The sequence below is a fragment of the Equus quagga genome, chromosome 6 (assembly GCF_021613505.1).
Source record: "Equus quagga isolate Etosha38 chromosome 6, UCLA_HA_Equagga_1.0, whole genome shotgun sequence".
Lineage (NCBI taxonomy): Eukaryota > Metazoa > Chordata > Mammalia > Perissodactyla > Equidae > Equus > Equus quagga.
The window spans coordinates 113,683,270-113,755,358 of NC_060272.1; positions in this window are offsets into that span (position 1 = coordinate 113,683,270).

Below are 72,089 nucleotides of genomic sequence, written 5' to 3' on the forward strand. Positions count from 1 at the left end.
TTATCACAGGCTTATTATCAGAGATCACACAGGAGAAATGTGGCTGCTTCCCTTAAGCAATGCCAGGCTGACTCTGTACATCTTCACGATGCTGATCTGTCTTTGTTGCACAGGACAGTCTCTAGTAGACTGGGGAGGAGGGGAGGTGACCAGGCCCTGCCTTTAGCTCCTTTGTTCACCTAAGCGGAGTCCACAGAATACATAGATTTGGCTCTTTGGAAACTCTTGTGAACAATATTTGCCCTTTCCCAAATTACTGTGCCGCTCTCTCCTCTTCCTAAATTCTTTCTCTACGTTCTGACAGCACTGAGGTGACTCAGCAAACAGCCAGACAGAAAATAAGACGTAGACGTGTCCAGTTTCATGAGGTTTTCTCTTGAGGCACCCCAAATTTGAAGCGAGCAGACTAAATGTATTCTCCTCTACACCTACAAGTTGAAGGATGAGGGGAGGAGGAAGAAATGGTTTGTGCTTTTATGAACTCATCTCTCCCATAAGATACCTACTCCCACCTTCCAGCCCTCACTCTGTTAGTGGGAAGGTAGAGGGCCAGGAATTCTCTTGACAGGTTCTGCAGGAGCACCACCTCTTCCCAAACCTGGAGGTGGTTAGCCTAGCAGCGAGGAGGATAGTTCTTTGACTTGAGAATATGAGACACATAGAAGCTTTAATTTCAGGTATGACCTGTCTCCAAGGTAAACCTTACACTGGTCAGTAAGCCTGAAGATTAGAAAAGGATATCCATTCTTATTTCAAACTCTAAGGATTAGCAGAGTGCTATAGATGTGTAGATAAGGCGTTCCATCAACTTCAACTCTGGCAAGAAACTTTGCTCAGCTGCTTGTGAAGAGACATGTATCTGATAACGGCTATTGCCCTATCCCTGTCGAGTTATTTTAGATTACTTTATTTCCAGTATTCTTCTGATGATATTTAGACCCACTGATATTAGTGACATTAATGTATGTTTGTGTGTATAAGTGCATTTGTGTAATTGTGTTGTGTGTGTGTGTATGTTTGTAAGGCTCAAAGAATATTTTTATTTTATAGAAATTAAGAAGGAGAGCTCTTGAGGGAAGTAAACTCACATTTTTTTCCAGCCAGTATTGGAATTCAATTCCAAATAGAAGCAAAAATACTTACAGTATGCAGACCACTGTAAGAGCTGGAAAAAAATGTTAGTTCATTTTTCTTGCAGTCATCCTTCCCAGCTCCAATAAAGTAAACGCTGATCTTTGAGTCCTTATGCAATACCGATTTGGGAATTTGGAGCCACTCATCGCCTTACATAGAAGCTGAAGGAAATTCTGAGGCCAGAGAAATAATAGAGCTGGTCAAAAGTTAAGTTTTTGGACACTGATGTCCAAAACCTGTGCTACATCTACCAGATGGCCATGCCACCTCATTCAGGCTGTCACTTTTTTATGTATTTATTACCTGCATGCCAATCCAATCATGTTTCTCTCATCTCCCTATCCCACGGACCAAAGAAAATACTAGCTTCTGGATTTCCCCTCATTTTTATTACCTTTTGCATTTCCCACTAAAGCGAAGGCCCTGCAAACAAGGAATCAGAAACTTCCGTGAAACATAGTCAGGAGTTGCTGCCAGTGGGCTGAAAAGAGCTAGGAAGGGAATGTGAAACACCATTAAGCTTACAAGAAATGGAAAGAACAGGAACAGAAAATAAAAAGAGTTAAAGGAATCCCAACGCCTACTCCCAACACACAAATACACACCCGTGCACACACACAAAATGTAAATGCAGCCCATCATGAATTATAATGCTCAATCTAACCAGATCCTTTATAATAATAACTTATGGTTGCAAAGCACTTCACATTTTCAAAGCATATTTATCTATGTTTGATCTGCATAACAACCTACATAAGCAAGTCAGAACCACTATTTTTCCCCTGTTTTAAAGACGGAGAAAGAAACGCCAATGCTTAATCAAGACAAACTTATATGTATAAATTCATCTTTTTATAATGAGCCTAAATTTTTTCCTTTCTCTTTTTTAACAATTTTATTGATATACAATTGGCACAAAATTAAAGTCACAAATATTCAAAGTGTACAATTCAATAAGTTTTGCCATATGTATACACACATGAAAACCATCATGAAAATCAAAATAATGAACTTGTCCATTGCCCACAAGAGTTTCTTCATTCTCCTTTGTCATTCCTCCCCAATCCCCAGTCCATTCTCTGATTCCCAGGCATCTACTGATCAGTTTTCTGTAATCTATACGTTAGTTTTTATTTTCTAGAGTTTTAGATAGATGGAATCATATAGTACATACTTTCTTTTGTCTGGATTTGTTCACTGAAAATAAATATTTTGAGATTCATCCATGTCTTACTGTTCATTATTCCTTGCTTTTAATTGCTAAGAGTATTCCATTGTATGGGTACTACAGATATACTACAGTTTGTCTATCCATTCACCTGATGATGGACATTTGCATTGCTTCCAGATTATAGATTTTACATGTAAAACTGAAATGGACATCCATGCACGAGTCTTTGTAGGCATATATATTTCCTTTTAACTTGGGTAAATACCCAGTAGTCGAATGTTTGTGTCATATAGTAAATATATGTTTAACTTTGTAAGAAACTGCCAAACTATTCTTCAAAGTGATTATACCAATTTTTCACACACCAAACAACAGAATGAGAGTTTCACTTTCTCCACATCTTCTCTAGCATTTTGTATGGTCAGCCTCTTTAATTTTATATATGCTGTTAAGTGTGTAGTGCAATCTTATTGTGGCCTTAATTTGCATTTCTCTAATAACTAATGATGTTGATCATCTCTTCATTTGCTCATTAGCTATCCAAATATTTGGGCCTGGAGTATTCTTCATGGGATGGTTTCAATTACAAATTTAATATCATTAGTACACATATAGATATTCCAGTTAGCTATTTCTTATTGAATACTTTGGTAATTTGTGTATCTCAATGGTTCTAATGATCTAAGCTTCCTAAGAAATTAGAGGCAAAAAGCAAATTAAACCTAAAATAAGCAGTACAGAGGAAATAAGGACAAACTTAGTAATCAGTGCAATGGAAAATAGAAAAATAATAGTGAAAATAAATGAAACTTAAAGCAGATTTTTTTTTTAAGATCTTTACTTTTGGTCATTTGAACGTACTTTGCTCACAATGATCAGGACAATAGAGAGGAGACCCAAAATTACTATTATCAAGAAAAATATCATTAATGAACCAATAAAGATAGAAAGAATAATAAAGAAATACTATGGAACTTTTTATGCCAATTATTTTTGCAAATTAGATAAAATGGAATATTCTTTTAAGATACAATACACCAAAGCTTAATCATGAAGAAATTTATAATATCTAGAACACCGTATGTATCTAAAAATTATATTCATGGTTAAAAATCTTCCCTTGAAGCAAACTTCAAACTCAGATGGCTCCATTGGCAAGTTTGACCAAAAGGATAAAGAAAAAATAACGTCAGTTCTGCATAAGCCCTTCTAGAGAGTAGAAGGGGAGGAAAAACATCTTAACTCATTTTATGATGCCAGTATTACCCTGGTACTAAAACCAGAAAATCATTACAATAGAAGAAACTCACAGACCACAATGTCCCTAGAAATAGACACAAAACTCTTAATCAAATATTAGCAAATTAAAACTATGGTAAAAGAATAATACATCATATGAAGGCAGGGGAGTTTTCCCATAAAATATGGTTTAACATCTGAAAATCAAGAAATATAATTCACCACATTAACAATCTAGCAAAGAAAATCTGTATGATAATCTCAATAAATGCAAAAAAGCATTTCACAATGGTTAAAGGAATATTTGCCATGATGAAAGAGATAAAAATAATATATACAATAAAGGAAGAGTGCTTTAGAAAATACAACTAATCAAATTTCCAAGATAAAGAAACAACGATGAAAATCTTAAACCACAGATTAGATCTTGCTGAAGACATAACTGACGGACTAGAATATTGATCTAGAGAAAAAAACCTACTATCCAATTCAAACATATGAAAGGTGATAATTTTTTAAAATAGAGAAAAGGCAGAATATAGAAGTTTAAAGTATCTGTGAAGAGTTACAAAAGGAGAGCTTAGGGAGAATGAGGAAAAGGAAGTACTCAAGAGACAATGATTTCTTATAGAATTCAGGAAAAATAAACCCTGAATATCACACCAAAATATCAGATTGATTCCCAAGCCATATAGCTAGAAAGGAATTAGCACTCAAACATATGATAGACAAACTGCAGAACACTAAATACAGAAAGAAACCAAAAATAAAACAAGAGACTAGACATATTATATACATCGCCAGCAGTAATAGATAGAATTAAGAGGAAAAATGACTTTCAGTTGGGGAAGCAATATAATTGTTGACTTAAGAATTTAAAGCCAATAGTAAATCATTCTAAAGTCTATGTATCGTTCTCATGTGAAGTCCATGAGATACTAATATTCAGCTAGAGGCAATTTAATTCAAGTATGCATGACAGAGTACCCTGTTAAAACAACAAAATATAATTACAACCAAACCAACAAAAGAAGCAAAATAAAATAAAGCTCGATCAATTTAAAAAATGGATATGGAAACTAATGAATTTAAGAAAGAAATCTTAAATGGAAAACACTAACATGTTAGAAAAAAACTCAAGTTATCAATAATTACAATAAATGTAACAATAAATAAATATAAAAGATTCTTAGATTTCATAATAACACAAGAATCCGTCTTTAAAAGATGCCTCTGAAATATAAGGAAACCAGCAATTGGAAATGTTGAGGAGACAAGCTTGGTCCCATGGGAACTGGAGTTAGGTTTCATCCTTTTCCACTTACTGTTTGTTAGGCAACTTGAGTTTCTGGGGTCCTGAGTCCTGTCACTACACATATGGTAATATACAATAAACTATAACATGCGTAGCTTTTAAAATCAATGAATTAGATCTGCAATATATTATGTAAATATTGAAATTATAAAATTAAGGGAACAAAGTGAGCGGCGATATGATGCAAACAATATGACTAATCTGTGTACATTTTAGAAGCCCACAAAACAGTAATCTGTAGTATTGGAGACATTTATATGTTATAAAAGTATTTCTTTTAATTTGACAGAATATATATATGTGTGTGTGAGTCATTATAGATAATAGTTGCCTCCCATAAAAGTGAGGAATTGAATATAGGGAACAAACTTCATATTTTACTTCTTAAAAAAATTCTGCAAATACTGTAAAATATCACAATTAATAAATTTTGCTTGTTGGGTAAATAGGCATATGATTTGTTTCTCTGTATACTTTTGTATGTTTATATATAATTAACAGTTTTAAGTAAGAGATAAAAAGGGACAATAACAAAGATGAAGGCAATATACAAATCCGTTTGCTAAAATTCAAACTATTTGTTTGACCTCATTTAATAAAAATAACAAGAAAGTACTTAGAAGTTTGAAGTATTCAATTATCATTGTTGTTCCCCCTAACTGGGATTACAAATGAAAATAAGTTGTTTAAACTTAAAGACAAAAAGTATGAGAAGATAAAAATAGCTGTGTATGTAATCTAAAATGACATCGGGAACTCTACTCAAAGAGAGATTATTAATGATGTATTGTCAAATGCTCAGAAACTTGTGTGCTTATTCCTGCATTTATTAACAACCTTTTTGAATACTTTGTTTATTTAATATTGTGCTAACTTTAACTGATTAATTACCCCAGTTTATATCAGAGGAAGATTAGGAGTCATAAAAGGAATTTAATTAATATGAAATGATTCTTTTTGAGATTCCAAGAGAGAAACATTACCATTTGGGGTGGGTTTTGTTGATGTGTTTACTCAGATGGGATTCTCAAAATGCTGCTCAAAAACCTGACTGCCTAATTTTCTTAAATGACAAGGGCAAAGCTTTAGTATTGAAGAAATATCTTTTTAGGATTTGAGATTAGTGTGGGTGTTTAAGGAAAATAAAAACAGCTTTAGAAGCTGTGCTTCTCTAAGAGGGTAACCTAACAACAGAATCCGGCAATCCTGTAGTCTCCACCGACAGGGACTGACCTAGATTTGGAGGTCCATCTTTTCTCAGAACCTGTGGGTCAGGATCCAGATTGGCATTGGTACTCATCTTCCTAAAGCCTGACCAGAAATTGGATTTCAGAATGCAGGGAAAAATAGAGTGAAATATTTAAAGCAAAATCCCTTCCTATGAAAATAGAGTAGATGTTATTCTGCAATGACTAGGTATGTAAAACTGAAAGACTTGAAGAAGGTGGAGGTGGTAGTGGTAGTAGGCACAGTGTTAATTGGAGAGATAGGAGGGAGGGAATTGCAAAGAGCCCACCAAAACTGTTATATTTAAAAAATTTAATGTTTGAAGTGTCTTTCCTTATGCAGCACGACAGACTTTCTAAGTCAACCGGAATTAAAACTACAAATATATAGTATATAGGCTCTATGCTGTATATACTGTAGCACTTCTTGGAGTGCTATCAATGGAGATCATCTGATCCTTTGGTTATCTGATGGGCTGATGTAGTCTCAAGTGAAAAGGGAAGGATTATTAGCTTTTGGCATGGGTTGTAATGTAGATTTCCTAATGATTATTATATATCTGAGACAATCAGGCACGAAAGACATTAAGAATAAATTTTTTGATTACCTCAACGGTTATAAAAGACATTCAGTGAGAAGCGCAATGTGATGGACCTACTAATCTCAGAGTTTGGTGTATGTTTATATATACACTGTATGTACGTATGCATGTATATATAATGTTATTCGAAAAATTGTTATTTTGGTGTAACTAAGCATCTACAATTTACAACATTTTGCTAGGAGTTGAGATAAGATATTTATCCTCACAATGTTTATTATAAATTTTAAATGCACTTAAGTTCTCCAATTCCCATTATATTTTGGGGTCAGTTTTACTATTTATTTTAAAATCCTGGCATTTAAGCCCACAGAATTTCATTACAAGTTCTTATCATTTGTTCACTTTCTCCTCCTTAAATCCGTTGAAAGAAATCTTGACTATTTCCTTGTCTTCCTGGGTGGTGAAAAAAATAGCCTGGGGTGGAGGAGGATTTAAGATGAATGTGGTTTATCTGAAAAAACGGGGCATATGTCTGCAGACATAAGCAAAGCAGAATTACTCAGCAGCGTAATTGCTCAAACCTCCAGCCCAACCCATGCCTTGAAAGTCAGGGGTTAAATGAGGACATTACTTCAAGATTTGGGGTTCTAAATAGCAAAGTGCATGACAAGATAAATCCTTTACTTTTTCTTAAGAGATTGCTGTTAATATTCCAAAGATGGGCAGACACTCTGATATGGGCAATTCTTTAAATCTCTGTAGCTTTATCACAAGAAACAGCCCTCTTCTGGAAAGTGCTACATCAGCTAAAGGTCCAGTACATCACAAAACTTGCATTTTACAAGAATGGGTGAAATCTTAAAAAAAAAAATAGCAAATAATACAATTTTATTCTAGGAGAAATCAGCACAAGGGCTTTATCTTTGAGTAGAATTTCCTAGTGAGGATAGAGGGGGAAAAAACTCAAAACAAAGATGCCTGTTTCAGCATTTCCCAGAGAAAGCAAGGAATTTCACACACGATTTTTTAGAATGCACCTTGAATTAATTTGACATTAATTATTCACTTGATAGTCCAAATTACACATTTTCTTAGCATAAAAACCAGGTGTGCTGCAAACACCCAAAGCATCTGCTATCTTTTGCGCACAAGTCAAGGGGGGATGGCACTGGAAAACAGGAACACTGCAAAGGGATGCTTCTAGTCTTTACTGTCAGTGGCATAAAAAAGGCACTGACAGAAAAAAATCCTTTTCTCTTCTGTTCTTTGAAATGGAATGTGGACTTTTGGTGCTGAAACAAATCATATAAAATTTAATGAGGATACATACAATATCAACTTAAAACATCAAGAAAATTTCATTTTCAATTAGTCAAACAATGTCAGGCTTAACATCCTATTTTTTACCACGAGCTATTAAAAATGACATGTTCATAATCATGTTATCCTAAAGAGAATTACTGTCCTTTTGGAAAGAATTACAGGTTTATAATTGTTTCAAGACATGAGCCCTTGAGATGAGGTGAGCTTGAATGATTAATCAGAGAAGTTATCCACAATGTCAGTTTTGCAGTAGAAAGATTTATGTTTCTAAAACCCAAAGTTTAGGACTACCATTAAACAGCAGGAACGTTGGTAAAGAGCACAGATGGCACAATGGAGAGCTTGCCTGGGCTTGTGTTTGCAAAGAAGAAAATTGCATGCCTTTGTTTTGCTCTTTCCACTTAAACAAAAGGAGACAAAACGTTTGGTATGGTGTGGCTGTTGAAGTAATTCCACAAAGTAGCTCCACACCATCCACAGCAGGCTTCTCCTTCCTCCAGATATTGTAATTAAGCCCTTTTACACTTTCCGTAAGATCAACTTTTAACAAAAGGAAATAAAATGTATACTCATTCACCCACAAGTCATATGACTTCAATTCAGGCAAGGAATAAGCAAAATGATTGGTTCTACTTTCTAAAGTGATAAGGGGAATATTTTCCTGAAAACAAGCAATTCAAGCAATTTAAATTGTATTTGCCTGTTAAGGAACTCCTTAAAATAAGTGGTAGATGACCCACTTCTTTAGATTTCCATGGTGGATTAGGTCTATTGCGGTAAAAGTAGTTTATAATATTATATAAATTTCAAGTGTACATCGTTATATATTTCGATTTCTGTGTAGATTACAACATGTTCACCACCCAAAGACTAATCGCAATCCATCACCACACATGTGAGCCTAATCACCCCTTTCACCCTCCTCTCTCCCCTCTTCCCCTCTGGTAACCACCAATCCAATCTCCTTTGCTATGTGTTTGTTTGTCATTGTTTTTATCTTCTACTTATGAGTGAGATCATGCAGTATTTGACTTTCTGCCTCTGACTTATTTCACTCAGCATAATGCCCTCAAGGTCCATCCATATTGACACAAATGGCCAGACTTCGACGTTTCTTATGGCTGAGTAGTATTCCATTGTGTATATATACCACATCTTCTTTATCCACTTGTCCCTTGATAGGCACCTAGATTGCTTCCAAGTCTTGGCTATTGTGAATAATGCTGCAATGAACATAGGGGTGCGAATATCTTTATGCATTTATGTTTTCATGTTCTTTGGATAAATACCCAGTAGTGCAATAGCTGGATTATATGGTAGATCTATCTTTAATTTTTTGAGGAATCTCCAGACTGTTTTCCATAGCAGCTGCGCCAGTTTGTACTCCCACCAGCAGTGTATGAGGGTTCCCTTCTCTCCACATCCTCTCCAATACTTACTGTTTACTGTCTCGTTAATAATAGGCATTCTGATGGGAGCGAGATGATATCTCATTGTAGTTTTGATTTGTATTTCCCTGCTAGTTAGTGATGTTGAACATCTTTTCATGTGCCTGTTGACCATCTGTATATCTTCTTTGGAGAAATGTCTGTTCAAATCTTTTGAGCATTTTTTAATTGGGTCCTTAGTATTTTTGTTCTTGAGATGTATGATTTCTTTATGTATCTTGGATATTAACCCTTTATCAGATGTAAGGTTTGCAAATATCTTCTCCCAATTGTTCGATTGTCTTTTTGTTTTGTCGATGATTTCCTTTGCTGTGCAGAAGCTTTTTAGTTTGATGTAGTCCCATGTGTTTATTTTTTTCTATTGTTTCCCTTGCCCGGTCAGACATGGTACTTGAAAATATGCTGCTAAGACCAATGTCAAAAAGTGTACTGCCTATGTTTTCTTCTAGAAGTTTCATGGTTCCAGGTCTTACATTCAAGTCTTTGATCCATTTTGAGTTAATGTTTGTGTATGGTGTAAGATACTGGTCTAGTTTCATTCTTTTGCATGTGGCTGTCCAGTTTTCCCAACACCATTTATTGAAGGGATTTCCCTTTCCCATGGTATGTTCTAGGCTCCCTTGTCAAAAATTAGCTGTCCATAGATGTGTGGATTTACTTCTGGACTCTTGATTCTGTTCCATTGATCTGTGTGTCTGTTTTTGTGCCAGTCCCATGCTGTTCTGGTTACTATAGGTAGATATTATTTTTTTGATGATGATAGCATCTTGTAAATTTTTTCCTCATATTTTGCCCATTTTCAACCTAGTGGAGCAAAGGTAATGATGAATATTGAATGAGTCTAAGTAGTTTTAGAGAAGAAAAAAATTTTTAATTCACAATCTTTTGTTTCTTAAAATATGTCACAAAAGTAGATTAGTTAATATAAGAAAAAGTACAAATTTCAAACGCCGAGAACAGTCATTTTTCAGTGAGCTTTAGAGAAAACAATCAGAATCCCTAGTTCTCTAAATATCCTGCTCTCAATCTACTCTAAAGATAATTCTGTTTAAGCAATACACTTTTCTTTTAAGTTCGTCTTTGTCAGAAGTTTGACAGTGATGAGAAAAGTAAAGTCATTATCAACATTTTAGTGAAGTGATTCACCACATAATATTTCACACCCTGTTCCTAATTTACTCCATTATCAAACTTCAAAAAAAATGCAACCACCAATTTGTTAATTAAGATTATGCTTCTCCTTTACCAATGAGAACTAATGGAAAACTAAGGAATTTACCAAAATAACTATTTCGGGTTTTTAAGTGTTCATAACAGAAACAAGAGAGAGTATAACTATTTTCCCACTCAACACAATAAATGATTGAATTGACAGAACGACTAATACTGATATTTGATATAATTTTAACACAATCCCTCAATTAATGCAATAATATATTTAAGCAACTACAATATGCCAGATATACTCTACTCACTAAATGCAATGGTGAGGTGGACAAACATTGTCCAGACATGCAAACATTTTAGCAAAACATATTAACTAATCATGAAAATATATATAAAATTGTTAAAGTACTATTAATAATAGTTTGATTTAGTTCAATAACAAGTGGATGTCAACACTGACCACTTGAGAAGCGTTCTTGAAAAAAGATGTATTCTGCTGCAATATTCCACCTTGTTTGGTATAACACCTCATTTTCAAGTATTCAGCTCTTTTGGTTTGTTTTTGGTGAGGAAGATTGGCCCTGCACTAACATCTATTGCCAAAATCTTCCTCTTTTTGCTTGAGGAAGGTTGTCTCTGAGCTAACATCTGTACCAATCTTCCTCTATTTTGTTTGCGGGATGCCGCCATAGCATGGTTTGATGAGTGGTGTATAGGTCCCCCCCTAGGGTCCAAGCTCACGAACCCTGGGCCACCAAAGTGGAGCACACAAACTTAACCATTATGCCACTGGGCCAGCCCCTCAAGTATTCAACTCTTTAAATCAGAATTTTTACATAAACTTTTACTGCCTCAGCTTACGCTAACAAGGCATGCTCTAAAGTGAAACTGAAACTGGAAACGTAATCACACATCGATGCTTCACCTGCCTACTTTGTGTATAGAAAAACAGATATAAACTTCATAGGTATTTTGTGGAAAACAATTTGATACATCAGAACTAAGGGTTAATCAAAAGATTCCATTAACTTTTGTAATACAAAGAGACATACACTATAGACCTTAACATATACTCAAAATACACAACATCCGGAATCACCAAATCCGTGAGTAAGTTACTGTATAATGTAGTTTTCCTTTTATTTGTATTTCCACTAATAGATTCAAAGTATTAAGAAAGCAATATGCATCTTAAGGGATGAATTGAAAAGAGGAGATGACAATGTTAAATTGTATCAAATATTCTGGCATTTGCCTGTTTTATTTTATTATTATGTCTATAGTTCATTGTATATACTGTGGTCCTTTGCAAATCTAAATCATGGGCTAAGACAGTAGATATGAGGTATTTAAAAGGAATATATTGAAACAAATAATTGTAGAAAAGTATTTTATCTCACATCAGTATGACTGTCACACAGGATTTTGCTTTATAATTATTAGAAGCATGTTAAAATTCTGCCTTTGTAGTTTTCCAAGATATAACAATTGTTAATATAATCTATTGTATTTGTATTTTGTTTGTTTTTTTTTCTTTTAGCTTTTCCTCCCCCACAAAACTTCTGTTTCAACTTTTTAATTTTAATCTGAGAATTTGCCATAAAATAGAAAAGAATTATTCTTATTTATTTAAGTCAGAAAATCAAGGTTCAGAGAGATAAACTGATTTATTCAAATTGTCAGAAATGTTAAGATAGACTGTGTATGCTTTAACTACAGTTCCAATCATCTTCCCACTTGACTACCTAATATTTTTTCGCTATCTTTGGAACTCCTCTTCAGCTGTCTTTAAGATTTTTAATATGAGTCCACTTCTGGGAGACTTTTCTGACCCTCCACCATTGTCATCCTCAGTCTTGGTTTCTCCTTCTTCTGTGATCTCCCAGCACTTTTAACAAACCTTTATGATTGCATTTACTCCATTGTACCATCTCATTCCCTGAAGGGGAGGATATAAACTACTTGGAAGGAGGTACCATGTCTTACTTATTTTACATACTTCCCTCCAGCTTCTCCCTAGCAGCCCTGAGACCAAAAAGGCATTCAACAAATATGAAAGCAATTACAGTGACAGCATTTAAATTTTTTAAACAGTTTAGTTAGAATGGGAACCACAGTGGAAAGAGGGGTGGATGCAATGCCTGCACATTTCTCCTCACACGTAAAACAAGCAAAGTATTGATCATCATCGCTTTTTAAATTTTGCTTATGAGGGCAAACATTTCCAGGAATTGCTTCCTCAGAACCATGGTATGCCCAACAATGATTTTTCAATGCCAGAAATGCTAATTGACCAGAGCTATATCATCAATTGTTGGAACACTTCTCTTAGGAGTGATGCCACTGCATGGCAAGTTGGCAATTATTTGAGGAGTTATTTCAATAACTGAACAGCTCTTTGTCTGATTAATGAAACTGCCAACAGATTTACAACTCCTGTTACGGAAATGTATCACTGGAGATTTCCTGAATGGTGTGTCATAAATTCCAGATACCTGAGAAATTACGACAGAATTTGATTAGAACGGCTATTTTCATCTCCCCTTTTTCACTAAATTCACTTCTCATTAACTATTGCTACCACTGTCTGCTCTCAGAGAGGGGAAGACAGCTATTTGAGACAAAATATTCTGTTTGCTAAAGCCATTCTTTCTTACCCTGTCCACACTACCTAAATTTCCTTGTGGACAATATGGCAAAGCAGAGTCAATAGGAATAATGTGAGAGAAGAAAGTCTCCTTGGAGTCTATCGTGTTTCTGGTGACTGGAGGCAGATCCAGAAAATATTGAGAAACAAAGCAATAAGACACAGCAGAATATAAGTTATAGGCCAAATACCTTATGCATGGTTAGGAAGGAGGCCTCAGGCTGAATGTCTTTAGATGAACAGGGCATGAATTATTGTTCTATAACTCAAATCTCAAGATATCCAGATATGATTACAAAAGTGCAAATATTTTTGTTTCTCTTAAAGAAAAATATTGTATTTTTAAAGATGGCCATAAAAAATGTCTACTAATGTCCCAAAATAATTCCAAATTTTTATTTCCATTAATATGATGAAGTGAACTATATTGAAACAAAATACCCATAAATTAGCAAAAGTTGTCTTAAATCCCATATATATGTATATGTCATACATATAAACATATATTGTCATAAGCTAACATTTCTCTCAAAAGGTTATCAATTTGAAATAAGCCTTTCTCTTAACATGAAAATTTATTTTGAATTAAATAGGTCATTAATATTATTATCAACAAATTGTTCATAAGAACAAAATAACACAATTTTAGGAATCCAAAGATGCCTAGCCTTTACAACGTGGTCTCCTTGATATAAACCAAATAAAAACAAATTCCTCTTTAAAGCTGAACCAGTACAAAGAAAAAAAACATAGAATGAATACCAGTTCATAGCAATGGAAGCACATTAACCAAAGACTGTAATTTGTTTCTTCATATTTAGAAATAAACAAAAATAAAAGCAAATCCAAGAGATGAATTGATTTCCTTTCTTTCAACTCACACCATATAGTAGGCCTCTAAAAATTATGATCTAAGCTAGAATGTACATTTTAGTGAGCGTCGGAGATAGCCCCAAAATATACAGGAGAGAAACATCACAGGGGAACAATGACTCATTTGCAATAATGGATATCAGCCCAAGGCTTCCACCAAACCTCCTGCATTAACAGCCAGAATAGTACTTATCATATGCCGGGTACTCTTCTATGTACTTTACGTGTGTCAGTCCATCTAAGGCTCACAACAGATCTATGAGTCAAGTATTAGTAGCATCCTCATTTTAGAGTTGAGGAAACTGAGACACAAAGGTCGCATGGTTGATATAGTAGTCCCCCCTGCTCTGTGAGGGATACCTTCCAAGACCCCCAGTGGCTGCCTGAAACTGCAGATGGTACCGAACCCTATATATGCTATGTTTTTTCCTATACATACAAACCTATGGTAAAGTTTAATTTATAAATTAGGCACAGTAAGAGATTAATAACCATAACTAATGATAAAGTAGAACAATTATAAAAATACACTGTAATAAAAGTTACCATAGATCTTAGCAACCTCAGCATACGATTATTTTTTTTCTTTCCTTATTGAGTCGAGAACTCACTTTTTCACTTAAAGGAAGCACTTTGCAGCTTCTCTTTGGCGTATCCGAATTGCCAGCATCACTACTCTTGCGCTCTGAGGCCATTATTAGGTAAAATAAGGGTCACTTAAACATAAACTCTGCGATACCTCCACAGTCGATCTGATAACCAAGATGGCTAAGTGCCTAGCGGGAGGTTAGTCTACAGAGGGTGGATATGCTGGACAAAGTGACAGTTCATTCACATCCCAGGTGATACAGAGTAGAATGGCTCAAGATTTCATCATGTTACTCACAACAGCAAGCAATTTAAAACCTACCAATTGTTTATTTCTGGAATTTTCCATTTAATATTTTCAGACTGCAGTTGGCCACAGGTAACTAAAACTGTGGAAAGTGAAACCACAGGTAAGGGAGACTACTGTGCCTCATGGAGCAGGGAGTTAAAGGCTGGCACTCTGGCTTCAGAGTCCACGCTCTTTTCCACTCTGACGTACAGACTTCAACAACATCACTCTTCAGAAAAGCCTGTGCAGAAGCCACTCAATAATGTGTCTTAGTTAAATTTCCTCCAACACACATTTCATTTATCATAGTTACAAGAACGGACATCTCCTTGGTCTTCTAGACCACTTTCCTTTATTTTCCATTTCTTCACCTCCCATTCTCTTCCTTTCCCCACATTCTCAGATTCATATTTTGCAAAAATGTTACTTTTTTAAGTTGATCCCGAGAATTTCAGAATTATTGCAAGTAAGAAGAATAAACTGTCCCATCATCGGTCTTTGTGTGACTTAGCTAGGACAAGTTGAACAACATCCTTTAACCACATCCCTAATCTGGAAGAGGCATTGGTGACTTAAGAAATCAGCTGAGAACACTGCATTTTAATATTTTGTGACCTGAAGGAGAAAAAAATGGAATTCAAAAAGTGTTGTGATTTTTATGGAATCACCCAATCTCCACTGAACATATATTGAAAACTCGAAGCAGCAACAAATGTAAATTATCTTTGCTCATTCTATGAATGAATCTTCTGAGTGTTGTGCTGAGATCCTCATCAAAATCTGGGGAAATGAAACCAGCAAAACTGATTTTCTATTAATTTAGGTAAAATGTAATTAATAGTCCCTCTATACGGCTAATAAAGCTAATAGTGAGAGAAATAAAGAGAAAAATTAGCATGCAATGTAGTCATATTATGTAAGCTGAATGTGAGAAACTCCCTCCAAAAAAATAATTGTAAGGCTAGCTAATAGAACAGATTCCCCTTCTTCAATGTCGGGGGTGGGGGGAAATGATAAATGTCCTTGTGTTGTAATTGTGACAGATCCCCTCTAATGAGACCCTAGGTGTAAACAAAGCAGCCTGAACCTCTTAAGTACAGATCTGGGATTGGAGAAACCGCACAGATTCTCTAAAAAGCCTCAGCACTCTCAGAAACAAAACTCATGGAGTTTCAAAACTCCATAAGCATGGAATTCTTCTCAGCAAGGACACTGGTTCAAAATCAGAGAATGGAAATCAAATAAAGAAAGGAAAACTAAGCAAGTCAGTCCAACTTGCCTAGTAGGCTTCATGAGTCATTGAAGCAAATGAAGAGTTTTTAGAAAGGCCAACCAAAAATAGTAAAATTCTCCATCACCGGATCCACAATGCCTTGTAAGCAAAAAAGCTAATTTTGCATAGTTCATAGTGCATGGTGTAAGAAATTCACGTACGCTTTTCTCAGCCTAGTGCTTCCTTGAAGGCTACCCTACTCACTAAAGATCTACTCACTCACACTGGGAGGGTCCAGAAAATGTACCTTTCACCAATACTATGCAAAGTAGACTTGTAATGGGAGCCCCAGTAACCCTGCAGAGCTCTGTGATTGCTCCTTTCTGTAGTCCAAACCTTACAGTGGGGACTGTAGCCACTGACTTGGGAAACCTACATGCAATGAGAGTAATTAGATCCTGGAGTAGAAGGGGCCATGTGGAGGCACTCAACTGCCAAGGGTAAGGTGGGTGGGATTACCATAATGGATAGCAAAGTCAGAGCAGCCATCAGAACAGTCTGACTGAAGTAGATCTATGGCATCGGCTCGCTCATTGTGTTCCTAGAAGTGAAATAGATAGGAAGCCCACTAAATTCTTACTTGATTCATATGAGCAGAAAAGTTCTAAGTTAGATGAACAAAGGTATATCATGAATCATAAAAATAGAGAGTCACAGGGCTTCATTCAATTCCCAAAACTGAGCCAGTTTACAGACCCTTAACCCCCTTAATGAAGGGGAGGTTGGGTCCCCTTGAGGAAGGACTTTTGATACACTATCAAAAATTTAATCTGTTAATCTTTCTTCCAGCCATCTGCAAAGGCACTAACAGCCTTTTACTAATGTAACTGCACTGGGAAAAGGAAGGAATCAGATCTTTCAGGGAATACTCGAAGCTGGCTCTGAACTGACACTGATTCCAAGAGACTCCAAACATCGCTCTGGCCCACCAGTCAGAGCAGGGGCTAATGGAGGTCAGGTGATCAATGGAGTTTAGCCTAGCTCCATCACACAGTGGGCCCAGTGGGTCCCTTAACCCATCCTGTAGTTATTTCCTCACTTCTGGAATGTATAATTAGAATAGATATACTTGGCAATTGTCAGAATCCCCACATTGGTTCCCTGATCTGTGGAGTGAGAGCTATTAGGAAATGAAAGCCACTAGGAAAATCAAAAATCTAAAACAATACCACATTTCTGAAGAGATTGCAGAGATTAGTGCCATCATCAAAGGCTCGAAGGATGCAGGAGTGGTGATTGCCACCACATCCCCATTCAACTCACCAATTTGAGTTTGGTCAAACAAAAGTGAATCTTAAAGAATGACAACGGTAGACTTAATCAGGTGACTCCAATTGCAGTGGCTGTATCAGATATGGCTTCATTTCTTGAGTAAATTAACATATCCTGTAGTACCTGGTATGCAGCTATTGATCTGGCAAATTACTTTTCCTCCACCCCGTCAATAACGTCCACCAGAATCAATTTGTATTCCACTGGTAAGGCCACCAATACTCCTTCACTGTCCTACTTCAGGAGGATATCAACTCTCCAGCCTTATGTCATAATTTAGTTTGCAGGGATCTTGATCACCTTTCCCTTCCACAAGATATCACACTGGTCCAATACATTGATGGTATTATGCTGATTGGACCTAGTGAGAAAGAAGTAGCAACTAGTCTAGACTAATTGGTATGATATTTGCATGTCAGAGGTTGGAAAATAAATCCAAGAAAAATTCAGGGACTTTCTACCTCAGTGAAATTTCTCGAGATCAGTGGTATGGGGCATGTTGAGATATCCCTTCTAAGGTGGAGGATAAGTAGTTGTAACTGGCATCTCCTACAACCAAAAGAACAGACACGTGCCTAGTGAACCTCTTTGTATTTCATAGGTAACATATTCCTCATTTGGGTGTGTTACTCTGACCCGCTTACCAAGTGACCCAAAATGTTGCTAGTTTTGATTGGAGCCCAGAACAAGAGAAGGCTCTGCAACAAGTCCAGGCTGCTTTGTAAGCTGCTCTGCCACTTGGACAAATGATCCAGTAGATCCAATGGTGCTGGAAGTATCAGTGGGAGACGGGAATGCTGTTGGGCCTTTGGAAGGCTCCTATAAGTGAATTTCAGCTCGGGCCTTTAGGATTTTGGAGCAAAGCCCTGCCATCCTCTGCAGATAACTACACTCATTTTCAGAAACTCTTTGCCTGCTACTGGACCTTAGTAGAGATTCAGTGCTTGACCATGGGCTACTAAGCTATCAAGTGACCTGTGCTGCCCATCATGAACTGGATGTTATCTGAGCCACCAAGCCATAAAATTGGGCATACACAGTAGCACTCCATCATCAAATGGAAGCGGTGTAATGTGATTGGGCCCAAGCAGGCCCTGAAGGCACAAATTAGATAAAGAAGTGACTTAAATTCTCATGCCCCCCATACCTGCTACACTGCCTTTCTCTCCCAGTGTACACCTATGGCTTCATGTAGAGTTCCCTACCATCATTTGACAGGAGAAAAGAAGACTTGGGCCTGGTTTAGTGATGGCAGGCACCACCCAAAAGTGGACAGCTGCAGCACCATAGCCCCTCTCTGGAACATGCTTGAAGGACAGTGGTGAGGGGAAATCCTCCCAGTGGGCAGAACTTGGAGCAGTGCATCTGGTTGTTAATTTTCTCAAAAAGAGAAACAGCCAGATATGTGATTATATACTAATTCATGGGCTATTGCCAATAGAATGGCTGGATCATCAGAGATTTGGAGAGAACATGATTGGAAAATTGGTGACAAAGAAACATGGGGAAGAAGTATATCAATAGACCTCTTTGGGAGAAAAAGTGTGAAGATATTTGTGTCCTATGGGAATGATCACCAAAGGGTGATTTCATCAGAGGAGAATTATAATAATCAAATGGATAGGGTGATTTGTTCTGTGGATACCAGTCAGCCTCTTTCTCCAAGTCACCCCTGTCATCACCCAACGGGCTCTGGAACAAAGTTTTCATTGTGGCAGGCATGGACTCAGTAAAGTGGACTTCCACTAACCAAGCCCACCCTGGCTACAGACACCGCTGAGAGCCTAGTATTCCAACAGAGAACAACACTGGGTCCCTGATATGGCAACATTCCCCAGGATGATCAGCCAGCTACCTAGCGGCACGTTGATTACAGTAGATGGCTTCCATAATGGAAGGGGCAGGATTTTGTTCTTACTGGAATAGACACACACTCTGAATACAGATTTGCCTTCCCTGCATGCAATCTTCTGGCAAACTACCATCCGTGGACTTACAGAATACCACATCCACCATCATGGTATTTCACACAACATTGTTTCCGATCAAGGAACTCACTTCTCAGCAAAAGAAGCACAGCAATGGGCCCTGCTATGAAATTTACTAGTCTGACCATGTGCCCCACAATCCTGAAGAAGCTGGTTTGGTAGAATGGTGGAATGGCCTTTTGAAGACTCAGTTATAGCACCAGCTAGATGGCCATACCTTGCAGGGCTGGGGTAAGATTCTCCAGAAGGCTTTATATGCTCCAAATCATCACCCAATATATGGTGCTATTTCTCCCATAGCCAGATTCCAAGGTCCAGGAATCAAGGGGTGGAAATGAGAGTGGCACCACTCACTATTACTCCTAGGAACTCACTAGCAAAATTGTTGCTCTCTGTTCTTGCAACTTTAGGCTCCCTCTGCCTAGAGGTCTCAGTTCCAGAGGGAGGAATGCTTCCACCAGGGGACACAATGATTCCATTGAACTGAAAGTTAAGATTGCCACCCAGCCACTTTGGTTTCCTCATGCCTCTGAATCGACAGGCAAAGAAGGGAGTTACTGTGCTGGCTGGCATGATTGATTCTGACTACCAAGGGGAAATTAACTACCCCTTAATTGAGGTGAGGAAGAGCACATCCGGAATACAGGAAATCTCATAGGGCATCTCTTAGTATCACCAAGCCCTGTGAATAATACCAATGGTAAACTGTAGCAAACCAATCCAGGCAGGACAACTAATGAACCAGATCCTTGAGGAATGAAGGTTTGAGTCACTCCACCAGCTAAGGAACTATGTCCAGCTGAGATGCTTGCAGAAGGCAAAGAGTATACAGAATAGATGGTGGAAGAAAGTAGTTACAAATACCAGCTATGACCACATGACCAGTTATAGAAACAAGAACTGTAATTGTCATGAGTAGTCCTCCTTATTTTATTATGAACATGTTTGCACATGTGTATATACACAAATATACATAAATACAGATATTTATACATATACAAATATATATACAAACAAAAACACATAAATACAAATATATTTATAAATATATATATCAGATATTTTTGTTTTCTTCCCTTACTATGTAATAGAGGATGTATTGACTTTATATCATAGTATTCAAGTATTATTAATTGTACATCATGGTTTTTCAGTTACAGGATATTAGGAGAAGATTAAACGTCACTCAAGGACTTTACCTCCTCTTCTAGGGAGAGGGTTACTGCATTTTTGTTTGTGCATGGGATAGTTGTATCGTGTTAGGCAGAATTTTGAGCTTTTTACTGTCTTTATTTCGAGATTAGGTATGGTTTAAGGAGATGGAAATGTGTGTCAAGTTGACAAGGGGTGGACATGTGATAGTTAATTTTATTTGTCAACTTGACTGGATCATGAGATGCCCAGATATCTGATTAAACATTATTTCTGGGTGTGTCCATGAGGATATTTCTGGAAGGATTAGCATGTGAATTAGTAAACTGAGTAAAGCAGATGGCCCTCCCCAACGTGGGTGGGCATCGTCTAATCCACTGAGGGCCTGAACCGAACAAAATAGTGGAGGACAGCTGAGATCATGCTCTGCCGGACTGGTTGAGCTGGGATATCAATATTCCGCACTAGGCACCCCTGGTTCTCAGGCTTTCAGACTCGGACTGAAATCTACAACATCAGTTCTCTGATTCTCAGACCTTGGAAGTATACCTCCGGTTTTTCTGAGTTTTCACCTTGCAAACAACAGATCATGGGACTTCTTAGCCTCCAAGATTGTGTGAGCCACTTCCTTATGATAAATCTCATTGTATGATCATGATATATGATACATGATTCATATGATATATGACGATATATGATAATGATATATATATAATAATGATAATCTCATTATATGATAAATCTCATTATAAAATCTCATATATCTCCTACTGGTTCTGTCTCTCTGGACAACTTTGAATAATACCCCTTGTGCACTCTATGCACTGCATTAACGGTCACTCTCTTGCTATGTATCTGAACATGCAATGAAATGCTACTTATTTTTATGTTTGCCTGAGGTATCTCCAATCAGGACAAAAACTTTAGGAAGAGAATGCTCTGATATGTATCTAAATGGAACCATTTAAAAACTTTTTTATTATTGCACTCTTAAGAAAGTCCTTGAATGCTAAAAAGCACATGTGAGGTCTATGACTGTAACATTTGGCATACTTCTAGAACGTGTTGTCACATCATTAAATCACATCTAAAGGTTTTGTAAGACTAGAAATTATTTACATCAGACTTTAACAAAATCTTCTCAGGAAAGGACAAGATGTGGCCTAATAACCTATCTTCAATGTGAGACATTGGCACTGTCTCATGTGAGAATTTCAAATAACCCTTTAAAAATGAATCCATGTAAAAGATATTCCAGTGGTCTCTGTTACACAGGTCTTAGGGTCTTAAGTGGTTTTTGGCTTCATGTTCCATTCCTTTTGATTTCTTCTACAAGAAATTGACGTGTGGTGCTGGGAACTGTCCTCACTTCAGATGACCTAGATAGCAACCAAGTGTCTCTTTTCTGGACTATGGATACTACTGCTTGAAGTATAAAAGGACATGTTAGAGCCTAATTTTTCAGAAAGTCAATTCGTTGGATCAATCTATCTTCTGTCCCAAAACAAAAAAAATTCTAAGCTGGAAATGGCCCCCAAATATTCTATTGATCTTCCCTTTTCCTTAAGCATTTTTCATGGTCTTTCCACGAATACAGCTCAGTTCTATCCTTCAAGTCTCAGATTAGATACTATCTCCTCAGAGAGGCCTCACATGGACCCCAAACTAAAGTCGCGTTTATTCCTCCCATTATCCTCTATCCCAACTTGTTCATTACGTTTTCATAGCTTCTACATCTGTATAAATTACACAGTCAGATAATTGAAAAGATTCACAAGATTCTGTAAGATATACCAATATAAGGCTTTAATAAGGGTAAAGTGGATATTATAGCAGGATAAAGAAAGCATAGGCAAACGTCAGAGCCCTTTGAGATATGCAGAAGCAGTTTCCTGTTCCTTTTCTCAGTTGCTCTGCACACTTCGGGACCCCACGTTACCCTGTGCTGTTTGTCTTCAGACTACAAATCACCAGGATCCGTGCAAGCTACTTCTGTCTCAAGATACAAGTTCACTGCTCTTTACTGGTCAGATAGCTAAAGCCAGGTTGTGGAACTGGTTAAACCAGATGCTAACTATCTATACGATTTTAACAAACAATGTAAGCAAGATGTTACAGGATGTCTCCAAGGGAATCTTCAGCTTTCTACAACTTTATATAATCATAAATCACCATTTACTACATTACATCCTTATCTTGGCCAAGGGTCAGTGTCAGACTTCTAGTCATCCCTGGAGAAGAAGCATAAAGCTACCACAGAGCAGTTGCAAATTAACCTTATCTTTACATAATATCAGTTTTTATACTGGAGTCCCAGGTATCCAAAGCATGATCTCCTTTGCATTATGTGTTTGGCTCCATACAGCTGGCTCTGTATTCTCCTTACCCTTTTAGGAAGGGCAGAGCCAAAAGAAGACCTGAGTATGGCTCTCTAAAAGACAGGGATTAAAGTAGGGGCCCTAGGTGCCCAGGTCTATTGCCAGTGCTATCTGTCTCTTGTATTTTAATATTAGCAGCCTACATAGCAACAAGGACAATGATGGTTTTCTGTACAATCATGAGCCCAATGTCCAGCATGCTGTATAGTGGGCACCCAATGAATGTTGGATGGATGGGCGGACAAACAAAGGACAGAAGCAAAATAACTTCTGAGAATATAAATCTGTATCAGTCCTGCCATTTTTTAATGTGACACTGGAGTACACAATATAGTTAGGAAGAGGAAGACTATAGATTAACATGTAAACTCAGTTCTTAAACTGCTGTTATTAATAGAGATATTTATGTTCAAAGACTAAAATATGGATTCAAATCAGCTGTATGACTTGAGAAGTTAGTTGTATAATTCAACTGTCTGTGACAAACCTAATGAATTAATGATATAACTTGAATATAAGAGATACAACTTAGAATTTCACTACATGTTTTATTTAAAATTTGATGCACTGCACAAATAAATCTTTAAAATATACTCCTAAATCACACTGTAAACAAAAATGTAAAGAATAGCAATCTGTAGAGTGAGGAGGGAAGATTATTAAATCACCATGGGTATTCAACTTGCATGAAAAAGAGAGGAAGCTTGAAATGAGAAGGACAGAGAAAGACTAACAAGAGAGGAAGTAGAAAGGGAAATCTATCATAGTCTCTTGTCACCACCATCAATATTTATTGTGCTTGGCCACTCTGCATTTTGCTGGATACTATGAGACACTGTTCTATCAACACCGGTATTGCTGAATCATCTGGAGCTGGAAGTGGGCCAAATAGCAGAGAACTTTGCTGTCCAAAAAAGTTTGGCTATTTATAATGAACTGAAAAAAGCCCAAATACTTCCAGACTAGATGCTATTGCAAAGTAAAGAGATGATTGAAGAAATGATTCAGACATTTCAGGATTACAAAAAAGTCTAGCAAATATTGTTCCTCTGTATTTTGTCCCTATCCATGTACCTCTCACATTTTATTCTCCTGGGGATATAGGCACTATCTCTTAAAACTACCTCTTTCAAAGAATGAAATTTCAACATTCCAAAATTAAGATCAATGTTTTACCTGGTAACATCTTTCTTCTGTATTTGCTTAGCCTCATCAATCACAATTTCATTTTGTGTCTCAATCCAAAGCCCATTTTGCTATTCCTTAGTAGATATCTTACATTCACCTAAAGAAAAGGGCGGGGGGAGAATTTTTGAAGATATTCAATAGTTCTTTACTCTTTTTTCAGGTACTCAGTACAGATATTTCATTCTATTTTTAAATTGCTTGTAAATGCCACAAACTGATACAATACGCTTACTGAAACATAATGGAGGATTTCTTTTTTTGTTTCTTCACTTTTCTTTTTCTTACTTTTCTCCACTTGGCTTCCCTGATTTAGCTCCAAGATTAAAGGAATATAAGTAGAATTTATCTTCATGAAATATGTTACCTCATTATTTTTTTTTTTGTAATTTAAACTCATCTGTTAACAAGTAATCTTTTGAAAACACAGACTGAGATTTTTAAATCATTAAGAAGATTGGTTTCCAATTTAGAACCACCTAATTTTTCTTAAAAAAATATTACCACTTCTAAGCCTAGACATAATCTAGGTAAGATTGAGAAGTCCAATTAACACAGGCTATTCTTAACTGCCCCCACGCGACGGCTTACAGCCTCCTTTGCGTGCAAAGCCTCAAACCACATCCTCTTTGCCTGACCAATTCCACAAGAGCGAACAGATTCCTCTCACCCCCAAGCCAATTTCTCCCCTTTACTAACTTTTACCACGTTTATGCCCATATCGTCATTTGTCTACTGCATATTGATTGCCAAATGACTTCCCTTCTACTCTGGCGTTATGCTTTATGTCAAATACTGTTCTCATGTGTGTATTACTTCTCTTACTGTGTCATAAGTAATGTTTCATTAACCAGATCACAAGCTACATTTTGGCAGGGACCTTACCTCCTTTTTCTTAATGCTGTGTAACATGGCAAAAAGCTATAAACACAGTAGCATATCAGAAGTTTTAAATTTTGACATTTTAGTTATCAATATATTTGCATAATTATCTATATTTTGAAAACTGACTTTATATAGTCTGGTTTCTTCAGTCCTTATAACAACCCTGTAAATTATCAGTCACATAGTAGAGATGATAAAAAAAAAAAAGAGGCTTTGTTACACAATAAGTGAAAGGACGAGAGGCAAACCAAAGACATGAGACTCCAAGGGCAGAGACCTTTCTACACTTTTGGGGAAAACACAGAACGCCATGTTCTAATAACTGAGGTTGAATGTGAAAGTAACACCGCTGTAATGAAGTTCAGCCAGCAATGCACAGGGCACACCCCGTGAGCCGAGGAGAATAGCACAGCCAGAGAAGGGGCAGCAGCTGGCCTATATTATACATTCACTTTGCAAATTCACTTTTGCATACATTCACTTTTGCATTTGTGCTACCTTTAAGGCAGTTTCTTTAATACATTTGGTGACACATACATAATACATAAAATTCATGAAATACCAAAACCAAACAAGAGAAAAGTCACACCAGCAGGAAAAGAACCTGTGACATTTATGGTACATAGTATATATACCCACACAAATGTTTATTTATTATCTTGTGTGCATCTCTTCTAAATAGTTATGAAGATGAACATACTTATTATAAAAAAGGCCAAAGGTATATCTGGAGATGGGATCGTACAGCAGCCACATGAAAACTGTATGATTTATAAAGATAAAAAACTAATTTTTCACTGATGAATGTTCCAGGCTTGAGTGGTCATCACTGATACTCTCCGTGTGGCAGACACTAGTGCTACTCTCTTCATATATCAGATACAATTGTTCTGCCTCAGGTGATAAACAAAACTAATGGCACAAGGAGAAAGCAGTCTGGACCATTTAACTGCCAGTAGTCCACTTCTACTATAAAAGAAAATTGCATTTTTAACAGTAGCATCCTGACTCAAAGGCATCCTGATTACGTGTACACGCTGATGTCTTTCTTTTATGCAAATCTGATTGGTATTCAGTCAAGCAAATAAACACTAAAAACATTCTGCTGCTTCTTCTGAGTTGATTAATGAAAAGTTATTTTGCTAAGGCTAAAGGTTTTCTTATCTTTCCGTAATCTAACCTTATGTGTCTGAATAAAAGAAATGTATGTATTTGATCGTCCTTAAAATATTGGGGATTTAACTCTCACTTGGAAGATACTTACCATATGAATCCACAGAAAGTTCTCTTTAAAAATACCTTTGATTAAAGATAATACATAATGATGAATGGGTGTTAAATTTCTGCTAAATGTTTCGTTAACTTTGTATTGCTATTAAGCTAACGCTAGCAATCACGTTAAGGTTCTGCCTGATTATCCATCAAAGTGCTATGTATCACTTCTACATTGTTAAGCCCCCGGAATCGCTCTTCACTAGGTCCATTATGTCATTCTCTAGTCTAGGTTTGGCTTTTATATGATAAGTAATTTCTGTAATTTTAGACTTATTTATTGTATTTATCACCCAGTACATTCATTTGTTCTTTTTATTCTGTAATCTTCAATCATCCAACTGAATCTAACTGCATAACTCTATACTCTATTTCTAATTCTGTCTTTGATGTCATGTGAAAGCCACTTGTAAAAATCAAAGCGGAGATTAAATGAATTACCAGAACAAATCTCTTAAAGTTCTTGTGTGTTCACTAGATTGATTTTAAGCTAAGGCTTTTAAAGTAAAACATACATAATGCACAAAATTAGTAAAATACAGAAAAGCAAGGAAGAAAAATGATACACGCACCAATGATAATAACAGGTAACATTTCTGGTACATGGTTTGTCTACTATGTGAATTTAGTCTTTACTTATATATATATATATATCTTTACATCTATGCATAACACACTCATTGTACTATAGTTTTACTTTCATACTTAGCAACTCATTGCATATAACAATCTATGCATTATGACGTCTTTTTCTTTTTTACCAGTTATCACAAACATTTCCCCATTTCAATAAGCATTCTTCTCCCACATCATATATACCACCATCTTATTGGCCTCTTTGTTATTCCTCCAACATACCACGCACACTCCTGTCTCAGTGTTTTGAGCTTTTCATCCCTTCAGCCTGGGATTCTATTTACCACAAATGTTATCATCCTGTGGTCTCGTGCTTCATTTGGGTTTCTCTCAAATGTTAACCCTCAAAAAAGCCCTCCTGGAGTGGCCAGCCCCGTGGCTGAGTGGTTAAGTTCATGCGCTGTGCCTCAGTGGCCCAGAGTTTCGGGGTTCGAATCCTGGGCACAGACATGGCACTGATCATCAAGCAATGCTGAGGCAGACGCCCCACATGCCACGACTAGAAGGACGCACAACTAAAAATATACTACTACGTACCAGGGGGCTTTGGGGAGAAAAAGGAAAAATAAAATCTTTAAAGAAAAAAAAAAGCCTTCCTGGAGAACCACATCTAAACAGTGAACACCAGTATGCTATCCATTGTCACTGCATCCTCCCCCGTGACACCAAATACCACCTGACATCATATATTATTTATATTCTAGCAAACCATGCAATATAGTTTTAGTGGTTTGTTTCCCACCTCCACCACCTGAAAGTAAGATACACAAAGGCATAGGCTGTGTGTGTTTTGTTTACTACTCTTCCCCAATGCTGGAAACAATTTATAGCACATAACAGAAAATGAATTTCAAAAATCAATAAATGAATACGTATTATTCCAACACATGATTTTGACAATAATTCATTTAAATAGCCCAAGAAATTAGTTACTCGTAGAATTTCCCAAATTATCTTCTAATGGAAAGTGGGAGAAATTCCAACATCAAACCCCTCCAACCAATCCCTCCACCTAACGGTGCAGAAGTGTTACATTGTGGCTAAAAGGGTCAAGTTCATCCATCACAGACAGTGAAAGGTCAGGAGCTTTCCCTCATGCAGCTTACTGTTCCTTGAGAACTTGCTGGACGATGATTAGTAAATTTATTTTTCAACGGCATTAATAGTTGTCGTTTTGTGCAGACCTCTATGTTCCAGCCCAGTCTCCACATATCCTTGTGTTTTATTATGTATTATTCTTTCAATACTTTTGCAAGGACCTCAAGGACAGCTACTATCGTTGTTTTCTTTAATTGTTGTTGTTATATTTGTTTATTTTTGTTGTTGTTCCTTTTTTGAATAACCCACAAATTAGAATAATAGAAAACTCTCAATACATATTTAGTCATTTGTTTGTCACTTACGCAAACTGTGGGTTCCAATAACCCAGTAAATATAAAAATAACAGAAGGTGGAAGACGGTATTTCAGTAGAAGATTTCAGGGAAGTTTTAGTTGAGTTGAAAAACTTATCTTTCTAAGACATATTTCGCCTTATCCTAAACAGCACTATTCAATTCAGCAGGAAATATTCCATCCATTATCCATGATAATGCATATTTACAAAACTTTATCACTGTAAAATACAAATATGAGGTCACATCCTGTAACTAAGAAAATGAAGAGTGAGTCCACATAATGTTTAGCTCAAGGTTTCTGGAAGCAGACTAGTTGGGTTCAAATCCTGCATTTCTATATGTCTGCGATTCAGAAATAATAATTTTACTTATTTCTGACTTTGAAAAAGTTACCCAACCACTGTTCTGTGTCAGTTTCCTCATCTATAAAATAGGAATCTTAATAGGACTTTCTTTATAAGGTCATTGTGAGGATAAGTTAAAATACGTAAAGTACTTAGAATAAAATACATAAAATACTATGCCTGAGACATAATATTTGTTATTATATATTTGATAATATAAATGTTAGTTATTATTTAAAGTTGGCAGAGAGACATGCTTGGTGTCTTCAAAATAATTTGATATTTATAAAAGTTCTTATTTGTCATATGTATCTAGATAAAAAACGATTACTTTGAGAACATTTGTGAACTCTTCCTACTACCCTTGTGTCTCCCTTGTGAAGCAGAGTCAATAAAAAGCCTAAAGAAAGAGAATATGTCAATTCACTTAAGAGCTGGAAGAAAAAGAGGAGAGAAATATAGTAAGAGCCACGTGAGTAGAGGATAGAGAAAATGAAGTCTTACGGAGGGAGGTTTAGGCTCTGTTTGGCAAAGAAGAGACTTCGGAGAGTTTTGGAGAGAAAATTGCATGAAGTTAATTGGAGTTAGAGACAGGAAATCCAGGAAGTGTTGCTAGGGTTCTGATTTAGTTTCCTTTTAACGCACTTCTAGAGATTTGAGTAAAGAATGGAATTCTCTCCGCCCCCTTTCTCTTATCCCCTCCCCATGCCTTCTCCTTCTCTCTCCTCTCTTCTCCTCTTCTCTTTCGAATTGTTGTTTTCGCATAACACACTGGTCTAAAATGAAACAAATCTAAAACTTCAATAAAGGCTACTTAAAATATTTATATTTGCCTCGCTCAAAGCTCACCCTGACTACCTATTCCCGTTTTCTATTGAAGAATAGGCATGTCAATATGTAAGCCACATACCTGAATAAGTCTCCATCAGTTCTCTCTATGCCACTTTCTGGTTTTTAACTATATGTGAAAAAATAATAAATAACAAGTTAAAATTTAAAAACTGATTTACTTTCTCTACTATCATGCCTCCAAAGTGCTAGAATCCCCATTTTTGTTTATCAGGCTGACTTTAGGCACCAAGAACAAGAACCAATGCTTCTTTTTCATGAATCCAAAGGCATGGTTGTGACAAAGCCCCACAGGTGCCCCCTGGATCAGCATCGGAAACGGTCTCTTAAGACAATCAGACAAGTGATGTGAAAACAACAAGAATACACTTAAGCATCTTATATTGTCAGTGTTTTCCTTGTTAAATGTGCTTGAAGATCTCAGTTCATCAAAGGAGACAGGAAACTGTGCCACCGACTTGAAAACTCCCCTGGGAAATGAAAACTGAATCGTTCCAAGCAGACTCAGCAGTGAAGACAGAGAATAAGTCCAGGGATGTTGTCTATTAAACATGAGACTGCCTGGAGAGCAATTTTCCAAACACAGGAAATAAGACTAACGCATTTAAGGAAGAAAAGTAATGTAAAAAAAGTTTATTTTTCCTTAAAACATCATGTCTATTGTTTTATTTTATTATGGAATATTAATAAGAAACAGTGATAAGGTTATTGTTGATCAAGAACATTGAGGGCTAGGCTCTGGTGAGAAACAAAAACGAGAATTTAAAAAGGTTTCCCTGTAAAATATCCAATAATAGCATGCTATGTAAATGTTAATGAATAGACCTAAAGAAATATGTTTTGTTTTTTTTTTTCTTTTGAACCTTGAAGAGCAGGATTACTTGGTTGGTTGTAGGTATGGAGGTGTTTATCAAAAATTTTTATTTTTTAATACACTTTTTGTGAGTTGGATGTGCTTAAAAGAGAACGTTAGTATATTTCCAGCTTGGCTAAGTAAGATTCAGAAATGTATGAACATGTCTGCTACATCAGTAGGATAGGTACTCCAGACGCCTCTGTTTGCATGGGAATTTCAGAGTATCTTTATAGAGGAACCAAAAGTCAGACACAGTGAACTTAATGCTGTGAAGAAAAAAAAATGAATCTGATAGGGGAACAATTCTAAGTATAGCTGGTGTCTGTTTCCTGGCCAAAGCAGTATACGTCTCCTCCTTTAGTCCCACAAATCACAGGACCTGTAAACCAAGCAAGCATGCAAAGGAAAATAACGCTGAAAGAGCATAGACACCTAAAACTATATAAAACACATATTATTGCTTTGGAATACATCTAAAAGATCATAAGATAAAGGGAGAAATATATTCTTCCTTACTTTGCAACAGAGCACATAAAGTTTTCACTCATTAAAGACTTCAGTGCAAAGGGTGGTGACCAGATGAATACCAACAGACCCTGGCAGGAAGCAAACTGCCTTCCAAAGCTAGATCGAATTATTGGTGAATGCATGTAATGTATACTGGAGATTATATACATATACACACATACGCACACCCATATGTATATACTAGCTAGAGCACTGGAGGCCAACTTGGCTGAAGGTGAAGCTCTTGAAGCATATACAATACCTTCTCTATCTAGTAATTGTTTATATCTATTTACATCTACTTGTGTATTTTGGAGTTTTCTTCCATATCGCTTGGATTGCTAAGATACTTGTTATACCTTGGGACCTGGAGAAAATAGGAAGTTCATCACCACCAGACTGCGTTCAAGCTCATTCTGTATAGAAGTGAGAACTAGACATTAATAGAACTATTTTCATGAAATACTTTGTGATACTGTAGGTATGGTCAGAGATCGTTAGGGATGGGAGAAAGCATGGCAGAGTATGGATTCTGGCAAGACTCTGGTAACCTAAGACATCAAAAACTCTCATCAATGTCTCGCCAACTTCAAGCTTCCAACTTCAGCAATAGGAGTGTCCTGCAGCAGAGGCTGGCATCCCTCATCATGGAGCTAAACCAGGGGTTAGCAAACTTTTTCCATAAAAGGCCGTATGCATAGTAAGTACTTTAGGCTGTGTGAGTCATATGGTCTCAGTCACAACTCCTCTGCCACCATAGTGTAAAAGCAGCCATAGACAATATGCAGCTTTGTTACGATAAAACTTTATTTACAAAATTGGGTGTGCATAATCCGCTAACTCCTGAGCTAACCCCACATCTGCCACAGGGTCTGGAGAAGCTGAAGAAGGATTCAGCAGGTTAATGAGATCCCAATTGTTACCCCATGCCAACCAAGTGGAATAGTAAATAAGCAACCATGTGCATGGGCTGCAACAGCAGTATCTTTTTATTATCTATAAAATCTGTAATGATGTGACGTCTCTCATTATTGGCATTCATAATTTGTGTTTTCTCTCCCCTTCTCTCTCTCTTTCTCTTTCTGTTTCTCTCCCTGTAAGTATCATTAAGAGTTTATCAATTTCATGGGGCCAGCCCAGTGGCACAGCGGTTAAGTTCGCACATTCCGCTTCTTGGCGGCCTGGGGTTCACCGGTTCCGATCCCGGGTGCAGACATGGCACCTCTTGCCAAAAGCCAAGATGTGGTAAGCATCTCAGGTATAAAGTAGAGGAAGATGGGCATGGATGTTAGCTCAGGGCTAGTCTTCCTCAGCAAAAAGAGGAAGATTGGCAGTACTTAGCTCAGGGCTGATCTTCCTCAAAAAGAAAAAAAAAACGAGTTTATCAATTTCATTAAGTTTTCAGAGATCCAACTTTTGACTCTGTTAGTCATCTCTGTTTTGCTTCTCTGCTTCATTGATGTCTATTCTTATCTTTAATACTGATTTTCGTCTACGTATGTTAGATTCAATTTGCTGTCTTTTTAAAAATCTTGCTAAAGTGGAAGCTTAAATTATTGATTTTAAGTTGTTCTTCTTTTCTAACATGAGCATTTACAGATACAAATTTTCCTCAAAGAATTGCTTTAGCTCTATCTCACAATTTTGATATGTTGTGTTCTCATTTTCTTTTGGTTTGAAATATTTTCCAATCATCCTTGTGATTTCTTCTTTGAATCATGGATTACTTAATGTGTTTGTTTTAAATTTGCAAGTATTGGAGAGTTGTGGTGGGCTGGATAATGGCCCCCAAAGAGATCTACACCCTGGAAGCAGTGAATATTACCTTACGTGGCAAAAGGGACTTGGTAGATATAATTAAGGAGCTTTAGATGGGGAGATTATCCTAGATTATCTGGGTAAACCTTAAATGTAATCCCAAATGTCGTTATAAGATATAGGCAAAGGGAGATTTGACTACAGAAGAGGAGAAGGCAATATGATGACAGAAGCAGAGATTAGAATGACACAGCCCCAAGCCAAGAAACACCAGCAGCCACCAGAAGCTGGAAAAGATAAGGAAGAGCTTCTCTCCCAGGGCCTCCAGAAGGAAGCAGCCCTGCTAACACCTTGATTTTAGCCCCATAAGACTCACGCTGCACTTCCGGCCTCCAGAACCGTATGACAATAAATATCTGTTCTTTTAAGTAAATTAATGGTAATCTGTTACAGCAGCAATAGAAAACTAATACTAGAATTTTACCAGATATCTTTCAGCTGTTTATTTCTAATTTGCATCTGTTTTAGTCAAACAATAGATTCTAAAAGATTTCAGTCTTTTGAAATTTATTGACACTTAATGGCCAAGGATATGGTTTATTTTAGTGAATGAATAAATCAATATCTATGAATGAAACAAAATCTATATCAGTAATTGGGTGACTGCTTCCAAGATTTTCTTTTTCTCTTTGTTTTTCTGCAGTTTTATTATCGTAAGCCTAGATGTGGTTTTCTTTGTATTCATTGTGTTTAGGATTAGCTAAGCTTCTTAGATTTCTAAATCAGTGGGTTTTTAAATAACATTTGGGAACTTTTCACCCATTATATCTTCAAATATTGTCTATGCTTCATTCTCACTCTCTTTTCCTTTTGGGACTCAAATTATAAGTATATTAGACCATTTGCTATGCTTTCACAGGTCTCTGAGGCTTTAATCACCTTCCTTCAACCTTTTTTACTCTCTATTCTTCATTTTGCTCAATATCTCTTGATGTTTTCAAGTTCACTGTATCTTACTCCTGCCATCAGAAGTACTTAGTTCTGCAGGAACTTTAAAATTTCATCATTTAATCCATCTGTAACTTATTGTGCTTTCAGGTCTGGAGAAAGAAACACATTTTTAAATATTTTATTTTCTTAGATGATTAACTGATTGTCTCAAGGCACTTTATTGAATTAGACAATGATTTTCAAATAGTAATCCACAAAAATCTAGATGTCTCTCCCTTTTCCTATAAGGTCTACACAATCCTTTCATATTAATCTTTCAAATGTACATTTCTCTTCATGTCACTCCCTTCTCAAAACTTAACAGTATTGTAAACAAAACCCATTTTCCCAATTTTGGCATTAAATACTTTTCATATAGCCGTATAAATAGTAATTGCAATACCCAAGGCAAAGTCTTATATGAGTATCTAGCAAAATGGTGTCCTTTGTTTTCTTCTGTAGTCAAGCAAGTTGCATTTGGCTGGGAAAGAGTGATTTGTTTTGTTTTGTTACGAACTTAGCTTAATTTTATATGCTGAGCAATTTTGCCTAAATATAATGTATCTTAATAACTGTTATTTTTATCAGCAGTTTAATTTTATTATACATTTCATTCTATTACAACACTAGATTTTCTTGATGTAAGAATTTTTCAGCTGTATTACTTACATACATGGTTATGTATTTATCATTACCCTTTGTTCCCAAAGAAGAAATAAATGTAATATTTTGATTCTTCTCCTTCTCTCTCAGTGTGTTCTTGAACCAGAAGTTTCCACCTCTAAAGTCAGTGCTTTAAATTCATGCTTTTGTCTATCCTCAATATGGCAGCCCTATGAGTGTGTGTGTGTGTGTGTGAGAGAGAGAGAGAGAGAGGGAAATTGAGAGAGATTGTGGAAGAAAAATGGTGATCAGTATTAGATACAAAAATAAAATAAACAAACCATGGTAGGTTTTGAGGCATTATTCAGTCATACTATATGTAAGCAGTCAGAAATAACATATTTTTCTTGACCAGGAATCCTTTTCTATTACCTACCTAAGAGAGTGATATACACACCAAAGAGCAAGTAGAAAATAAGTTGCCATATTATTTTTAGCTTAAACTTGGTAACACCAACTGCAGAACCCTCTAGAAGCTGTTATTTATGTTCAAAGATTAAGTGAGTGTTCACCTTGTCCCTACAAGCAAGTCTTAATCTTACCATGAGCAAGTACTGAGCCCAAAGATTTGACTGAGCCATGACGCATTCAACAGAAGTGAGGACTAAATGCGAGTGTTGCAAGGATTCAGTCAGTCCTTTATAAATTTGACGTACTGGAGATAGAAAGCAAAAGAGCAAATGAAAGAGCTCTCTGAGCTTGCTCAAAGACCTGAGTTCTCTTATAGAAATCATCTTGTGTGCTATATAAGATTCTCTTATATACCACTTTGAATCCCCTTTGCCTCACTTCTTGCTTCAGCCACTGCTGCAGAAACAGTTCTAAAGCAAGGATCAATTTTGCACAGGTGCAAGTTGTCAGTACCTTTGCCTCAGGCTCAGATTATGTAACCCTTTCATCTTGCCCCAGGGCTCATTTCCTTACACTAGCTGAGCAGAACATCTGCCTAAACTGCTCAGAGCTCATACAAAAGTATATGGAAGTTAATACCCACGTGGCTACCTTGACTAATGGAGGATAGGAACCACTGGATAAATGCTTTCTCCTCTCTTCCTCCAGGGAAACAGTTCTGAAGTAGATTTCATAAGGTCCCTCAAAAAGTTACACTGGATCAAGGACTAGTCACCCATAGTGTTGGCCAACTTGATAAGGTATCTTCGTAGTTTTTTTCCTTCCCTGTTTCTCTTCTCCCTATACCTCATCTTAATCTGTGGAAACAGATCCTCACATAAAATACTTATGTATCATCCTTTGTCTCAAGCTCTGCTTTGAAGGGAATGCAAGCTAAGTAAACAGAAGAAGGAAAATCCCACTGCAGATTACCCTTTAATTTACTGCCATCACATACTCTAGGAAATATAGCTCAAATCACGTTGAGGAATATGACCCTCACTAGCATTTTACTTCTAAGGAAAGAGCAAGAAGAAAAAGAGGAAAGAAGCAAGTTTCTTCCTTCCAACTCACATGTAACTCTCAAGAAATCTGAAGTTTGGTGGAGGTAAAAATGTACTATGAGAAAAGTTAAAAAAACAAATATTTTAAAACTCGTAATATTAATTCTCTACAGTGACAAAGCATATAAGTACTGCAAACGTTTTCAGGGAAAAGAGGAACTGGCAGGATTCATACTGGAGAAGGCTTTATGACAGAGAGGTGGATAGTACCTGATGAATGGGTAGGGTGTACATAAGCAGAGAAGAGGATGAAAGTTATTCTGGGACTGAGGCCCAGAATGGGAAAATAGGAGCATTTTGCACAAAGATGAAGAAATGAATGTGCATACACCATGAATGTATGGTGGGACTGAGTCAGAGAATAGGTAAGTTGGTTTGTGCTTCATTTCTGTCCTCTTATAAGCAATTTGCTATTTCTCCCACATCCCACCACCAACTATGGACAATGCATGTTATATTCTCAAACATTGTCACTCTATCTGCTTCTGCATTCTTGGTTTTGGTTCCCTGTAAAGACTTCCCACTTCAGTTATTATATCTGGCTTCTTTCTAGAATTCATATATTTTCCTGATTTTAGCAACTCCGAGGCTTGGTTTTATCCACTCCTAACTATGAATTTCTACTGCCTGAGTCAAGTCTGTCCCTTCCTTAGACAAGAAAGGACAGAGTTAGAAATGTAGTGTGGAAACAGTTTGTAGAGATTGTGTGAGGCAAATCAGAGGAATTTGCACATTATCCTTCAAGGATTGATTCAATTTTCAGTGAGGAAATTTATGAGGCTTTTCCCATAACCCCAATTCAAATATTAAGTTCCACTTCTTCTTTTACAGAATGGCTTCCTAGTGCTCCACGCAGGAATAGGAATAAAAGGATTCAAGATCTACTTCTAAGGAAGAATTAACACAGATTACTAAACAATTGGAGGGAGGTGGCAAGAGAAATCAAAAAGGTCATGATTCCTAGGTTTCTAATTTGGACAAGTGGATATCTTTTTAAAAGGGAAAGTAGAAGGATAAAACATTAAGCTCCATACTCTAACTTGGAGCACACATCTGTTTGGTGACACTTTTCGCAGACCCTCTTTGTCATTTGTGATCTCTGAGCCTATTCACTCAGGATCCTGAGGGTTTTGGAACTGTAGCATATGGTCAAAGGCACAGACTCTGGAGTCAGCCTAGGTGAAAATCCTTATTCCAACACTTTTTAGTTATTTGATCTTGACCAGGATGCTTTATTTGTTTGTGCTTTAGTTTTTTGTTCTGTAAAGTAGTTATGATAATTATACCCAATTCATAAGGTTGTTGTGAGGAATAAAAGTCTTCCCACATAGAAAATACTTGAACCAGTGCTTGGCCTACTGTAAACATTCCGTAAGTATTAACTATTAGCATCTAGATTTTAAAAAACAAAAAACTGGGGCCAGCCCTGTGGACAAGTGGTTAAGTTGGCGCGCTCTGTTTTGGCGTCCCAGAGTTTGCCAGTTGGGATCCTGGGCGTGGACCTATGCAGCACCACTCATCAAGCCATGTAAGTTGACTTACAACTAGAAAATATACCTATGAACTTGGGCTTTGAGGAGGAAAAATAAAAAAGAGGAAGATCGGCAACAGATGTTAGTTCAGGGCCAATCTTTCAAAAAAAAAAAAAAAAAAAACAATGATCTGGCAAATACAAACTCAGAAGGATATCCAAAAAAAAAAAAACACCTAGATGTATACAAGACAAAAAAAAATAATTATTCTTTTTCCAGCCCTAATCCTATGAAACCCAACCAAGTTAAATTAGTACCCATCACCCTGTCTGATTAAAGGATTAAAACAGATCGAAGAAAGCATAATTCTTTATATTTTATCTTGAATTTAGCTAACAATTTATTTTTAATATACAAGGGTCTGTACCTTTGGGAATTTTAAAGGTCACCTTCCAGCATGAATCCTTCATAACAGAATGCACTGATTATCATGTAAGCAATCACATAGCAGTAGGGCTGCCCCTTCGCCAACCCTAGGGAGCAACGCTAAAAAGGACCACACAGTGAGTCAAGCTGTGCATAGGCTGCGCAGCTAAGCAAGGAGGGCTGGCGATTAATTCATAAAAAAATGAGGACACATCATCGTCTTATTTATTCATGGCACCTTCTACCCAAATAATGTCAGCACAAACAGAACTCCTTGTTTCTCTAGCTTAGCATTATCTATATGTATAATAAGCTAAGTAGCTCCCATTTTCTTAAAAAACTGTCGATTCATTGGGAATTAAAAAATCAATTTGAACGTGTTTTTCCTGCATCAAAACCTTGAATTATTCATTTTATGTTTGGATTCTTCAGAATCATTTCTTAGTGTAACTTTTAGAGTACGAATATACAAATGAATATTGAGATACGAAACCATGAAATTGAAAATATTAACAAATCAATGTAAGTAAGAAGTGCCATCTGCCAATAATCACAAGAAAGCTACAAAGAAAAGCGAGGTTAGTGTTGTTTTTCATCTTCTTTTTAAACTGCTTTGTAAACAATATGTAAATGTGCTGCGAATCCTCTACAAACATTTTGTAGGGAGACAACATTCCAATGTGGACGATGTAGCTAGAATTTATCTCTTGAAAGTATGAATTTCATACAGCTCAGGGACCATCCTGTCACAGTTTGCACCAATTTTGCTCCCTTAGACAGGCTTATTTCTGTCTGAATTTGCTAGAAGGTATGTCAGCACAACAGGAAAAAAAAAAAGAAGAAGGGAGCGGTTATTTATAATCCCCACTGCCTTCTCGGGAGAATAGATACCAATAATTGGAAGTTTCATTGTTTCCTGAGAGTGCAATGGGTGAAGCGATGCAAGATTTGAGGAGCAGAGGTGAGGCAATATTTAGATAATTTATATAAATTGTAGATTTACATTTTGAAAAAAGACACAGAAATAAGAAACTAGACCAGTAAAAATTTAGAGACGCAAGGCTTTCAGCAGAGCAGAAATATGTAATGGGCATATTTTAAAGTATTTTACTGTGTGGTGTGAAATGTAAACCATCTTCTTCATCTCCCTCCCAAACTGCTGTGAAAGATGTGAAACGATCACTTCTGCTTTGTGGATTGGATTTGCAACAATGTGCTTGTCCTTCCTGAAGATCAATGTGAGAGAAAAAAGTTGAAAAAGAAAAACAGAAGCTGCCGGAAGAGTCTGCCACATAAAGGTTACACTAACAAAAGAGAAACAAAGAGAATCTGAAACTGGGGGGGTGGAGGGGAATTAAACAGAGCTTCTTCCAGTATTGCGTATCAGAAAATTCTGATATTTTCTAGACTAGGCCTTTCTTCCACAACATGAGATTTCATTTTTTTTTTAGATAGATATTAGCAATTGCTTAAGCAGAGAACACAATTTGAATGAAATGGAATACTTTACATTGTAATCAATAGCTGTTGGGAAATGCCCCTGAACACATAGGAAACCAAAAGTGTGGCACGAAGAAGGAGCGAACGCACCACTGGTGTGTTTGAACGATGAGCTGTTTTCCTGTGATCGCCACTGGCAGCTAAAGACAGGAGTTTGCAGGGACTCTAGGAACAATGCTAAGAAGGCAATTCCTCTTTTAGTCACAAACCAAAATTGTTTGTTTGTTTATTTGGTCTAATTTCACTGGGTACAAACGAAGATCGACTTGTTCAAACATCTTATTGAAACACTTAAAAGATTTTAAATAAGCCTGGCCTCTGGGCTCAGGACAGTCATTCTAACTGCTGCTTTCATTACCATTTGGGAAGGTCAAAGGAGAGCCTGCAGATGGACATGCACTGGAGGGATAACCTGTGCCCAGCTGGCCGCAGGGCTACAGATGCCGGCATGGCAGCAGTGCTGTGGTCGGCTGCAATCCGCTGCCAGCCTGGGCTTGTGCAGCCCACTGGGGGATGGACTGGGGAGAAGGACGAGCAGAACATGGCTGCTGACCAGATGGCACTAAAACCTGCCTCCTCTGGTGAGAGAAAAATCTGCCAAAACCAGGTGTTTCACATTTTTTTTCCTTTTTCCTTTTTTTTTTTTTCCTGGGTTTCTCTGTGCAGGTTCATTGCAAAGGCTCCAACATGCTCACAACAGTCCAGGAATTATCTAAGGAAAGGAGATTTTTTTTAAGTGTAGGAGATTTTGGAAACAGCTTTTGGGGACCATCTCTATGTAATACACACTGAGAATCCTTTTATCAGGTCATTTCCAGGCACAGCATGAGCGTGAGAGGCAGTTTCAATAATTCTCCCTATCGCTTCTAATGGGAAAACGAGGCTGAACTAACTAGATTCCTTCATTAGTGAAGGCTGTGTCAGCAACCTGAGAACAATCAGATTATTTGCATCAATAATCTTGCAGAGATGTTCAGCAAACCTTCTTTGCTCTTCAGAAAAACGGCGGGGGCTGCCCCGATGGTCTAGTGGGTAAGTCAGTTCCTGGGCACAGACCTACACCACACTGTTAGTGGCAATGCTGTACTGGCGGCCTACATACTGAAAAACAGAGGAAGATGGGCATGGATGTTAGCTCAGGGTGAATTTTCCTCACCAAAAAAACAAAGGGAGGGGGCAGATGGTCTTCTAAAGGAAAGAAGGCCCCAGATCTACACCCTTCTGTTTGTGATGCACCAGTAAAAGATGACAGGGGAACTCAGGAGGATTAGTGAAGACTGTGGATACTGTGACAGGTGGGCAGCACAGGGTGATTCCACATCTATTTTTAAGGCCCTCTGCCTTGGTCCACAGGAAGAGAAAGTATAGATGTCATGATTCCAAACTCAGGACATCGACAGGGTCACATTTTACTGGGGGGTGGGAGACACTCTTTCAAATATTTCATACTCTCTCATCTCAGAGAAAGCTGACCCTTCCACCTTGCCTCCACTTCACACTCCTGGCTGGGCGATTGATTCAGGGACTTTGACGCCCGGTCATCTGTCTCCTTAAGCAGACGTGAACACAAAAGTCCCAAAATGCAGACTGGGAACCAGATGAGTCAAGTGAGAGAGTCCCTTGGGGAGTTGAACCACTTTACCAGCAAATCCTGCATTTGGAGGGTTCTAAGACATTGACAATGTAAAACAATAAAATTCATTTATTTATTCATCAATTATTTATTAGGTTCTAAATGCTGTTCTAGTGTTATAACAGTTTGTAGTCCAATTAACCTGTGATTTCTTGGACACGTTGTAGACAGACACATATGATGCCAGGGTCTCAACATCACAGAAAATTCATTTTTATTGAGAAGTACATGATGTAAATTATGCACAACATCTGGCAATTAATAGGCATATGGTCATTGTTAGTTTCTGTTCCCTTCATTTTGAGAGGCGGTGTGCTGCCATGCAGTGAGTTTCAACATATTTCAAGTAGACAGCAAGCTGGGAGCCGTGGAGGTACCTCAGGCTGATGCAGAGAGAGGAGCGAAGGGGATGAGCGAGCACAACTCTATGCCACTCTCTTCCATGCAACCCTGAGCTCTAATTTTTAACTGTTTTCTATATTATGGTTTAGTATGAGATTGTATTTGGGGAAAAAATGTTAGAAGGAGGTGGAGAGAGGGAAGAATGTTTAAGGCCATTAGGAGAGTAAAAACCCAAGGGCTTAAACTAAGAGAAAACAATTTTAATCCGAGTTTGCTACTTATTAATTTTGTGAAGTGGGCATATCATTTAACCTCTGGAGAATGAATGTCCTCAAGATAGCAAGGGTATATATCACTACTATGATTCAATTTGCATTGCTATAATGAATCTAAACATTTAGATTTTCTGTTTTTAATCACAATATGTAAGAGCTTGTATAATTAATGCAGTTTCTTGTTACCATTTAGTATTTCTTATGATCAAATAATTCAAAACACTTTTGAAGCAGGCTGATAAGGAATACTGAAGAACTTGGATAGTACGTGTAATTGGCACATAATCTTTTGTCATTACTTTTATTTTCCTATTCCAAAGACCTTATATAATTTACCAGATTTATGATTACAAATGTGTTGTTAATATGGATAAGAATTTCATAATTTCTGTCCTTAATGATATTAAGAATTGATATACTTGTATATGAAAAGGTTTTTAAATAGTTTTTAAATTGTCAGTTCTAGGGAATGAGAAACCATGTGTCTCTAATTATTCACAGTGATCACTGTCATCATGGGATTAGTATGCTTGGGCCTGTGTTGAATAAAATTAAATTGAGCTATCGGATCAACATTTGAACACTGAAATACGGTAGTAGATATTTCCTTAAAGTGTTACTACTCTTGGGACTATAATCCCTTAAACTTCTCCAATTATTCGGATATCTCCACTCAACACTCACGCTCCCACCCATCCCCTTGTTCCACACACACTTCTCAGCAGGTCATTCTCCTCTTTGGACATGCTTCACTGCCCTAAGTTACTTATAAAGCAAGTAAAATGCCTAAATCGCCAGATTCTAACTTGATCAATGGCACTAATTGGGTCTAGGGTAAAATTTTTTGTGCTAATGTAGTATATGCAAAAACTCTTTTCTGTCTACTTTTCACTGAAATTTCAAGCCTTAATTTTTTCTGAGCTCTCTTCATAAGTCAACTACAAGCTTGAACAAGTTTCAAAAGACAATACCATAAATCGACTTAATACCAATGAAACAAACAAAAAACACTTATCTAAAGTAGCCTATCTAATATTATGAACCCACAAAATGGCAGCCAATATACATGATATTGATACAGAACATTATAACAACTCCTCTAGGCTAATTTGTGCATCTACACACACACACACACATATGCAGGCCCTTTACTTTCAGTGGGACCTCAGGCATTTTTCAAAGAACTATAAAATTACAACATTTACGATGACAAAGATCACAATTAGCAGAATATTGTTCCCTTACAACTTGTTTAGACAGTGAATTGTCGCAGTGAAAACTGATTTTAGCCTTCATTTTCAACCTAAGGAAAACAGTGGCTCCCTCTAACCTTTCTTCTTGCAAATCTGTTGCCCAAGCCAAGTGATGGGCTGATTCTACTGTTCACAGCCTGTCATTCATAATGTCCGAGGTGCTGTTAATCATCTGAGCTCTAAATGAAAGGCCACTGCTTGAATATTACAGCACAGTGTGCAGATTTAGCCTTGACCTGCTTCCAAATTTGACAGAAAATCTTAAGAAAACTATTTTATTGGCCAAAGAAAGCCAACAACAAAAACAAGGTTTTATATGCTACTAGACTCTAGAGAACTTTTTTTTTGAGGAAGATTAGTCCTGAGCTAATGTCTGCCGCCAATCCTCCTCTTTTTGCTGAGGGAGACTGGCCCTGAGCTAACATCCGTGCCCATCTTCCTCTACTTTATATGTAGGACGCCTACCACAGCATGATTTGCCAAGTGTGATGCCGTGTCTGCACCCAGGATCCGAACCAGTGAACCCCGGGCCGCCAAAGCAGAATGTGTGAACTTAACCGCTGTGCCACCAGATGACCCCTAGAGAACTTTTGAAAGAAATATAGAAGGTGAAACAGAAGAATAAACTGCAGGGAGGAAACAAACAAAGAAAAAAGTAACTAATTTAGCTGGAGAGATAGAAAAAAAAATAACGGATTAGAAAAAAATCTTTCAAAGTGGAGATCCCATAAAACCTTAACCATATGCTTTTTTGTCAAAACTAGATTTATGTCGCACCTCCATAACTCAGACCTGCAGCGCTCAAAAAATAGCTTGTCCAGACTTACTCCATAATGATTTTCTTAGCACTATTTTTAAGTGCATGTTTCCTAACTTGGGAAAATATCATGGGTTGTTAGGAAGCTGCTTTTTCTGGGTCAGTGAGTAGTTTAGTGAAGCAGGAAATATCCTTCAGAACAGAGTGAGGATTCACCTGTCTCCAGATGGTCAAAATAACCAGCATCTTTATACTCATCACTGCTATGTTAAAAAGGATCCAGGCATCTGGATTAATTCAATATATCATGGTTTAAGTCATGTTTTATTTTGGAGGTAGGATACCATGAATTGCAACTGACACAGTTTCAGGAGAGGAATGTTGTGTGCAGGTAAAACCGTATAATGAAATAGACTCTACTTTGGTAGAAAAACATTTTTAAGTTGTTCAGAGTTTTTTTCATGAATTTTGATCGCTAAATGATTCAAGGTTCATTGATAAGAATGTATGCTTTTTTTGAAAATTCTCCTTCAAGAGATTCATTTTATTTTTCCAGAATTTAAAATAATTCTTCTTCATCTCTATTTGTCTGATTTATACCCTGTCTCTGATGTTCATGAAGGCAATCGAAACTGTTTTCCAAAAGCCTAGATTCTTCTTAAGGTTGCATACATGATACACTTTCATAAAATAATAACATCCAGCAAAATAAATCATGTTGCCATTGTCACTTCTCCAGACCCACATTTCTCTCAACAATTATCTAAAGAATTTTCAGGGTGAACTCTTATTATTAACTATGGTCACTTCATCACCAGAGTTAACACTGATCTTGGGCAAATAACCAAGATATAAATACTGCAAAATCCACAATAATGTTTTCCTGGTTCTTCTTGATAAGACTCAATTCCTAGCTGTAATGGTTATATGAACAGTGACTACCACCCAATCTCTGGCAATGTCAATTAGTGTGACAGCTCCTGGATTTCATTCTGATGGATTTAAATAGCATAAACATGCAAGGATGTCATGCCTTCTTACAAGAATTCCAGTCCGGCTTATTGAAACTTCAGTAGTTTGTGTAAGCATTCAAAACGTTCTGCATATTTTCTGGGGGTTTACTTCTGAGTTCTACAGAGGCAGTTGGAAAGATCTCTTTGCTAGTATATTATTAACCAGATGAATTATTTGTAGTAGCTGATTCTTTAATTTCTGGAACATTTGGCTATGGTTTATTTTTGATGCATTTAAAAACGCTAAAATTTATAATTCCACATGTTCATGATACCATCTCAATTACTATAGTGTTTTAATAGGTCCTTACATCAGAAAAATAATGTCACAGCAATGCTTTTTAAAAAAATACTCCAAAACTATAGAATTTAAAACTACAATCCTTTACTTTTTCTCATGGATCTGTGGCTTGCTGGGCTGAGTTGCAAGCTGTAAGTTGGATCTAGTGTTGCGCCATGTCTCAACTTCCTCGGAGCAAAGGGGGCAGCTGGGTCCTATACTTTTCATGCCAATGGTAGAAGTACAAGAAGGGTCAACAGGACTGGTACACTCTCATTCCATCCACATTCTATTGGCCAAAGAAGACCACATGGTCAAGTCCAAAATTAAAGAGGTGGAGAAATATACTCTAACGCTAAAGTCACACGGCAAAAAAAGGGTGAAGAATTTCAAAGACACAGGCTTCCAGTCTTGATATATGATAGTGTAAGCTCTCACATTCTGTTTTAAAAGTACCAAATTTGAAGTGTTGGGTAAATAAAACAGACCCATAAAATAGACAGCAAACTAGCAATTCTCTGCTTCATTCATTTATAGAACTGAATTTCTGAAGAACAACTGATAAAACTAGTCAAAACCTGCCTCTTTAATAACTTTTAAATGTCAGATAAGGAATGGATGTTATGAGACATTAAAATAACGTAATTAGAGTCGCAAATTCAGGAGCATAAACCACTGTTCAGTCCATGCTGATGACAAGGTTGAAGGAAAATATCTTGCTATACAAATCTTAAGATTCAGAGTACGTTCTCATCATTATTCTCCAGTTGCAGGGCAGGCAGACATTCAGCCACTATGCATGGGTACAGCATGTTGGTTATCAAAATATTAAAATGCTTCCATAATAGTTGCTAAAGAACCAACACCCTGAGCCTCAATGCCAGGCACCCACTCAACTCAGGACACCCAGGTCCCTCCTTTGGCTTCCTTCCCTCACAATCTCCTCACAGTCGAGCAACTAAGGGTGTCATGCTCAAGACTGCAAGGCTCCACAAGACTTTGTTTTGATCCAAACAGGTAGTGTTCATTCTGGTCAGAAAGTGTTCATTGTCAATGCCCATGCTACACTGGAAACTGAATATTTTAATTATTACTTCCTCAGTTTGATCAAGAGCAGACATATTAAGTTTATGATTTGTTCTGAGAAGAGGCTGGATTCCATTGCTCATGATAAACACTAAAAAGCAGTTTACTTTTCTTGCTGTATCCAGCTCACTTTCTCTAACAATGCAATCCTTGTTAGGAAAATGTAGCAGTTTCAAGTATTAGAAATAATACCAAAAATAATGATAATATGTTCTCCTGAGTGGTCTCTAATAGTTGTTCCCACCCCCTTTTGTATGCAAAATAAGTATAAAATATTTTTATTGTGAAAAATCAAAGTATTACTAATTTAAAAAATTAATATAGTGTTTAAATTGTCAGTAAAAGCCAAGGGCTATGTTTATTTTGAAACTGCAGTAATTAATTTAAAAATCAGATACCTATCCATAGCCTTCTACTTGAGGTACAAAATTATAGAGGGATGTATGTAAAAATATAAACCAGGGAAAAGAAGACTGAGAGATGACAAGGGGGTGACCCTAGCATTTGCAATGCATACCAACTAAAAACACAGAACATCAAATTTCATTATTTTGATAATCTTTGCTTAATGACGGTTTTCTCTTTTGGAAAGTACATTTTTCATCCTTTAAGAAGAAAAGAAAAATGATGTAATATTATAGTGAACAGTAACTTCAGAACAGACCATGTAAATGTGGGTCTAACTTGTAGCCAGAGATCTCTGGGCACCCGGGATTGATGGAAGAGAAGAAAGTGAAAGTCTGGAAGGTTGATGTGTTTTGTAAGGACTGAAATTCCATGTGCTTCCTTGACATCTTTGGCCCACGCAGATCCCCAAAGGCCTAGCTATGAGTTCCCCTGCTCTCACTGGATATGCCCCCAACCCAACAGGAAAATTTCCCACCCAACTGGTTCCCCTGTAAACCAGACCAGGTGCACCCACCTGGTCCTCAATCTAATGGGTTCACCTGCATGCCAGCCACATAATTATTCAAACAAGCCAATCATATGCTCCTGAGGAAATCAAAGGTCACCTCACCCTCTTGTCACTACAAACCCTGCCTCCCACAATGCCACCTGGTTCAATCTGCTCCTGAGTACCATCCCCATGTGGCCCTGCATGGTCTGAAGTGTCCTCCTCCCCTGCACTGTAGGTATGTGTGACTGATAAACTGCTACCGATGTCATCTGTGCAGTATCAAGTCTCTCACATTCAGCCATTCCACACTATTTAGATTCGAGGATCCCTCCTTCACTAATAGAGTGAATAGGAGGTGATGAGAATAGGGTGAAATAGACTGAAGTGATAACTATTTTAGGAGATATACTACAATTTAGGAGAGGTGAGGGCCATCAGTTATGAAAGTCCAGTCCATTTCATCTATTAGACACAGTGCTTAAGTTTTGTGAGCTTTTCTAATGCCTACAAAAATGTTTGATATTTGAAAAGAAGTGTTAGCTACAAATGCAAAAATAAAACTGTGAAATTAAACTTAATGAAGGATTGATTAAATGCCTATAATATATAATTACTCAACTCTTTTATAGTTATATATAGATTACGTTTAATGTAGAATGTGGGTACATTTTAGCGTGTTTAATATAATGTGGGATGAATGGCTGTGATAAAATATATTCAGAATTGGGAAGGCTATAACTTAATAAATAAGTATTGCTTTCTGGAAATTAAAAAATGAATCAAGTAGAACTGGTTTGAGGATTAAAAGACTGGAATAGAATAAGAGAAGAAACAAAAGGCTGCAGTAAGAAGAAAAGACCTGGTAAAAGACAAAATACATCCATGCAGACATATGGAGAATTGTTTTCTGGAGGGATAAGGAAGGGTCATTTGCTTGCTATAGAGTGTTTGGTTATATCTAATCGTAAACATGAGGAAAAAGAAAATAAACCTTTCCTCTTATCTAAGGAACACTTGGTTAGAAAGCAGTGACATCCCACATTCGGCCAGTTTTGCTATATGTAGCATATATTCAAGTCTTCCATCCAACACCCTATTTCAAGAATACAAAACTAAACTAATACAACTGCATAATGGCACAGGGCTGTTTATAAGGCTATTAATCTAGCTCCTTTCAAACCAATTCAACTGAGAATAAACAAATAGTAAATGAACAGTGCCAGAATGAACACCAGAAACTGAAACACTCAGCATCTTTTTCTGATATAACTTATATGGAATAAATGATATGTATTTTTTGTGCAGGGAGAAATGTGGTATCAGCCAACACCAGAAACCTGAGAGAACATGCATAATATGGCATAGCGTGTTTGTTACAGATTTATTTTCACTTATTTTCTTGTCTTTTCAATCTAATCTTCATCACTGTTATTTTTTTCATTTTTTTCTTTTTTCCTCTGCTTGTCATTGTTCTTTCTTGTTCTCTCTTACTCCTTATAAATAATTGTGACTATAATTTCCTCAAACTGAACAAAAGTATTATGATCTATATAAACTATCAATTTATTACACATAAACTGTCATCAGTGATTGTTATTGATATTCCTCAAGCTGGAATATAATGCAAAAAATTGCTATAGCGAGCCAGCCTTGATGGCTTAGCGGTTAAAGTTTGGCATGCTCTGTTTTGGCGGTCTGGGTTCAGTTCCTGGGCACAGAACCACACCACTCGTCTGCCAGTTGTCATGCTGTGGTGGCGGCTCACGTAGAAGAACTAAAAGGACCTACAACTAAAATATATAATATGTATATATTTATATTATATATTGTATTATTATATTATCCCCTATGTACTAGAGCTTTGGAGAGAAAGAAAAAAAAAAGAGACGAGAAGATGGCAAGAGATGTTAGCTCAGAGAGAATCTTTCCCAGTAAAAAAACGAAAATTAGCATTTATTTTTGGAAATGCACAAAAACTTGTACTTCTTGTAGTAGCCATAATATTTCTCTTAAATTCTCACTTTTGAAAGAATTCTAGACATTTATTTAAATAGTATGATTGTTTTAAAGATTGAAAAATACTAACATAAAAGCACTAAAATGGAATTTTTCTGATTTAAATAAGGTGAATATTAGGGGGGAAATCTGTCTGTTATTATGAGAGGTTTTTTCCTTTAATTTCTAAAGAGCTTTCTCCTATATATTTAACAGACCTTTCCTTTTGGTGATAGACATTGTGCTAAGGAGAAATGGTGCATTTTTTGGAAAGTTAAAGCAATAAAAGATTTAAGTCAACAAATTTTGGCTGCTAAATTTAATTTGGTCTCATTTATTTAAATGGCTACATTATAGCTGACAACATTTTGTGACATATACTGAGTAGAACGACTCATTTATTTTTTCTGCTCTAGTAACTGCATCATAAATTATCATTAAAGTCCACCTAAAACTCAGTAACAAGTCATTCTTGGCATATTAATCTATGTTCTAGTAATAGACAAATTTCAATGTCCAGTATAAATTTTCTGCTTTCGTTTTCATAATGCACATGCAGGCTCAGAACACACATGAGATTCCAGTAGCTTGTCTAATATACAAAAAATTTTTAATAGTTTAAGTGTTTGAAAATACAAAAGACTTTTAAGTTAAGTCCATTTTCTTATTTGTCTGTAAACATAGAGTATTAAAATTTCAGTTATTTACAATTTGAACTAATTGAAATTCTTGGTCTTTGCGTTCTTGATATTGACTTATAATTTTAAAATTATGCACTTCATAAATGAGCATGAATAACTGATATAATGGAGTAATAATGGGTAACTAACTCTAAGAATATTAAAACATATTACAAGATGTTATAATTTAAAAAGTGTGATACAAACACAGACAAAGGCAGACAGACGAACCAAAAGGAGAGAAAGAGAGTAAGAGCAAGAAAGCCTGAACACAGATCCTAGTAATGTAAGAAGAAAGAATATGAGAAAGGGTAGCATTCCAAATCATTGGAGAAGACATAGATAAGTGAAAGTAACAAAACAGAAAAAAATATTGAAAGGAAATACAGATGAACACCTCCCAAACTTTTTAATGAGTGAGTAGACAGTGTAAAGCAAAATTTATCAGAAATGACTCTCTCAAAACTTTAAACTCTTGTCAGGCAAAAGGTTAACTTCTTTAATTTTAAAGAGCTTTATAAAAATCTATATACCAATAATTGACCAAACAATTCACAAAAGAAGAAATTAAATACATAATGAGTGTGGAAAGTGTCCAAACTCTCTAGTAACTCAAAAAACAGTAATGTGCCTTTTTTTTCATTATTGAATTAGTGAAATGGAAAAAAAAGTAAAGGAGGTTTGAAAAGGAGAAGTGGGGACAAAGTAAGAATGAGACAGAGGGAGGGGAGGAGAAGGAAGGAAGGGAAGAAGGAGGGAAAGCAGGAGAAAGAGAAGACTACATGATGGAAGAAAGAGGAGAAGAAAGGAAAATTTCTACCCATTGTTGGCCAGGGTGTTTAAAAATGCAATCTCATACAATGTTAAGGGCCATAGAAATTAAATGCTAAAGTTAAATTAAATTAAAACAAGATGTCTGGTGCAAGATTTTGCAGTGCACACAATATATCTCAAACAAATATATATATCTCAACCTTCTAGGAATTCATGCTAGAGAAACAAGGCTGGTACAAATATTTAGTGCAAGATATTGTTACAGCGTTGTATACATGGGGGAAAAGTTGCAAGTGATCTAAATGAATTCATGCAGTAATTATAACATGCACATATAAGAGTTTCAGTCTTCTAAAATAACACTGTTGAAGAGTAATGAAAGATGTTCAAGATAGATCATTTAGTGGGAAAAGCACAATATCAATACTAATATTGCTTACAAAGTAATTGCACATCCCACTTGATAATATGCACTTATGTATTATATGTATATGAAATTGCTAACAGTGGTCATTACTGAATGATATAGTCTGGTTGATTTTTCTACTCTTCACTTATATGTATTTTCTATTAATTATTAAATATTTAATTAATTATTAATTATTCTCTTAATTATATGTATTTTCAAATTTTAGGCAAGAAAAGTTATTCTAAGGGTTTCAGCAAATCATTGACAGAGATATTTGTGCACACACCTTTAAGTTTTGTTTAATGTTTTTCTCTTCGCTAACAATATTTTCTATACAAATGATCTATTCTGACTTTTGTAGCTCAAAATTTCTAAAACTTGGAACGTAATATTTTATCCAGATACCTACCACTAGAGGTATAATCAGAAGTATCTGTTCTTACTAAAAATGGCATTTTATAGCAATTAATAACAACAATAATAATCATAGCTGAGATTTATAAAGTGCATATATGAACCATGCACTTGTCTACGCATTTTATGTATATTTTCACAAGTTTATAAAGTATAAATTTATTTTATTCATTCAATCTGATTTCCTATTAACACATTTTAAAATATAACTTCTCCTTCAGGAAAAATATTGGATTCTCAAAGTTATAAAGTCACAATTAAGTGTAGAGGAAATTTTAAGGAGAAAATAAGTTAAACAATAAAACTAGCACTCAAAATCCTGCTGTGCTCACACTCACAATACTATCAATAATTAATTGGAGCTACATTTAAAAAACTAAGACCAAGGAAGAAATACCAGCCAAGAAAAACACAGGGCATCATATACTAATTCATCATATACACTAGTGACATTCATCATAGTCACATACATCATATGCTATATAAACTAAATATCATATACCAATCCACTTCCCCTTTCCTCACGTTATTCTCACTCTAAAATTAATATCTCCAAAATGAATGTCTCTCAGTTTCATGAAGTTTTTCACTGTCCTCAAAACTCCTATGCACTTCGAACCATATGTTTTTTACAAGTTGCTTCCCCTGCCACTTCAAATCAATGGCCTCTTTCCATCAATCTTTGCCCAGCAGCAAATAACTACATACTTTGTTCCAGTATCTTTGGATGGTAGTAAAGGGAAGCTCATAGAAACATGACTAAATTGCCAGGTACTTGGTTTGTAATAGATATAAACCACAGCCATTCCTGAAATCGGAATATAGAATTAGTCACTAATACTAATGGGTTAGCATAACTTTCATTCAACATTGTCAAATGATCAGGATCCCACAAATCCCCCTGAGGACTTTTCAGATAATTTAATTTTTATTTTTTTACCACATTCTGTCCCACTAAAATTTACATATTCTCCTGGTCAAGAAGTTAGTAAATATTTCATCATCAAAGGCCTTTCTGAGAAATGAATAAAATATGTGGAAACACTCCCCATAAAAATGCACTGTATCACTGAGAAATAGGCTAGAAAATCCAAATAGACAGAAAATCCAAAACAGATAGAAGGGCATTTCTCTTTCATGTAATAATTTGGAGATAAGTAGCCTGGGAAAATCTGGCATCGACATGTAGGTAGGAAACCAAGCCAGTGCTATCTTGTGGCTTTACTGTGCATGGCTTTCATTTCTAAGACACTCATGGCCACAGGAAGTGCTATAACTCCTGCCATTTTGTCTATATTCTAGCCAGCAAGAGGGAAGAAGGGATGAAGAAGGGCATTCTCTATTCTTTTAAAGGAACTTCACAGAGTTTTCATCTCATTTCCACTTACATTTCATTGGCTGGAATGGATGACCACACCAACTGCAAGAGAGCCTGGAAAATCTAAGGAAGATGGAGAGGATGGGCATTAAGAGACCACCAACAGACTCTGCCACATCCACTCCACATATACCCACAAATTTTTGCACTCAAACTCAGGTGGTTGCTGAAGCCTTCCCCCCTCAAGCCTATCCCAAGAATCTGTCATGCAGATGCAACATCAAGAAGCCCTGCTCACGTGATGAAAATTCCCATAGTCTAGGATGCTGGGCTTACGACATCATATTTAGTCTTGTTGGATCGCTCCCCATGGTAGAGAACCCTGACAAGCAGAAGCTCTGTGGTAATTATATGGAACATCTGTAGGTAACTCGTTATTTTTCTGACTTTCATTTATCCTATATGGCAAGAATTCAGCCTCCAAAAAATCCTTCTCATTTATTTCTAGGAGAATGCACAACGTGTTTCACATGTACCTGCCACCAAGTCCTCTCACTTGTTACCAGATAATTACCTTTTGTTTTCTCCTATCCCAGCCTTTTGTTGTGATTTCTCCTTCCAGAAATCACAATTTCAAGCCTCTGGCATGAAAAGCTGTTTGAAGGGGCTTTTTGACTGTCTCTGTGGCAAATGGCTTTTTGTAGGAGTCTGGGAGATTTGGGATCTAATCTAGGAAGAAGATATGACCATGAGGTGGCAGTAGCACATACAAACTTTAGCTTTGACGTGTTTGCATGTGGGGGAAGTCCAGAGGCCGTGTGGGAGTGGGTGGAGAGGCTGGGGGAGAGGTAAGGGGTGCAGGTGACACTACCCAAAGGGAACCAAGGCAAGGGAACTCCTGGGAGAGAGGAGGATCAGAGAGGGGTTTTAACTATCTGGGTGATGTCACTCAGCAGGATGCCAGGGAGTCGTTGGGTCAGAGAACTCTCAAGGGCTGCAGAGACATGGGGCCTTACAACTGCAATAGGTCTTTTTTTATTGTTGAAATTATTTTTATTTTATTTTATTTTTTTATTTAGGTAACATTGGTTTATAACATTATATAAATTTCAAGTGTCTATCATTCTAGCTCCACTTCCTCAGTAGGTCTTTTCAGTAGTGATAGCTGTCAAAACGAGGTTTCACAGGGCATGCAAAACAAGCAGGCTCTGCATGGCTAAAAATATGCTTGTTTAGACTATTTTTTAAACAATTGTATGCGTAAAAATTTGAGTTTGGCATCAGTGCGTTTTTGAGCCAAGGGGTCTCAGCCTGCAGTGAGGAAATAACCTCTGAGCCAATACGCGGAGGCCATCTTTGGCTCATCTGTCCAACACTTTTCAACCTCACAATAGACAATGCCTCTGCTGCCGAGAACTGCCCTTGCCCCTCGGGAGGAGTGAATGAACCAAAGTCTCCAAGTGTCCAAATAGCAGAGAGTTCTTCTGAGACCTCGGTCTATTCATGTCAACTGGTGCTTGTGGTGGAAACAGGGAGCAGACTGAGGAGACAGGGGCTTGTACAGTGACCTGGAGTATCACACGGTCCAGGCGGAGACCCAGAGGCAGAATGGACACAGTTTCCCAGTCTCTGAATATCCTATGGAGACACATGTTTGGGAGGAGCACAATTATGTGCATTTGTACTCCAAGAAAGGGACCTTGACCCCTGTTGCTTTCTCTTTTTACAGTGGCTCTGACAGAGCGAGTGTGGAAAGGACTTAGTGGCAGGCTACGATCCATTCTCTCTCTTTCCTGGAGAATGCCTCCCGAAAGAAGGATGGCCTGATGAATGTAAAACTTGGTTTCATGTTCACTATACCAAACAATGGCATCTGATGCATCTAAAATGTATGGATGAATTTCAAGAGAAGTTGATTAAATGCCAAATGGTTTGCAGATAAGGCTTTTCACCTGCATTTCTGAAACCCGTGAAATGAATGCTAAAGCTGACCATCTAAAAGTAAGAAAGAGCAAAACGGTTTAATAAAGATAAGATTTGTATGCCTGCAAAATGAAAACTACATTACACTGAAAAAAATGACATTGGAAGCTTGCTTGTGTTTCTAGAGATAATAATGTCCTGATCTGCTTTTTGAAAAATACTTCTATCAATTTGCTTTGAGATTTACAGACTATCTTTTCCCTGAGCTTCATAGAGCATTCTGGTAAGTTAGTCACCTGTCTTGAGTATACAATTATATAATTATTTTTAAAATGTTTTCTCCCTTTGTAGATAACAGTATGTTTATTCTGCCACAAGCTATCCACTGATTCTGAATTTAGATGCACATTTTGGACAGATAGGCATCTGTATAAGATTTAAATTATACCCTTATTTCCTTTATCTGGAGATGTAAAGCCTAGCATAACCTTGGAGACTAACAGGGGCCACAAATTTTTCGGAGTAATGAGTAGAGGAAGAAACAGTTATTCCGAGCGCTATACACAAATATATTTCTGATAATCTCTTGAGAAGAAAAGATCATACTCTCACTTTTCTACACATTCAAGGGAAGTTCTATTGGTGTCTTAACCTTGTATCTCATATCAGGTAGAAATAGAAATCCTGCGGTGATCAGTAGATAGAGGCACAAAGCAATATGGGCCAGACAAGTGAAGTACGGCTTCTCGCTGACAGCGCTGATTGGCATTAAATCACACATATTTAAGTTCGCATGAAGATTCTTTCCATTGCTGTGCTGCCAGTAGCTTTTCAAGTGCTGAAATATTTTTCCTAAATTTCTTCTAAGATATTTTCTGTTTTCTCCATGTCCTTCATGTAGACAGTTTACTTGGGATGAGACTATTTTTAAATAAGTACAAATAGAAATAGTATTCACCAGAAATAATTTTTGTTCAAGTTTGATGCCAAAAAATGCCACGTCTGCAATTACTTAGATAACCTTCCAAGCTTATTTGAATACATATTGCCTCAGTAAGTGCTCGTTAAAAAGTGCTCCAAACACTAACCTGTGTGTTCTTTGACGTCAAGAATCATGTCTCTTAATCTTCCCCAATCCAACACTCAGCATACTTCCTGCCTCTAGTAGTATTCAATAAACATGATGCCACATGCAAGCCTGGAAAAATGCATGATTAATGCCAGCTCCACGCCAACAGAGAATTTTCTTCTGTGTCATTTATGCAGAATAGAGCCTGGCAAAATAAATATTTTCTAAATGAATAAATGAAGTTGCACTAATTGTTTGTATATTCTGAAGTTGAGTTCTAAGTTCTAAGCATTTTGGTCTCAGAATTTTTTTCAATATCCTTATAATCAAGATTGGCATTTGGAATTTTCAAGGAAATATAATTTACTAGAGAAAGGTAAGATGTCTCCTCACAATTTAAAGACCTCAAATTACACAAATTCTCAGCATCTTCTGTCACTGGGTGAGGAAAATATATACGAACCCCAGGTTCATGGGTGAGAAAATGGTGAGAATACAGAATTCAAATTGTTAAATAAATGATACCCAAAACTGCCAGTTGCTAGACAGAAATGATATGCAATTAATCTAATAAGGTCAATCTCTGGCCCAATGTTAGTAATTAAAGTTGCAGTGGTCTACTGTATTGAAACAGAAACTTGACTTCAGATAAATTTTCTCTGGACTTTGTCACTCTAGCACTGAATTATAAGTTGTGTTTCCATTCTCTTATCACTGTATATAAACTCTGTATTGTAATGAAAGCGTCTCTCAGACCCTTTGCATAGCATTGACTGTCTTTAGGTTAGGAAAGGAATTACCAAAGATATGGATTCAAACCAATAATGTTTACATTCAGTTAGTCTAAGAAAAGACTTTAGTGAACAAAAGTACTGAAAAATTTTGATTAAATTAATGCCTTCTTAAATATTTCTGGTTTTGCTTTATTTTCCCTGTCCTTAATTAATAGGTATCAAAGCACCAGCTGTATTTGTTCCTCACTGTATATTCAGCTACATGTTTTTTAATATCATCTTCATAATTTTGTGCACGGAAAAGCTAATCTCAGAAACATCTGTCCTATTTCTACATAAACCTACCACTGCTCCTCCTGTCACTAGGCACTGAAACTAGGGCACGTGTGTAACTTCTGCCAAGTGATCTAAGGAATGAGCCTTTGGAACATCATGTATTCATTGATTCATTCATTTATTCAATAATTAATAACTAATGCTGTTCCAGACACTGTGCTAGGTGGTGGTGTTACAATTATGAACAATAGAACAGAGCTCTCTGATGGCAGTTTTAATAAGTATCACAGAGTACTTGCTGTTAGGAACACAGATAACAGGAACTGACCTAACAGAGAAGACTTCCTTGGGAAAAAAAGATTACAGAGCTGCAAGTTAATATAAGCATAGAGGTAGTAGGAAGATCATTCTGAGGTGAGGGGGGAAAAAAGCACAAATTCTCCATTACAGTAGGAATATGTCACTGTCGAGAAACAGGACGAAGGGTGCTATAGCTAGAGCACAGAGAATGTGGGACAAGGTGGCAAGATTGCTAGATGCTCTCCCAGACTCAATGTCCTTTCTTTCTGCTTACAAGCCGGGTTCTACTTTTCCATTGTTCTTGGGGCTAGCTTTGGCAATATGGCTGAAACTAGTCAGTGGAATATAAGTGTATATAATCTGTGCTATTTCCAGCTCAGAGATTTTAAGAAGAGAATGTATCTCTTTAAGTTCTCTTTCTCCTGGTTGGATGAAGATGATCACAAGATTTGGGGACTGGCAGATCTACAAGAGAAAGGGGGCCTGGGTCTCTAAATTAATGAATAGGAGGAAAAGCCTAGCCAATCAGAATACCCATTTTGAACTACTATAAGTGAGAATACATTTCTACTATGCTTGATAGATTATACATTTTTGTGTTTGTCGCTGAAATTTAGCCTAATATAACTAAAACAGAAATGTGCAGCTTAAAGTGAGGAATTATCATGATAAAACTTAGATACACAGCACTGAATGGAAATCAATGATAACATTTTGCCAGAAAGCTAGAGACCCACGTTATGCAGCGGCAGAACAAATGATTAAAATGTTGCCTACAGTAATTAGGAAGGCAGACTGTGTACCTAGAGAGCCTCTAATTTTAGGGGAAGCTACTGGAAGGAATTAAATTTTAATGCTTTCTATTGGCTTCTTGTTGCTTCTAACAAGACATTTAAAGACAGTGATGGGATCAGGCAATGAATTTCTGGTTTGCAAACAGAAACAAAAGGGAATAGAAAGTGGCCAGAAGTCTGGATTCTCACAAGGTTTGACTGTTTCTGAGAATTCCAAAGAGTAGAATATAAGACTAGAATTCTGACCAGCAAAGACCCATTGAATCTTCTCAGTTTTACAAAAGAACTCAGCTCTGTGGCAAATGTAGAAAAAAGGCACAGCCATACCTGTTGCTTTAAATAGCCTCAAGATAGTCATTAATAAATTGAAAGAGAGAGACAGACGTCATAGAAGGAAGCAAAGAAATAAAGCAGGTTAAGACTAATCTAGGAAAGAACTTTAAGAGTTCTGGGAATGGATGCAAACAAGTGGATCACGTGTCTAAAATGTTTTTGAGAAATTTCCTTGAGGGAAAAATAAAGTCTAGAACATCCTTTGCCTGTTTGAGCTGTAAAACAATCCTTGGACTCCAAGTAGTGTGTGTGAAAGAAGTAGGATGCAAAAGCTGTACAGCCCCAAAGTACGTGCGCTCTTCAATTGTCAACTTATGTGTTTGTGGTGGAAAACAGATGAGGCTGAAACTTCCAGAAGCTGGAGCCTCCCACAGAGCACATAGTCCATCTAGTCAAGGAAATCTCTCCACTGCCAAGGCTGGAGGCTTTCACACGGCCTGCCCAAGAGGTTTGCATCATGAATATAGACAAATGACTGCTCTGTGTTTTACAGCTTACATCTTTATGTATGTATGTATTTATTTGCAATAATCTTGTCTTGGCTCTATTATTACAAATTGATAGTTTGGGTTGTGGGGGGCGGGGACAGCTAACTTGTATTTGATCAACTACACATCACCAGACCATGAGAAAACACAATCTTAATAGATGGACAGAATCATTCATCTTTAAGATATAGCTTGAATTTTCAGGTAAATGCACCCATTCTACACACACTCAATTTTGTTCATATCTGATAAGGAGGTTAAAAATTCTACTCGGTGATCAGAGAGCACCAAAAAGTGAGAAAAATATCACTATTGTCAGAGACTTTATGTGCTGACCAATTCATATCCTCCTCTTCTTGAGTGCATCCTAGGCCCGACTTCCTTTGCAGTTACATGTGCCCTTATGACTGAGTTCTTTTTCAGTTTGTTTGTGTTTTTGCTGAGGAAAATTTTCCCTGAGCTAACATCCATGCCAATAGTCCTCTATTTTTTAGTACGTGGGCCGCCAGCACAGTGTGGTTGCTAACAGAGAACGTAGGTCCACACCTGGGAAGCGAACATGGGCCGCCAAAGCGGAGTGCACCAGACTCAACCACTAGGCCACCAGGGTCGGCCCCAATGACTGAGTTCTCAATGGAAGGTGAACAGAAGTGACATGTGCCTTTTATAGACCAAGGCTGTTATAAAACAGATCTGTCCCCTGCATGCAGATGTTTCCCTTCCACAGCTGAGTGGAGATGTCAACAAGGCCTTTGGGAAAGGCAAAGTAACGGAAGAAAAAAGCATGCGTCCCTGAATCATTGTATGCGGGATGCCTACCGTCTGACCAGGAATACCCTCCTTGGTGGGTTAAGTCAATGAAAACTAGTATCTAATATAATTGAGCCATTATACATTTTGTTTTTTTTTTTTTTTTTTTACAGTAGTTTAGCCCATCATGACTAATATAGAAAACATAGTGATACCCAAAGATAAGACTAGAAAGAAGAGAGACCATGAGGACCTTACAAAGTAAAATGACCAAATGTCCCAGTTTGCCTGGGAGAGTCTGAATTTAAGCTCACTGCATCGATAGATCATTAACAGAGTCCCCTTAACACCTATTTCAACCTGGATGGTGACCCGAAACAAGCAGGAAATGTTTGCCACACCCTTTCCAGATGTAAAAACACTGACTTTCTTTCAAGGACGATACACAGGTATTCACCGATAAAATGGAATGTGCTCAGTCAACAAGCAGCAACGGAAAGCTACCTCAGTCGGTCTGATGACGTGAACTCTTTAACACGGCTACCCACGCCTGGCATTTAGCATATGACTCATGCCATAACCTGTGAAATGCACGAAATTGTGAAGTAGCCAGTTGAGAAAATCAATGGGAACTATGGGACACTGATAAATCAGGAAAATATACTATGTGTTAGAAAAAGAGGCTGAACAGACCTGATAAAACTCACATGAAAACTAAGCTGAACATTCCTGCTACCGTGATTATTGTCATTTATTTGATAGCATAAATCTACAACTATTTTTTTGTTGTTATTGTTTAATAACACTTTTTTCCCACGACACTCTTCGGCAGCAAGTACTGAGTTTGTGTTATTGGCATAAAACATGGTCTTGGTTTTCCCATCCACCATGAGGGTTGTGATATATCATTGACCACAAGGAAACCAGAAACTGTATTTATACGTCACTCTGTGAAGCATAATGTTTTGCTTAGATCCAGTGACTATTCATATAAAATAATTTTGCACATTTTTAATTTCAAGATTCCACCCACACTTTAGAAAGATGAAGGGAAAACGGTTAATGTGTTGACTCCGTTAGCAAAAGAAAAAACATTTTAAACAGTTAAGTGAGGCCAGTTTTATATAACGTCATCGGGTGCTTCAAGTAGAAAACCAGTTTTCTTAATTCAGTAATAAGTTGATATTTTTCATCCAATATATGGAAACAAAGTAAAGCTTTTCAGAGCTTTATTCTTTCAAAAGTGAATCCATCAGACATTGTTATGAATGCTATTTAAAGTCAGTATAAATGTTCAACATTAAAGATAAACAATAAAAATACAAATTTTGATGGAGCCCAAACTCTTGCTCATGTTTTCCTTGGAGTCTAGGGGCTGCTTTGTAGTTCTCATAGTCAAAAGATGTTTAGACTTTTTTTTTCCCAGTGAGGCTACTCAATTTTTTATTTTTTATTTTTTTGCTGAGGAAGATTCACCCTGAGCTAAGATCTGTGCCAATCCTCCTCTATTATGCATGTGAGTCACAAATACAGCATGGCCGCCACTGAGTGGTATAGGTCGGTGCCTGGGAACCAAACCTAGGCCACGGAAGCAGAGTGCGCTGAACTTAACTACCAGGCCACGAGGCCGACCCCCCAAAATATTTTAAGCATATGATCCATTTGATTCTATTCGTCTCCATATATCAGTAACCACTTTCAAAGTTCTTTCCCACCTGAGGCAGTGGGAGGGTCAGCAGCCCAAAATAGTGGATTCTGGCACTCCCAAAGACCAGCTGTGACCTGCCATCACGAGTAGACTGGAGAAGTAGTAATGCCAGTGCCTAGGATACGGAAGCACTCCTCACAGGCTTGCACAAGGACTGGCAAGCAGCCACCACCTTTTCTTAACCCCATAAGTGTGCATAAGCTTTCCCTGGGCCAGGGCATCATCTTAAGGAGAAGGAGGGGACAGTCAACCATGAGAGAAGAAAAGAGAGGAGAGGCGAACTTTGAATCTATGAAATATTTACCTGAAAATATCAAACCTCGTAGTAGCAAAGTGAAAGTATGTCTTGTTCTCCATCTGTGCAAATGGAAACTTCAGAGCAATGTGACAAGCGATAGCCTATAAGTTATGAAATTGTTGCGCTTTAAATATAGTATGTTAAGTTATTAACACAAGTATATCATTCACATCTCTCTCCGTAATAAAGGTCGCCACCAGTCTACCCCTGCACAACCCGTGCCCCTGCCAGGTAAATCTTTATGTTTCCTACTCAATTTTACATAACCAGTGAATGGCAGAGCCATTCGCAAAGCTGTATTTGTTTGGCTCCAAGCCTTTCATTTTCCACCACTTCACACCACTTTCCAACAATTACGTTGGCGAGCTAGTCGAACTGGAACCTGCTGAAGCGCAACTATTCTATACGGCCCGTGGGTCGGAACTGCTGCTGACCGGTAACATACCTTGTTCTGATATTATTTTTCTTCAATAAGTTTTGCAGGAAAAAAATTAAATAATTTCCTCTCAATGTATTTAGGTTTCTCACACTGTGCATTTTTATTAATCATCAATCATTCTAACTTCTACAATCTTGCATCATTTTCTTGAAACAATTCCTTTTGCCCGTCCTGTTTGTAATTAATTAGTCTTTCAGAAATTCAAGTAGCACCACCAAATTTCTACTAAAAACATTCTAATTATGTGGTCTAACCAATCATTTTGCTGTAGCGTGACATTTGCCTGTGTTAGGCTGCCTGTATTTCAGAAACATCTTAGTGAAACGTGCTACCACCAATGACACTCTAGTGTCGAAATTTCAAAGTGGCCCCTCATACCCTTAACAGCAGCCTAGAAAATATTTCAGTAAATAACCCCTTCTCAAAGGACATCCATTCTCTTCTACCCTTTCTGATTCATCCATAAAATTGCAGTATATTTGTGACTTTCTATGCCTGATAACTCTTAAGATTCTTTAAGTCCAGAAAATTTGTATGTTCAACTTTGTACTGTATTTTCTACACCACTGCCGCTACTACCACCACCACTCCATACCGTGATTTGTATAGAGCAGGCTCTTCAACTTTCTTGGTGATACTCTCTTCGTTTCCAGTCTGATCAGTTACTCCCTTTAATTCTGATCAGTTAATCCCTCAAACATATAGTAATGTTCTTCCCTTGCTCTTCTGTACACTTACTCAAATAATATGCGTCAAAATTAGGGTCCCAGATCAGACCGCAGAGCCTACCAGCGTGTGATTTTTAGCATTTCACGTATTTGCTGCCAAAATCATATATGACTCATCTTGAGATAAAAATGTAGACATTTCACTGAAAAGTTAAAACTTTATGCAGATATGAAGTCAACAAAACAGTGACTGTTTTTTTACAATTCTGTAGTGTCAACTGCTCTTCTATCTTGAACAATAAGCATATTGACATAGCTGCTCCAGACAGCATAATGCATATACATTAGAATTTAACACTTCTTTAGAGATATCTCTGGAATCATAAGCATTTAACAATGAGTTGCCCATTGCCCGTAACATGTAATGAGGTTTTTAATAATGTACACTTGTGCTCTTTCTTTAATTTAAGTTGATGAATAAATTTTGAATATAGGCTTCATATTAAAAGTGGAAATATTTAATTAAAAAAGAGTTTCAAGTTTGAAATTTTATAGATTTTTCTTAAAGGAGAGAATGGAGGATGGAAACAATAGAAAATAAGCAGGACAGAAACACCTCTGGACAGCTTGGTGAAAATAGTAGAGATTTCCAGCATGACCTTGGCCACTTACAATTTGCTTCAACTTTTCCCATCTAAGCTGGGAGTCATTGTTGCTGTTTTGCTTGTTTTCTTTTTGTGGGAGTTTTTGAGTTAGTTATTTCAATAGCTTACTGTCACTTTTCTTTGAATCTGAGGCTCTCAAATGAATCTAAAATTCTGTTTGATGCTGAGTGGATTTTATTTTTCTGCAGGCACTTTTTGGATATTATGCCTTTAAGTGAGGGATTGATGGAAATTTCAAAATAAAATAAAAAATAAAACTTTATTAAGTCTCAAACTGACATGTGTCTTACTGAACATAAATTTCAAGGTCAACAGGAAGTAGTGGAATATTATCTCTCTCTCCATCTCTATAACCTTGATTTTTTTTGCCTATGCATGACAGAGTATTGAATCTGAGTAGCTCTTGACTTTAAAATTTAAATGATCACACATGTGGCTGGCTTTTAAGCTCAGCTTCTTTTGATGCTTTCTGCTCTCTTTAGCTTGTTCCTGTGATTTATACTATTAAAAATAACTCCTAAAATATTTATGAGAGGATAGACTTATAACACCTCTTCCTTTTCTGCTGAAAAAATAGCAAGTATGTCCCTAATATCTTTTTATCCCCCTTCAGGTACACAGGTTTTAAAATAGCATTTCTTTAAAAAGATAAGCAAACTGAGTGACTAAGAAATGACATCATTTTACTGTTAATAATTCCATTCTTAGCCATTTTTAGTAAATTGGAAAAGGTGATGTTTTTTGTTGTTCATCATGTAGTTTTAAAAATAGATCAGATGCTGTTAAAAAGAAAAAAATTAGCTGATAATATACTTCAGAAAGAAAAGTATAACCAAAAAAGTTTTTCTTTCTATTTAAAAATGTTGAATTCTGGAATTCAGAGATTTTCTTTTACACAGTTTCATGGAAGTTGAATATGGCCTTCTAAAATTGAGGGTCCATAAACTGGGAGCTGACCAGCTGATGATTATAAATCTGACAAACATTGTCAACATCTTATAATTGCAAATATTGAATTAGGAAGTGATTAGAGGAGCATAGATGTGGCATTATAGCTTCAGGATCAAATGTTAAAACCAAATGTTCATGTAGAAGAAAAAATATTATTTCATGGAATCCAGGTGGTCCAGCAAGATGAAAAGTCATCTGAGTGGTCAGAAGACCCAATTATTTGTCTTCATTTGTTCATTGAGCAAGTAATCTTTAAGTGCCTACTGTATGCAAAGCACTCTATTAAGCCCTATGATAAGTATATGAATGAAAAGGACACAGTCTATAAAAGTTAATAACAAAGAGTCCTGACCTAATCTATGTGGATTGGGAAGATTTCTCCAAGGAAGAGACATTTAAACTGGCATATAAAGAATATGTAGGAATTAATGATATACCCTGACGGGGTGGAAAAAGATCTTCTCAGCTCTTAGGTAGAGGGATTGTGAAGCATTAGGAAAACTAAAACAACTCCAGTGTAGACAGAATGTAGACTGGGTGGGGTGAGGTGGTGACAATTTTTTAGATTTCACAAAAGGAAATCAATGACTCATAAAGAAAAACTTTGAAAATTTTTAGCAAACTTCAAGTTCCATAACAAATCTGATGCTAGATGTCTATTCTTCACTGGTCGATATTTGAAAAACCCTGCACACAATGCATAGCTTTAAATTGAAAATAGTAAAGATTATTTTTAAAATTATTTCCCACAGCTTTCTCTCTCCCCCAGGATGTGTGTGCATGCACATATACAAATACAGTTGAATTTTATCATCTCCTGTTTCCTGGACCTCCAAGTCGTCTTTGCTTTCTTCCTTTTCCCATTGCACTAGATTTAAAGAAAACATTCATTTGCTGAGAGCAAAGACATTCCAAATTCCCCAATAACCACAAAACTCCTCAAAAGCTGTGAGTAAATGAAGGTACAAAAGACAGAGTTGATTTCACTTTTTTTCAGGCCTGTGATTTTTATCCCTGCAAAGAGTTTGATTTTTGCTTCCATATTCATTTTTTAGACTGTAGGCCTTGACTGTGGAAATACCACAGCTTCATTAGGAAACAATGGAAATGGAAATGTCCACCAGACAACGCACAGACACATTTTATATAACAGCTACGCAAGCAGGACTATTTTAGCGATAATTTGCACAATAGTCATATCTATTTCTAGCATATCCAAATATAAATTTCCTGATAAAAGTGGGTGCTAAGGTGACATAACAAATGTGTCAGATAACAGAAAGCATTTGAAAATTGCTTTTTGAAGTTATTCTCTTCTTTAAAAAATTATTGAAAGCATACTGTGTGTCAGTATACTCAATGCTTCTCACATGTGATTTTACGTAAATCTGAAAATAACTGTAGGAAATGGGTATTAGTATTCCCATTTGATAGATGAGGGAAAATGAGGCTTATAAAATTTCAGCAACTAGCCCGAGTTCATAAGTGATGGAACCAGGATTCAATCCTAGCACTTTCTAATTCCAAACCCCATGCCCTTAAGCACTTCATCTTGTTGACTAGAAGGTTCTTACTTCTTTTGTTCTTGATCTTAGATTTCAAAGTGCTTTGACAGTTGTATACCAGTTACTCCACCCAAAAGTTAATCTCCCTATTAATGATACATAATGTGCATATAAAATGGGGAACCTAGAGCCGGCCCAGTGGCGCAGCGGTTAAGTTCACACATTCCACTTCTCAGTGGCCCAGCGTTCTCTGGTTCGGATCCCGGGTGCAGACATGGCACTACTTGGCACGCCATGCTGTGGTAGGCGTCCCACATATAACGTAGAGGAAGATGGGCACGGATGTTAGCTCAGGGCCAGGCTTCTTCAGCAAAAAGAGGAGGACTGGCAATAGTTAGCTCGGGACTAGTCTTCCTCAAAATAAATAAATAAATAAATAAATAAAATAAAAAATAAAATGGGGAACCACATTGATTCTCTTTTAAAGAGACATTTCTTTTGTCTTTGGGGGTGCCGGGGGAAATGATCTCTTTTTCTGTCTCATTTAGTATTTCCTCTTTCTCTTTCTTCCTTTTAAATATAAGAATCATTATTCCTTTACTGACTCTGAACTGTCTCTCAATAATCTTATCCAAATGCATTGTTTTAAATGTGATTATAACAAAACTCAGTCCCAAAACTCTGCCTCAATCTGCTGCCCACAACTTTAGTCCACTGTTTTCAGTCACCTGAATGTCAACCAGATTTACCAGGCTTATAACCTTCAAGTCATTTTATACCTTCTCTCCTGGCCCGTATTGTTACAAGTAATAGCATTGCTACATTATTGCTTGCTCTGTTCTTATTTTTAAATAAATCCTTGCTTCAATTCAAGGAAAACTTGATACATCATCAGTTAAACATATAAGCCAGTTTTTCAACAAATTACCATAGTTTTTCATAAAACAAAATGTATATATATTGAACATAATATGCACCACACCTTGACCATGTACTTTTCATCATCTTCTTTTCTTTATGATTTCTATCAAAGATAGAGTGACACCTTTGCTGAATCTATAACCTGGTAGGTTTCATAGAGGAGAAAATATAACAAAAATTTGTTCCAATTTACCATGTTTCGGAATACCATTTTGTCTCATAACTTCTTACAGGAGTTTCTAGGACAGTCAAATAGCTCTGGTTTGTTTTACTCATTATATTTTCTCTCTGTCTACTTTCCTTGTCTTAGATAAAGCTGACTCCTCATGCAGATTGTTTTCACAGCCCCCAAACTGCTCTTTGTCACTGCAGTAGACGTACATTTGGTGGCCCAGCTACCCTTTAGCATACTTCTATTACTCAGCACTCTATTGCACACTGTGGGCATTTTTAGGAGGATTTTATGTCAAGACTCTCTACTCTCCCCCACAGCAAAGGGACGTGCTTGTGATGGTCAAGAAGTTATTTCCATCCTGCCTTATGATGCTCCTGTGGTTCTTGGGAGCTCCTGCGCCTGGCTTGCTCAGCCTTCCTGTCAGTTCTGTGAGCTAACCTGAGACCCTTCCAATAAATTCCTTTTTGCTTAAGTTAGAATCCTAATAGACTCACCTCGCTAGGACATCCTCTACCATCTATTTTGTACACGGCTACCTACTTTACTTTCTTAGTTTAAATGTAGTCAAAAGTTTAATAGTCCATGAAGCTTCAAAGTAAAAAGCAGAATAGTACTCAGAAACATATGTTAAATACAAAAATAGAAAGATAGATATGAACCTGTGACCTCATAAAGAAATATCTTTTCCATCTTTACCAGTAAAACTGACCCAACAATTGCAGCAACACTGGTATTTACCACCAACATTAAAGAGCACAACTTGTGCTCAGATTTCCCCCTCTAACAACATTCTCCACTAAAAACGAGGGGGGTGATTCATTTTGTGAGGCAGGAAAATTCAGGAAAATGGAACTTCCATTTGTCATAATATATTAAGATTGCTTTTGAGAATGACAGGGACAGTGCTGACAAGAAAAAGGAGCCCTTTTAAGGGCCTACTCATGGCCAAATTAAATAATTTGAAAATAAAAGATAATTATAGTTGACTAAAAGTAATTGAAAGGGCCATGGATTCATAATGCTATTGAAACAAAAGATTAACATGAAGTATTCAAAACAATAATTTAACATAAAAGAATGATGATTATGATAGTACATACCTATGCTGTCATTAATTTTCATAAATGAAAAAGTGTTCATTGATGCATGAATATTCTTAAATTCTTTTACAGGCACTTTGTTATATAAATACATATATTTATATGAAAATATATATTTATATATGTGGGTAAGTATATATGATTTATGAGACATATTTACCTCTATAACTGGGAATATTAACCAAAAATTATTCTGAGTCAGCAAGTGTGAATATAAGCACTGAACCAAAAACAAGAAAGGCTAGTTAACACTTACCCCACAGAGTATTTCAGTGACGTTGTATTAGTCTGGTAGAGCTTAAGTATCACAGACTGGGCAGCTCTAACAACAGAAATTTCCTGTCTCACAGTTCTGGAGGCTAGAAGTCTGAAATCAAGGTGTCTGCCAGGGTGGGTTCCTTCTGAGAGCTGTCAGAGTCTGCTCCATGCCTCTCCTCTGGCTTCTGGTGGTTTGCTGGCAATCTTTGACAGCTCTTGGCTTGCACAAGCATCACTCCCATTTCTCCCTTCATCTTCACGTGGTGCTCTTCCTGTGTGTGTGTCTGTGTCTGAATTTCCCTTTTTAATAAAAATATCAGTCAAATTGAGCCTAATGACCTCATTTTAACTAATTATATCTGCAACAACCTTATTTCCAAGTAAGGTCACATTCTGAGGCACTGGGAGTTAGGACTTCAACATAGAAATTTTTGGAGGGACACAATTAAACCCATGACAGATATTCAGTGACAAAATACATACAAAAAGAACAATATGTGAATAAACTGAATGCTGAACATAATTAAATGTTGATATATCAAATTAATGAAGTCTGCAGCAATTAAAATTGTACAGATGATGAAATTATTTGTAAAAATTATTATTTAAAAAAAGAACATTTTGAGGCAGCCCTGAAGGTCTAGTGGTTAAAGTTCTGCATGCTCCGCTTCAGCGGGCTGGGTTTGGTTCCTGGGCACAGAACCACACCACTCATCTCTCAGTTGCCATGCTGTGGCAGCGGCTCACAGAGAAGAACCAGAAGAATTTACAACTACACGACTATGTACTGGGGCTTTGGGGGTAAAAAGGAAGAAAAAAGGAGAAAGATTAGCAACAGATGTTAGCTTGGGGTGAATCTTCTCCTGCAAAGAAAATATATATATATATATTTCTTTTGCATTATTATTAAAACTATAGAAGCTATGTATATATGTGATAAATGATTGAAAGGAAATATCAAGAAAAAATATACTTAGAGTGTTAAGGCAAGGAATTAGAAGTGAATGTTAAAATTCCTTTTTTTCTTTTAAAATTTTTATTGAGTTAATGATAGGTTACAATCTTGTGAAATTTCAGTTGTACATTATTTTTTGTCAGTCGAGTTGTAGGTGCACCCCTTCACCCTTTGTGCCCACCACCCAACCCCCTTTCCCCTGGTAGCCACTAATCTGTTCTCTTTGTCCACATGTTTAAATTCCTCATATGAGTGGAGTCATACAGAGATTGTCCTTCTCTAGCTGGCTTATTTCACTTAACATAATTCCCTCAAGGTCCATCCATGTTGTTGCAAATGGGACGATTTTGTTCTTTTTTACGGCTGAGTAGTAGTCCATTGTATATATGTACCACGTCTTCTTTATCCAATCATCTGTTGATGGGCACTTAGGTTGCTTCCACATCTTGGCTATTGTAAATAATGCTGCAATGAACATTGGGGTGCATCGGACTTTTGGAATTGCTGATTTCAAGCTCTTTGGATAGATACCCAGTAGTGGGATAGCTGGGTTGTATGGTAGTTCTATTTTTAATTTTTTGAGGAATCTCCATACTGTTTTCCGTAGTGGCTGCACCAGTTTGCATTCTCATCAGCAGTATATGAGAGTTCCTTTTTCTCCACAACCTCTCCAACATTTGTTACTATTAGTTTTAGATATTTTTGTCATTCTAATGGGTGTAAGGTGATATCTTAGTGTAGTTTTGATTTTCATTTCCCTGATGATCAGTGATGAGGAACATCTTTTCATGTGCCTATTGGTCATCCATATATCTTCTTTGGAGAAATGTCAGTTCGTGTCTCCTGCCCGTTTTTTGATCGGGTTGTTTGATTTTTTGTTGTTGAGTTGTGTGAGTTCTTTATATATTATGGATATTAAGACTTTGTCAGATGTGTGACTTGCAAATATTTTTTCCCAGTTAGTGGGTTGTTTTTTTTTTGTTTCAATCCTGTTTTCATTTGCCTTCAAGAAGCTCTTTAGTCTGATGAAGTCCCATTTGTTTATTCTTTCTATTGTTTCCCTGTTCTGAGAAGACACAGTGTCCAAAAAGATCCTTTTAATATTGATGTCAAATAGTGTACTGCCTACATTTTCTTCTAGAAGCCTTATGGTTTCAGGTCTCACCTTTAGGTCTTTGATCCATTTTGAGTTTATTTTGGTGAATGGTGAGAAAGAATGGTCAATTTTCATTTTTTACATGTGGCTTTCCAGTTTTCCCAGCACCATTTGTTGAAAAGACTTTCTTTTCTCCATTGTATGCCCTCAGCTCCTTTGTCAAAGATTAGCTGTCCATAGATGTGTGGTTTTATTTCTGGGCTTTCAATTCTGTTCCATTGATCTGTGCACCTGTTTTTGTACCAGTACCATGCTGTTTTGATTACTGTAGCTTTGTAGTATGTTTTGAAGTCAGGGATTGTGATGCCTCCGGCTTTGTTCTTTTTTCTCAGGATTGCTTTAGCAATTCGGGGTGTTTTGTTGCCCCATATGAATTTTAGGATTCCTTGTTCTAATTCTGTAAAGAATGTCATTGGGATTCTGATTGGCATAGCGTTGAATCTGTAGATTGCTTTAGGTAGAATGGACATTTCAACTATGTTTATTCTTCCAATCCATGTACGTGGAATGTCTTTCCATCTCTTTACATCATCATCCTTTTATAATGTTTATTCAATAGTAACGTAAATATTGAAAAGGGACTGATTGTGGTAAACCGTGGAACTTCTTTTTCCTGGGCGGAAGCCTGATTTAGGAGGAGAACCCTCAGTAAGTCTGTCCTGATAACATCTAAATCAAATGCAGTCACTGAGGAGCACGGGGAATAGACTTCTAACAGAAGGAACACAAATTGAGTGTGTTCAATGTTTGAGAAGAATGTGTTATTCTCCTGAAAACTACCAACACACATAAAAACTCAATTTAAGTAGCAGGTACCATGTGCACACGGGAGCAACTCTAGTTGCCACAGAGTTGCAGTAGAGTGAATATTTCTGTTTGGAAGTGATGTGAAAAGTTAAGTTGTTCTTGCCAGCTGAAGGAAGGATAATAAGCAGTGTTTTTAAAGGAGGCTGCGTCACAGTCCTGCTATTCCAACATCTAATCAGAAGGAATGGTGAACTCATGGTGACAACAGGTATTGTAACTGTGGTTTAGGAACAAAGGTCATGTGAATAATACTACCCAAGGCTTCTGCCCATAAAATGCATGTGTCTATTAAAGAATATTGCTTGTATATCCTCATCCCTGAAATCTACAGGTTCTTTAGTACTAGAAATTGTCCTTCCACCAATGCAACAAATCAAGGCCATCACCCTTGTTAAAATAGTTCTAGTGGGTGTTTCTGAGTAGCTTGCACTTTTGCATTACCCATAGGGAGAAAATGTACACATTTTTACATATGTATATAATTTTAATACATTTTTTACTTTGAAACAGTTTTATATTTACAGAAATGTTTACAAAGATTTCCCATATGCCATTCACTCAGTTTCCCTCAATGCCAGCATCTTATATAACCAGGGGATGGTTGTCAGAGTAAAAAATTAACATCACTATATTACCATTAACTAAACTGCAGATTTTATTTAGATTTCACTACTTTGTCCACTAAAGTCTTTTTACTGTTCCAGAATCCAGTCCTGGATACCACATTGCATTTAGTATGCATAATTTTTAAAAGAAAGATAGTGTACCACTTTAAGAAATAATTTAGAGGAAAATCAGAAAGCTGACTTACACCTATCATTAATAAATTATTTTTAAAATGTATGCTATTCTTGCTGCTGTTATTATGATTGGTATTTCCCTTTCCCACAAAGGATAAAAATAAAATGCAAAATTACCCAAAATATCTGATCCTTTCCTAAGTCATTCTGTTTTCCTGTCCTGGATAAGTGTGTTTCTTTGCAGTTTATGTAAATTCTGAATGTAAGAAAAAGTCTTAAAAACCTGTGAAATTTCAAAACTTTAGAAGGAAAATTTATAATGATGTCAAATATATCCCCTACTGGCAAATAAGGGTTAAATGCATCACTTGTAATATGTTTGGTTATAAGTAACAGAATATCTGAGTACAGTGGCTTATACACATAGGGTTAATTTTTCTCTTTCCTTTCCTTCCCTAAAGAAACAAGTCTGTAGTTACAGAACTTTCGGCATTAGGTCACCAACAATATTAGTGCTGACATCACTGATTCTCTTGGCCTTTCCTTGTCTTGTACTCTCTTCACACAAGGTAACTGCTGAAGATCCCACCACGATGATTAAATTCAAGGAAGAATAAAAGACAGAGAGGGTGGGTGACATATTATGCTTATATCAGGAAGTAAAACCTTTCCTAGCAGCTCCCACCAGATTTCCACTTGCATCTCCCTAGCCAGAATATATCAAGAGC